Source organism: Misgurnus anguillicaudatus, chromosome 24 (genome assembly GCF_027580225.2).
Source record: "Misgurnus anguillicaudatus chromosome 24, ASM2758022v2, whole genome shotgun sequence".
Lineage (NCBI taxonomy): Eukaryota > Metazoa > Chordata > Actinopteri > Cypriniformes > Cobitidae > Misgurnus > Misgurnus anguillicaudatus.
In genome coordinates this window covers 44291795-44352742 of record NC_073360.2, presented here as the reverse complement: position 1 = coordinate 44352742, position 60948 = coordinate 44291795, and the positions used below count along the sequence as shown (strand labels likewise).

The following is a 60948-nucleotide window of genomic DNA, read 5'->3' as shown; positions in this document are numbered from 1 at the left end:
AACTATTCACTACTAGCCCTTACCCATTACTGTGAAAGATCTCCAACAATTCCTTGGATTCAACAACTTCTGGAGATTTATTAAGAACTACAGTCATATCAGCACTCCACTTTCCTCATCCTTAAAGGGTGCTTCCAAAAATCTTGTTGTTTCCCGAAGCCAAGGACTCCTTCTGCCTTCTCAAAGAGACCTTCCAGTCCACCCCAATCCTCGTTCATCCAGGTTAGTGCTGCACAATTAATCGCATCGCAATCGCAATGTCAGCCTGTGCAATTATATGACAGCAAAATGTTGCAATTATATTAAATAAATAAATGTGAGGACTTGTTAACACAAACTTTCTGATAACAGTTTGATGATTTTCCTTGCTGTTTAAAAAAAGAAAGAAAAACGAACAAAAAAGGCAGTGCACAGTGTGGCATGCACGTGTGTGGTGTGCGTCGTCACTTATACCAGAGCGAAGATGGATGCAGAGGAGGTTGACAGTGATCTGGTAGCAAAAAAAAAACTATGTCTGTTGTATGGCAGTATTTTGGATTTAGGATTATTGACACTGAGCAGTTGCTACATCACGTGGCAATACGAAAACATTTCTAGTTTTACAAATACACATTTTAGCTAAACTGCGTGTGAATTTTCCTTAAAACCCATCAAGTTGACTCATGATACCATTTAGTATAATCGCAATCGCACATCGCAATATTAGCAGCAATAACCGCAATGGGAAAAATTACCCAAATCGTGCAGCCCTAATCCAGGTAGACGCCTTATCCCTAGAAGTTGGACAGTGGCAGGGGAATTCTCCCAGACTCCAGCCATGTTTATTCGTCCAATCATCTGGGACATCGATGAGCTCATCAACCAGGAGAACCTCAACAACCCTGCTCCGCCGGAAGCCCTGGCAAACCTTATCTATGTACCTGTACACCTCTGCAATGAACTTTTGGATGCCGCTCACTCCACTCCAGGACATCCAGGTAGCAAGCGGACCCTCTCGCTCCTCAGTCAACGGTACTGGTGGCCAACCATCTCTCAGGACTTCTCTAGGTATGTGAGAGGTTGCTCAGTCTGCGCCATCACCAACACTCGCAGAAAACTTCCCGTAGGTCAACTAGTACCCCTGCCTATTCCTCAACATCCATGGTCTCATTTAGGAGTCGATTTTATGACAGATTAACCAGATTCCAGAACTACACCTGTGTCCTAGTTGTCCTAGATAGGTTCTCCAAGGGTTGCAAACTGATACCTCTGCCCAAACTTCCTACAGCCTTCGAGACTGCTGAGGCCCTATTCCATCATGTCTTCCATAACTTTGGCATTCCAGAAGATATTGTCTCTGATCAAGGGGTCTAGTAACGGTGTCTGTAAGTCAAAATGCCAAGGAGTTGTTGCGTGGTTAATTGTACCAACAGAGTCAGTGCTGGGTGCTAATGTTTAACATACCAGTAGATGTGACTATTACGTTACTAGCCTAACATGATAATTAACATGATAAGTAACACTGCAAAATTAAAGACAGAAAAACAGATCCAACTAAAATCACGTTTTATTTAGTCAGCAGTTATACAAACAATAAAGAAAGCTTCAATGATTAAGGTTGTTGCAGACCAGCTCACCAATTGGGCTAGCTTTCTGCCTCCAGGATGCACGCGCACCCTGTAATGTTTGTAAACAGGAAACCCATTTTTAGATACCAGTACAATGACTTTCTCCCTCTTTACTACCACATTACATTCAACTGTGATTGTCATTAAAAAACTGTGATGATGACCATGGGAGTTTATCATCCCAGGAAACACTAGTAAACCATATTGGATGATATTTTGCCTTATTGTTTATTTTGTGTATTAACTTGACTGTGATTGAGTAGGCATAACATGACTGGAATTTACCTTTAATTACTGGATTGTACCATTAAGATTTACAGAGTTTGACATAAACTTGGCACCTAACCTGGTTGAAAAACGCAAATTTAAGGCGTTGACGTTACATCTAGTGATGGGTTGTTCGCAAACGAACCGGATCTAAAAGTCGATTCTTTGTAACGAACAAGAAGAGCCAACTCCCCATTAGCGAGAGAGACGAAACTTCAGCCGCATGCAGGGGCGGGACCTATTTGTATTTGGCACACGATGCGTTTAATCAAATGGGAAGACAGACTAGGATTATGCCGTTATGTGAAAGAAGAAAGGGTGATAGATGCTCTAAAAAGCCAGTGTAGCCAGGCCAGGTACACAGAGCGATAGAGAGAATTAATTAAAGTTTTATTATAATGTTAAAAAATACTCATACAAAAAAGACTTTTATAAAACCAATTGATACAAAAATTTAATGCCAACACAAAAACCCCTCACAATTGCTAAATTAGGCTAAAAACAAGTCTCCCAGTGATTCTAAATGAAGAGCCAGAGCCGAATCTATGAAAAAGCCAGACTGCCCATCACTAGTCACGTCAGCATTCTGGAGCTTCAAGATAAAAGTTTTCCAAAATATCAAATTACACATTTATTTTGCTCATTAATCACAGATTTAAACACACATATATATGATTGAATTAACAATAAAACTATGAAATATGCCTCTTACACATGGTGAGGTAAAAAACTTTGTGTCTCTTGGTTTACTAAACTAACATTTACAGTAGTGTACAGAATCTAATGTTCAGTGTACTTTCATGGGTAACGTTAATTCAACTGTTTATTTCACTCATAAAACAACACTTTCATAGTAGGAATAAAGAATACTATGGAAGTGAATGAGACTCACAAGTGGCTTGATTTCAAACTTTCCTAAAAAAAAAAAACATTCCCACAAACATTACGGTACATTCACACGGGGTGTAAGCGTTAACGCTTCCCATTCACTTTTAATGGGTGATGTCATGCATTGCCTAATTGAATTGTGGAACCGTCAGTGCCGTTGCTCGAGGCAGAAGTTGGACATTTCTCAACTTTTCAAGCGGCAACGTGTGTGTCAGCCATTCAGATCGCCTTATGCAAATAACCTAGGGAGAGCCAGCCAATGACGTTTATGGAAAACCGGAGCATGTGTTGCGGGCACTGTGATTGCATTCCCTCAAGCGTTAACGCTTTCGCCCAATGTGAATGTACCGCTACAGTGTTAAGGTTTCTTTCCAGTGTGAACTCTCTGATGGGCTTTTAGGGAACCTGACTGAGCATAGGTCTTGCCACACTGAGAGCATTTAAAAGGTTTTTCACCTGTATGAAGTCTCTTGTGATTTAGTAATGTAGCCGCTTCTCTAAAACTCTTCCCACAGACACTACAGTGATGAAGTTTTTCTCCAGAGTGAACTCTCTGATGAACTATTAATTGAGATGAATTAATGAAGTTCTTTCCACATTGAGCGCAGACGAAAGGTTTCTCTCCAGTATGAAGTCTCTGATGATATTTTAAGGAACTTGACTGAGCAAACATCATGTCACACTGAGAGCATTTGTAAGGTTTTTCACCTGTATGAATTCTCTTGTGATTTCGTAATGAAGACCCTTGACTAAAACTCTTCCCACAAACACTACAGTGATAAGGTTTCTCTCCAGTATGAAGTCTCTGATGGACTTTTAAGTTACTTGAAAAAGTAAATGTCTTGTCACACTGAGAGCATTTGTAAGGTTTCTCACCTGTATGAATTGTTAGGTGTGTCACTAAACTTTCATGTTGATTAAAACTCCTCCCACAAAGATTACAGTGATGAGGTTTCTCTCCAGTGTGAACACTCTGATGGGCTTTTAAGTAACCTGAGTGAAAAAAAGTCATATCACACTGAGAGCATTTGACAGGTTTTTCACCAGTATGAAGTCTCTGATGAACTTTAAGATTGTCTTTGGTTTTGAAGTATTTTCCACATTCAGTGCAGTTGAAAGGCTTTTCATCACTGTGTGTCCTCATGTGAACATTTAGTTTAGAGGAAGAGACACAAATCTTCCCACACTGCTCACAGTGAAACTGCTTCTTCTTCTCTCTGTGGTCTACTGAATGAAGTTTCTTCTCTTGTAAGGTAGTAAAGCTGATCTCAGATCTGGTGAAGAGTTTCTGTTCTGTGTGTTTTCTCTCATGTCTCTCTAAATGTCTCTGTGAGCTGAATGTCTTTCCACAGGTGATGCAGGAAAGAGTTTGTGCTGTCAGTCGCTCTTTTGATGTTGAGGATGTTATTTCTATATCCAAACATGAATCACTTTTCACATCTGAAAGAAACATGAATAAAATTAAATTGTCTTTTCAATCTTATTTACACAAAGAAGGATGAAGAATTGAGATTCCGTGTCTTTTTCTAGATTCACACATATAGACAGAAGACAGGTGTCAGTCCTATTATAACAGCTGGGTTACTAGTGGTGGGATATTTGAAGCGAAGGTTCGGAGCGCGTGTCGAGAATAAATGGGGGTGCCAAATAAAACCTTGATTCAGGGCTTGTGTTGTTTATGTAGAAATTACATAACCAATGACAAACAAGCCTTGGTTCGGTCTAAGTATCGAACCTGGATAAAGGAGTTTCGAAACTTGCGCCACCTTGTGGTTGTTTGATAGGTGTCAGGAGTACTAAAGCAGAGTGTTGCAGAGTTCATTATTAGTAATAGATTATATTATTAGTTATAGTACAGGTGCTATTCATATAATTAGAATATCATCAATAAGTTGATTTATTTCACTAATTACATTCAAAAAGAGGAATTTGTATATTATATTCATTCATTACACACGGACAGATATTTTTAAATGTTTGTTTCTTTAATTTTGATAATTATAACTGACAACTAAGGAAAATCCCAAATTTAGTATCTCAGAAAATTAGAATATTAGGTAAGACAAATACAAAGAAAGGATTTTTAGAAATCTTGGCCAACTGACAAGTATGAACATGAAAAGTATGAGCATGTACAGCATGATTCAATACTTAGTTGGGGCACCCCAGGTGTTATGAGAGCCCAGCTCTGATAGTGGCCTTTAGCTCTTCTGCATTGTTGGGTCTGGCATATCATATCTTCCTCTTCACAATACCCCATAGATTTTCTATGGGATTAAAGGAACACGCCCACATTTTGGGAATTTAGCTTATTCACCGTATCCCCCAGAGTTAGATAAGTCCATACATACCTCTCTCATCTCCGTGCGTGCTGTAACTCTGTCTGACGCAGCCCCCGCTAGCTTAGCTTAGCACAAAGACTGGAAATGCATGGCTCCAGCTAGTATACTGCTCCCAATAAGTGACAAAATAACGCGATCATTTTCCTATTTATGTGTTGTGATTTGTATAGTCAAACCGTGTACAAATAACAAGGTGATATATGACACAGCGATCTTTTAACAGTATACATACTGAGAACTATATTCTCTGAAGACGAAGCACTGCCGCGTGGGCGGAGTGATTTGCACAACTCTGACCGAACTCTCTGCTCCTCACCAGGGGCTTCTCGTGTGCTGCGAGCAGATCACTCCGCCCATGCGGCAGTGCTTCGTCTTCAGAGAATATAGTTCTCAGTATGTATACTGTTAAAAGATCGCTGTGTCTCATATCGCCTTGTTGTTTGTACGCGGTTTGACTATACAAATCACAACACATAAATAGGAAAATGATCGCGTTATTTTGTCACTTATTGGGAGCAGTATACTAGCTGGAGCCATGCATTTCCAGTCTTTGTGCTAAGCTAAGCTAGCGGGGGCTGCGTCAGACAGAGTTACAGCACGCACGGAGATGAGAGAGGTATGTATGGACTTATCTAACTCTGGGGGATACGGTGAATAAGCTAAATTCCCAAAATGTGGGCGTGTTCCTTTAAGGTCAGGTGAGTTTGCTGGCCAATTAAGAACAGATATACCATGGTACTTAAACAAGGCACTGGTAGTTTTGACACTGTTTGCAGGTGCCAACTCCTGTTGGAAAATGAAATCTGCATCTCCATAAAGTTGGTCAGCAGCAGGGGCAGCATGAAGTGCTCTAAAACTTCCTAGTATATGGCTGCATTGACCTTGGACCTCAAAAAACACAGTGGACCATGACCAGCAGATGACATGGCACCCCAAACCATCATTGACTGTGGAAATTTTACATTGGACCTCAAGCCATGTGGATTGTTTGTCTCTCCTCTCTTCCTCCAGACTCTGGGACCTTGATTTCTAACTTTGGACCACTCAGCAGCAGTCCAGTCCTTTTTGTCTTTAACCCAAGTGAGACGCTTCTGACGCTGTCTGTTGTTCAAGAGTGGCTTGACACAAGAAATGCGACAGCTGAAACCCATTTCTTGCATACGTCTGTGCGTAGTGGTTCTTAAAGCACCTACTCCAGCTGCAGTCCACTCTTTGTGAATCTCCCCCACATTTTTGAATGGGTTTTGTTTCACAGTCCTCTCTAGTGTGCTGTTATCCCTATTGCTTGTTAGAGCTGCACGATTCTGTATAAAATGAGAATCACGATTCTTTTGCTTAAAACAAAAATCACGATTCTCAAGAACTTTGTTGATTTTAAAGACGTACAATTCCTGAACATTAGTTTTTACAGGTGTAAAGAATTATGCTTCTGAAAGTTTTAGATAAGTGTAGATAATCTTAAATTCAGTTAGTGTTAATTGTAGAGTGATTATGTATTAATTTTATTTAAAGAGAAAAATTAAAATATAAATTTTAAGTAGCCCAAAAAAAAAATGAATATGTTTTGGTGCACACTACTGCCAAATGGATTGACATTACTTTATGTTAATGAGCTATGAAGCTGTTTGGCGGCAACCAATCGCAGGTGGAAACGTTCGGCGGCAACCAATCAGGAGGTGGAAACCTCTGCTTGAGAGGATTCCAGAGAATGCATTCGAGCACCAGATCGTTTTTGACACTCTCGCTGGCGGTGTGAACATCCATTGGGTGAAAAAATCTACATGCACGCTTAATCTTCACGCCCCCTAGAACTCTTGGGCCAAAAAACCCTTTCGGAAGAGATAAGATCCGGAATAAGATCCCCTTTTTGGTAATTAAACAACGTAAAGGTTCTTGACGGCCGTTCCTGCGCATTGCTCTGCCTCACTCCATCTCTTAAGTTTTTGTTTCTTTCTGTCTTACTTCTCGGGGAAAGCATCTGCTGTACCAGTGGATTGAACCCGAGCACATCTGGCTTGCGCAATAATAAATGTGACGTCATGACGTGATCGCGGCCGTGATCTGGCTTGCGTGTTGTCGAGGGAACTGACGAAACTGCTTCTTTCCCCCTTGAAAATATAATTACCTGAATCGTCAAAATGCTGGATTAAGATCGTTTTTTTGGGGGGGGTTTGAATCGAGATCACAATCTTTTAATGATTAATCGTGCAGTTCTATTGCTTGTACACTTTTTTACCACATCTTTTCATTTCCTTCGCCTCTCTATTAATGAGCTCTGTGAACAGCCAGCCTCTTTTGCAATGACCTTTTTGGCCTTGCCCTCCTTGTGCAAGGTGTCAATGGTCTTCCCCATGATTGTGTAGCCTACACAACTAGGCCGTTTCTAAATACCAAGTACGCCAAGTTCGGACTTGCGTCCTTTGTAGTTCAGACTCGGAAGAACGAACTCCCAAGGATGGAAGGATGCGGTTATACTGCAAATGGAACAGCAGAGTACCAGTGTTTACCAATACGTGCAGTCCTGGACTGAGTATTCTTATTTTAATGTATTTTTAACGAAATACAGAAAATATGTCATTTAAGTTCTGAAACTTAACTTTAGCATTAGTTAAAAGGTTAATAACAAATAACAGACTTCATATGAATAATAAAGAGAAATGTATTAATGAGACAAAAAAATGGCAGTTTGATATATCCAAAGGGAATATTTAATGTTGAGACAGCGGCAAATTTCAGAAGGACTTGCCGAGATGAGGCTGCCCCATGCTGATTCCCTGGAACTCATATATCCAAAAAGGACATTTTAATACAGGTGCTATTTTTACTAACTGACCACATATTTCAAGTTTATTAATCTATATTCTCTACTAAATAGCTCTTAAAACTACATTTTATGACACACAAAGAGTAATAGTTCAAATATTGTGCAAGATTTAAGCTTCATTGCCATTGACGTGAAATGCATTCTGGGAAACTTGGCTGTCGGAAGTGCGCACAAGTCACCTTCTGATGCATCCACATCCGGGATGTTATGTGAACTTGGCTTGATGCGAACTTGAATCTGGTACTTGGGCCGCAACTGATGAGGTTTTACAAGTACACAAGAACACAAGGACAGACAAGAAAGCATATTGAGAAACGACCCTAGACTGAGAGACCATTTGAAAGCCTTTGCAGGTGTTTTGAGTTAAAGAAATAGTCTACTCATTTTCAATATTAAACTATGTTATTACCTTAACTAAAAATTGTTGATACATCCCTCTATCATCTGTCTGCGTGCACGTAAGCGCTGGAGCGCGCTGCGACACTTCGATAGCATTTAGCTTAGCCCCATTCATTCAATGGTACCATTTAGAGATAAAGTTAGAAGTGACCAAACACATCAACGTTTTTCCTATTTAAGACGAGTAGTTATACGAGCAAGTTTGGTGGTACAAAATAAAACGTAGGCTTTTCTAAGCGGATTTAAAAGAGGAACTATATTTATGGCGTAATAGCACTTTTGGGAGTACTTCGACTCGGCGCAGTAACACCCTCCCTCTCCCATTATGAGAGTGAGAAGGGGAGCTGACTTTTCAGGCGAGTCGAAGTACTCCCAAAAGTGCTATAACGCCATAAAATATAGTTCCTCTTTTAAATCCGCTTAGAAAAGCGCTACGTTTTATTTTGTACCACCAAACTTGCTCGTATAACTACTCGTCTTAAATAGGAAAAACGTTGATGTGTTTGGTCACTTCTAACTTTATCTCTAAATGGTACAATTGAATGAATGGGGCTAAGCTAAATGCTATCAAAGCGTCGCAGCGCGCTCCAGCGCTTACGTGCACGCACACAGATGATAGACCCTTTGCAAACACGTGACCTTGACCACGTGACGACGCCATGCTGGACGGCAAAATCACTGACGCACTAGGTTGATTAGTAATAGACGAGCGGGATTTTTGATTAGTTTTAAACAGTTTAAATATATATTTCACTAAAATACATGGCTTCTTATATTAAGGAAGTTGCTGTGCCGTTATCGGTCGAGGTAGGGCATTTGGTAGGTCCTCACAAAAAGCGCTATTTAGAGAAGTTAGAGATAGCGGGACTGGATACCGACCCTTACCTTCTTCCTCCTTCAATTTTCACGGACCTCATTAAACGCCGAGTCTGCCCGACTTCAGCCCGCAGGATTTGTACCACTCTGTGGTAAACGGGATATCCCCACACACGGCTGCTGATCTTAAGGCTGTTAAAAGTCTGCAGAGCTGCCAACTTCTGAGTGCAGCTTGGAGTGAGAGTTTTTTTGGGGGTGGGGGTTTGTGGTAATAATTTTTTATATAAGTCCTAACCATTTGCCAATTGATAATAGTGTGGATTTTAGCTATTTCTGTGTTAAATGGTTGGGAAAGACTGCGTTAAAATGGTTCACAATACAAATCGAATCATATTTTAGAAATTAAATTGAAATAAAAGCTTTTACTGAGTTTAAATGCCTGGGATTAGAGTCTTTACTATTATTTTATACACTTCTATTATGCTTTCCTTCTGATAAAAGTGCCAAAAAAGTTCAGTTAAAATCTAATGAATAGGCTACTGGTCTCTGTAAAATGTATAACTGCTGATAACAGCAGCTTTGATTCAGTGAGAAAGAGAAGCGTAAAGTGATGATTTGTGATTGGTGATAGAGGGACTGTCACAATCAAATAAACCAAATGAGTAGTTTATATTAAACTAAAGCAACAGATAATGTGTATGTCAAGACCATATAATTATATTTCGTATATATTATTGTTTATAGATGTCAAATATCAATTGACTTTTTTCTCTTTTATTAAAACCTGTCACCGCAAACATCACGCAGGCTTGTACTGCTTGCAAACATGCACACGCGAGTGACGGTTGATTAAAATTGCTGTTTTCTGAGGGTATCTGCGTGCGTGGAATCCGGGCAGGTATCTGCTTTTCATCCAGACCTTGACGCTTTGTGTGTTCGACTGGTGCGGAGCTGACTGATCGGCGTATGACATCAGAGTAACGCGAGAGCAAAGGTAAAGGCGGACCCTTTTGTAACATTTCGACTTGCTCTCGCGGTACTCTGATGTCCTCGCTGCCGAACTTCCTGCGCAGCGCCACATAAAGTGAAATACAAATACTCTTTGCAGCAAAGTACCAGCAACATGAGAAGGTGGCACGCAAAAGACAGTGAAGGTACGCTAAAATATAAAAGTGTCAGTACTGCGAGCACTGTGTGGCGTGGGTCTCACGGTGAATGTGTGAGAGTTGGCAGCTATGAAATTTATGGTGCCACTGCAGCATTAAACAATAACATTCATGTAAAAATAATGTATTTATGCCACTTTTCTGTAATGGTAGGTGCATCATAGCAACACGAAATAACCATTTAATGACCCTAACGAACACAAACACGTACTTTTTCGGCTTGCCGTCCGTTTACAACATAGCACTTCCGCCGTCCATCATGGCGTCCATAATTCGCGCGAGTAGAGCGTGACGTCACGTGCAAGGGGTCTATAGAGGGATGTATCAACAATTCTTAGTTAAGGTAATAACATATTTTAATATTGAAAATGAGTAGACTATTCCTTTAATTAGCTGATTACAGTGTGGCACCAGGTGTCTTCAATATTGAACCTTTTCACAATATTCTTATGTTCTTAGCTACGAATGTGGGATTTTCCTTAGTCGTCAGTTATAATCATTAAAGGCGGAGTCCATGATGTTTGAAAGCCAATGTTGATATTTGAAATCACCTAAACAAACACGCCCCTACCCCAATAGAATCTGGACCTTCTGTTGATAGACCCGCCCCACACATACGCAACCCGGCATTTGATATGATTGGCTATAAGTGTGTTTTGGTAGTCGGCCCGTCTCCTTTTCCAATGCGTTTTTCAAACATCGTGGACTCCGCCTTTAATTTAAAAGATTTTTAAATATATCAGTTTTGTGTGTAATGTATTAATATAACTGGGATGGAAATTAGCACCCGCCACCATTTAGTGTCATGGCGGGTAAATAAAATAGCATACTGTTTCACTTTTAGAGGAGGCACACTTAAAGGAACAGTATGTAGGATTGTGGCTAAAACTGGTACTGCAATCACACAACTGGTGGCCAATACACAAAATGACAACATAAACATCAGTTGAGGACTGCAACTCCACTTTTTAAATGACAAAATCTTGGCCAGACCACTGTTGTCAGTGATATAAATATTTGAAATGAAAATTAATTCTTAATGTCTAGTGACATATCAGGGCCATTTTATGATTAATTGATATAAATTTCTTACATACTGTTCCTTTAAACAAATGTGGCATTACATCCTAGGCGTAAAGAGGTCTGCAGAGAAAACATCTCAGGAGGAGCCAGTGGACAAAGAGACGGAGGTCAAAAACGTTTTTTAAAGAACGATGGAGAAAAGCAGACAATGGGGAGTCCCGCAATTGGTTAGTTTACAATGGTCCCGTACACATTGCATATTTATTCAAAGTTGTCACTTCGCCTTTTAATGCCTTATCCTGTCCTGTACACACACAGTTCGGTAATTTACGGAACTGACAACCGCATTAACTCCCGCAAAATTCAGGTAGTGACAATCGCATTTACAGAAACTCTACATAGTGTGTACATAACCAAACTGAACAACTAGTAGTTAATAAAGTGTTTAAACATGCACCATGGAAATGAATATAATATACAAGTTATATTCTTCTGAAAAAATAAATGCCTAGAATTGGAAAAAGTCTTCTGTATGCGTGGTACAGAAAATTACAGAGACATGAGCGTTTTCTGACTAGTGTTGCCAGTAGTGCTGTGTTCAAAATATCGATACGATGATACATCGTCTGACATAAACGCCTGACGATGTGTGAATCGATACAGCACCTTCCGTATCATTTTCAAATGCAGTTACACATTGTCGGTTAAAAACAAGAAAGTGGCTGGTAAAAACATTGAGTGGCTGGTCTATTTTGAAATCCACCAGTCACAGTGGCCGGTGGACAAAAAAAATGTAATTTCCATCCCTGGAATATAATATACAAGTTTCACTTTTTGAATGGAATTAGTGAAATAAATCAACTTTTTGATGACTCGAATTTTATCTAATTGTATCTAATAAAATGATAATGACAGTTCGATAAGTTATCGATAAAGACAAAGAAACGTATAAAGTAATGCATGATTATTTGTGATTATCCACAATTTTGTAGGAGTCAAATGGACCAATATTTTTTGTACAGAGACTTTGAATTCTTGTTGCATTATATGGTGACACTTCTAGAATGAGATTAAGTGTTTTTTAAAGGGTTAGTTCACCAAAAAAATGTTAATTTTATCATCAATAACAACGGACCCCTTTGTTGTTCTAAACCCCCCAAGTGCTCCGATTGTCTTTAGAACCCATTTTACATATTTTTGATAAAAACCGAGAAGCTTCTGTCTGTCCCATTGCCTTCAGTTAGTTTCATAATTATTTCCCCCCAGAAAACAATGAAATACATAAACAAAAAGGTCCATAATTCGTTCAATAATAATATTAGAAATAATATTAAAATTTCTGTGCTCAACGAAAACAAAACAAATCATTTTACTCCACAATTTACTCTCCTCCTTGGTTATTCAGTGTACGTTCACAACCAGACTACGGCACATGCTGATGACATCTCTTGCTGACGGAGTTGCCAGCATACAGACACAGAATACACTGGCAAGTAATTTGCGCATTTATAAGGGCTGTTGAAGTATTGTTTACAATGTTTGCATAATCGCTTAAATAAAAAAAGTGGATAAACTACATCAGCAGGTGACGTGTCGTAGTCTGTTTAAGAACAACTAAAGAGGAGAACAAATTATTGAATAAAATTTTTCAATTTGGTATCTCTGCATACAAAAGTGTTCTTGTCACTTCATAATATTAATATTGAAAGACTGATGGACCTTTTTGGTGATGCCCTTCATTATTTTCTAGGGAAAGGAATTGTAAACTAACTAAAGTCAATGGGACAGACAGAAGCCACACAAATTTCATAAAAAATATCTAAAAATGTGTTGTGAAGACAATCGGAGCACTTGGGGGTTAAGGACGACACAGGTGTCGATTGTGACTTATGATAAAATTAACATTTTGGGGTGAACTAACCCTAGGTCTACATGCCTGTTGCTCAATAAGTATTCAAGATATCCTAAACTCCTTTAAAATTTTAATATTTACATTTCTTGTTCTTTTGATTAGTGAGTTTTTGACTGAAACCCCAAAATAGGTGCTCAAATGCCAGTTAAAAATGTTAAAAATACAACAATAATTAAGGTGACATACCTGATGGAATAAAATCATCATCTTCATCAGCGCGATCTTCCTCTTCTGTGGGTTCCGTTTTGATTTCCGTGGGTTCCGTTTTGATTTCCGTGGGTTCCGTTTTGATTTCTGTGTGTTCAGTTTTGATTTCTGCGTGTTCAGTTTTGATTTCTGCGGGTTCAGTTTTGATTTCTGTCGGTTCAGTTTTCATTTCTGCGGGTTCAGTTTTCATTTCTGCGGGTTCAGTTTTCATTTCTGCCGGTTCAGTTTTCATTTCTGTGGGTTCAGTTTTCATTTCTGTGGGTTCAGTTTTCATTTCTGTGTATCCCACATACACTGAAGATTCACAACAATCCACATCCTGACAACACAACACACACAGATAGTAAAATTAGAAATGATTTGATGTTGTCTGATTTAGGTAAATGATGTTTTAGCTGTACAAACCTCTCGTTTCATTGCTAAATCTCCTCTTGACCTCAGCTATGTCTCCAGTAACGCCACCTCTTTCTTCAGCTGAAATACACAGAGACCAGATTCTGTTTACACTCAATGAAACACGCAAGAGAGAAAAACACTGAATACACAAACACATCACACGCGCACTCTTTCTTTCTTTAGTGAGTTTATTTGCGGACTAAAGAGCTGCAGCGCCTCCTGCTGTACTGGAGACAGAAGACGCTCACTGCTTTACAAGTGAGTATGAGGAGGCGGCAGATCTGGAGGCAGATTTACGGCTCTGTTGTTTCTGGTGTGTCAGTAGGGTGTACAGTGAGTGAGAGTGTACACGATATAAGATAAACAGTGTAATGATCTGCACCAATATTAAAATATATGTAGATACTCACTGTTGATTCAAACACTGCCTACAGGAGACAATTAAACTGCAAGGGAATGTTGTGAATTGAACAATTAATAACACACATTATGGTACATCTCTTATGAAAATTAACCACGGTTTTATTGTGGTAAAAGTGTTTACCATGTTTATTGTGTAGTGATTACTCTCAGCAAAATGGTTTTACTACACTAGCCAAGGTTTAACTTTCAAATTGTTTTACTACAGTAACCATGTTTTTTTTTTCACTTTTGACATTTAAATATAAATACATCAATGTGGTACATTTTGATAGTAAAAAATAAGTCACTGGATTTATGAGGAATTTTATGTTCTTGTTAACAATGTTGTGCTCTATTAGTAAACTCTGTGGTTGCATACAGTGAGGAAAATAAGTATTTGAACACCCTGCTATTTTGCAAGTTCTCCCACTTAGAAACCATGGAGGGGTCTGAAATTGTCATCGTAGGTGCCTGTCCACTGTGAGAGACCACAATATATGATTTTTTAAAACTATTTAGTGATATGATACACAAAAATTATAGTATAAATAGTGGGAAAATTTGATACAGATTTATTATTTACCAAATCCACGCACATGCTTGTGTGTTCGACTTGATACAGTTGATGACAAAGTTCTGCGAGAGCAGAGTCATTTTATAGTCAGGAGCTTTATTTATAGGACCTTAATTTATAGTCAGGTTTACTAATTCTTCCTTATGAAAAATAAACACGCAGTAAAGCTGATTAATTTACTACAAATACATGGCTATATACAAATACAGTAGCACAGCAGTTTCTTTTCTATCATTACATTACTTGCGTTTTAAGATTATGAATTCTACGGTTTCCTTTTCTCCGCTAATATAAAATAATATTTTTAAGGAATTAAAGAAATTATTCTCTCTTTAATATGCAAATGAAAAGTCCAGTTTAAGTTTAAAGCCTTTATTTTCATCTGTATAGATACATGTACAATGACTTCCTTTTTTATTACCACATTACATTCAACTGTGATTGTCATAATAATAAAGTAAAAAGAAACCTGTTATACTATATCCGGTGTTTGTGCAGTGAAGTGTAACCAGCTTGTCAGCAATGTATAGGGCTGTCACAATGATTAAATAATCATCTCATCGCAATTGTTTGGCCTCATCGCAATGATTTTAGATCACCGCAATGATTGCATATCTGTATAAAAATGTGTTATGTGTATTAATATTTAGTGCCAGGTAAACCTGGCAAAATATTTAATTTAAATAATGTGAAAATTATTTCATGAACTAACAAAAAATTATCAGAATGAAATGTCAAAGCAATAAAACAGGCAATTAATCATCATAATCGTCAAAGTCCTAAAACAAGCAAAGTTAATGAACAATTAAATAACATTTTGGTCGCATGACATAAACAGTTGAAACCATTTTTTTTTTTTTTTACTCATCCTCATGTTGTTCTGAACCTGTATGAATTTCTTTTTTCTGATGAACACAAAAGAAGATATTTTGAGAAATGATGTAAACACACAGCAGTAAGTGACCATAGACTTCCATAGTATAAATAAAGAAAATATAATGAAATTTAATAGGTACCAAAAACTTTGTGCTTACAATCATTTAGCAAAATATTTTCTTTATAATTTATCACAATACTTCCAAAATATTTTTTCCTACTATGGAAGTCAATGGTCACCTGCTATGTGTTTACCATAATTTCTCAAAATATCCTCTTTTGTGTTCAACAGAAAAAAGAAATCCACACAGGTCCACAACAACATGAGGATGAGTAAATGATGACAGAATTTTAATTTTAAAGTGAACTATCCCTTTAAGTTACAGACACCGGCCCTGTTGGTTTATTTACCAGCTGCTGTTGTTTTAATTGAGTCAAACATGGTAAGATTAAAACCTTTTCGTCTCTTGGTTTACTAACCTAACATTTAGTGTACAGAAACTAACATTTAGTGTACTTCTATGAGTCAACTGTGTATTTCACTCATAAAACCAGTGTTAAAAACAAAACTTTCATAGTATGAAAAAATAGAATACTATGGAAGTGAATGGGGCTCACAAGTGGCTTGATTTAAAACTTTTCTCAAAATATCTTCCTTCATGTTCATCAGAACAAAGAAATTTATACAGGTTTGTAACAACATGAGAGTGAGTAAATGATGACAGAAATTTCATTTTTGTGTTAACTATACCTTTAATGCTGCATTCACACCAGCCGCTGTTGAGGCGTCAACACGAGTGATTTCAATGTTAAGTCAATGTAAAGACGCGTTTCTGGAGGTCTCGCGGCGCGAATGACGCATGAAGTGTGCGCGGTAGACACAATTCCACCGCGTTCATGCGAATGACGCAAATTGAGCGTTGAAATGAGCGAGTTGAAAAATTTGAACTTTGGCAGAAAAACGTGCCACGTTATCCAAGCAGGAGCTTGCTCTAGTAGTTACATGATTACAGAAAGCGAGCGGAGCCGCAGAAGCCCCTCCCATGACGGGAATTTCTGCGCGAATGTCTCATTAACTACAATTTCACGCGTGAATGAAGCAAGTAAACTCAGAATGTTCAAGCGGGAAACTAGACGGTAGATGTGAATTTGACGCCTCAAACGCGGCTGGTGTGAACCCATGGTAAGGACATCATAACCTAAAATAAAACTCTAGAAAGCTTTGAAATATTAGACCTTTATGTCATTTTTCATCCTCCATAATACAGTACTGTTAGATCAATCTGAAAATCCTGAACAGCACTGTTTTATTTCATTTGTATGTTTGTTCTGTTGTATTTATTAACAATATTGCTCATCATTTGATTATTTGTTCTTATTTTACTATCAACTTGTTTTTAACAATATTTAAAACTTTATACGTTACAAGTTTTTGGTGCCATATCCTTAGTAAGGTCACTTATGCTAACAAAGTTTGACTGTTGATTAACTCTTCCCAAAAACATTACAGTGTTAAGGTTTCTCTCCAGTATGAAGTCTCTGATGGGCTTGTAAGTGACTTGACTGAGCAAACGTCTTGTCACACTGAGAGCATTTGAAAGGTTTTTCACCTGTATGTATTCTCATGTGATTTAGTAATGTAGACCCTTGAGTAAAACTCTTCCCACAGAGACTACAGAGATGAGGTTTCTCTCCAGTATGACCTCTTTGATGAACTCTTAAATGAGATGAATTAGAAAAACTTTTCCCACAGACATTACATTGATAAGGTTTCTCTCCAGTATGACCTCTTTGATGAACTCTTAAATGAGATGAATTAGAAAAACTTTTCCCACAGACACTACAGTGATAAGGTTTCTCTCCAGTATGAAGTCTCTGATGGTATTTGAAGTGACCTGAAGAAGCAAATGTCTTGTCACACTGAGAGCATTCGTAAGGTTTTTCACCTGTATGAATCCTCAGGTGTGTCACTAAACAACCATGTCGATTAAAAGTCTTCCCACAGACACTACAGTGATGAGCTTTTTCTTTAGTGTGAATTCTCTCATGGACTATCAGCTGATATTTATGACAGAAACGTTTCTCACAGTGTGAACACTGATGGAGTTTCTCTTTAATGTGAGTAATCTGGTGTTTTTTTAATGAACGTGAATCCCTAAAGTTTTTGTCACATTCACTGCACTGATACGGTCTCTCATTGGTGTGCAAAAGCACATGCGTCTTCAAAACACATTTATGGCTAAATCTCTTCTCACAGTGAGGACACTCGTAAGGTTTTTCTCCCGTATGAACTCTCTGATGAACATCAAGAATTTGTTTGGTTTTGAAGTATTTTCCACATTCAGTGCAGTTGAAAGGCTTTTCATCACTGTGTGTCCTCATGTGATCGTTTAGTTTAGAGGAAGAGACACAAATCCTCCCACACTGCTCACAGTGAAACTGCTGCTCCTCTCTGTGGTCTTCTGAATGAAGTTTCTTCTCTTGTAAGGTAGTAAAGCTGATCTCAGATCTGGTGAAGAGTTTCTGTTCTGTGTGTTTTCTCTCATGTCTCTCTAAATGTCTCTGTGAGCTGAATGTCTTTTCACAGGTGATGCAGGAAAGAGTTTGTGCTGTCAGTCGCTCTTTTGATGTTGAGGACGTTATTTCTATATCCAAACATGAATCACTCTTCACATCTGAAAGAAACATGAAACAATTAAATTGTCTTTTTCACTGTTATTTACACAACAATAAGGATGAAGAATTAAGATTGTGTATTTTTCTAGATTCACACATATAGACAGTTGAAGGTGTCAGTCTTATTGCAGTTGGGTCATTGCTTGTGATGGAATATTTGAAGCAAGAGTTCGGAGCGCGTGTCAAGGATAAATCAGATGAAGCCTTGATTCAGGGCTTGTGTTGTTAATGTAGAAATCACGTGACCAATGAAAAACGAAACTTGCGCCACCTTGTGGGTGTTGTGGCGTTTTAGGTCGAATAGGTGTCAGGAGTAGTAGAAGCAGAGTGTTGGAGAGTTTATTATTAGTAGTAAATTATATTACAGGGTCTGCAAAATAGCTAGCCCGACGTCCCAGGGCTATTATGCTTTGCAGTCGGGCTATCAAAATGCATCCCTGTCCTGCCCGTCGGGCTATCTTGACTTATAGGGAGTAAAAATATATTTAAATGCTTATGCATTCTCTCACAGATTTGGATGGGTAATAATGGTGTATGAAATGCAGGCATTGGGTATTTAAATTGCGTTTGAGCGCGCGCTCGAGTTTTACTTTCACTTTTGCAATCGCGCGAAGCCGCAGTACAGGAAGCAATCCGTACTGATTTGTCATGGATTTGTTGGGCAAATCCTCCAACTTCGTCCTGTCAGTCATTACTATCCTCACGTAAGAAAATTAAATCTCTCTTAGCAAGGTTTAAAGTGATATAGATTGTACGAGCAGTGAAGAGAGTGACTCTGTGCAGAATCGCTCTTAAAGCGACAGTAGCCCCTGTTTTTCTGATCGACAAAACTATCCAATCTGTGACTGGATGATCCAAACTGTGAGTTTTGTGAACCACTTTTAAATAGTGAGTATATCTGGTGTGGGGATGAGCAGGAACAGTTGGTTTACATGGAAATGTTTGTTTGTTAAAAAAACAACAGCATCAAAACAACAAGAAGAATAGCAGATTGTGGTTAGAGGCTATTTTTTAAATCAAACTGGTCAACCTTAAAAATTTAAGAACACAACTCTTTAAACTTTAAAAACACGAAATCTTTAGAAAAACTAAACGATGATACTGAAGCCTTCCGGAGGTCGCATTTCTAAGATGCATACGTCATCAAGTCTTATTTCAAAATATTAACAATTATAAAATTGATTATTATTATTCTTTAATCTTATATTGTTGTAATACGTTTATGACTTGCGGATGTAATGCTCAGTTAAGTTAAACCAGGCTCGATGACGTATGCAGCCTGCATATGAGACCTACGGAGGCTGCAGCCTTCCGACAAAAAAACGTCCAGAGGTAACTTATTTCCTTGCCTTTTTTCGGAATCAATATTGTTGCTTCGTCACTCTCTCCTTCGCCACCAGAACTTTCCGCAATGGCGCACATTTTTCCTCTCATTTGTTTAAAAATTGCCGCTCCAAATCCATTAAGTAAATCGATGTGTCTAGGTTTGCCGCTTTGTTCCACGTCACGCGAGTGATAGCCAAACGCCGCAAATGAGGAGAAGAGAGGAGAGAAACGATCGGGTCTGATTGGTGAATGAATATGGGTTTGGTTTTACACTGCGTGAGTGTAAGCAAATTTAAATTACAACAATCCAGATGTTATGTCATGTAAATACGTGAACGCAGTCTCTGAATACAGGGAAATACTGTATATGCAAGAGAATCGCAGTCATTTACAAATTAGTTACAATAAGAGGTGGAGGAATAGCTGCTTTATTCAAAGAATCCTTTCAATGCAAGCATTACTTGGTGATTACCATTCTTTTGAATGTTTGTGTATTGCTCTAAAAGGTACACCACGCATTCTGTTAAATATTGTAAAGACACTTGATCGGACCCAGCACGTGCAAGGTCCTACACACAATCGGTGACAGACTCTTGATCTGTGTCCCAATTCGAAGGCTGCGACCTTCTAAGGACATATTCTAAGACTGATTGCGTCACAGCTGCGCGACTTAAGGCTAGTAAGGCCATATCAATTCGAAGGATGTTAAAAATGAAGCATCAAAATGCACCATTTTTCTCTGCGCTGTTAAGGATAGAACGAATGAATCTTTCAAAGTAGGGCTGGAACGATGCATCAACCCAATCGTTTACGTTAATTTGCTGGAAACGCGCCAATGCGTCGTATTGTTTACATTTTGAAACGATGGCGACTTCAGCTCCGAGTGATTGACAATCATGTGTAGGGGTCTAATGATTAACTGTGCAAATGCGATTCAGAATTGATTTCAGACAGGCATTTTTAATGGGACACATGATTAATCGTTACAGCCCTAATCATGTGTTATACTAAACAGCCAGAATGAGATTAAAAGTGTGGGAATACTTTAACTCTTTCCCCACCATTGACGGCTTTCCGCAATTATTACATCAACACATGTTGTTTGTGAGGGTTACAAGAAAAATTTTCCTAGCTCATTCAAAAACAAACTAAATATGCATATTTAGTTATCAGCCATGACTGGAACTTTAAATTGGAATGGCTTCTATGATCAGATGAAACTAAAAAATTTGCTTTTAGCAGCAAACACTCAAGATGGGTTTGGTGAACACAGAGAAAAAAAGTACCCCATGTGTACAATGAACAATATACTACTGTATTTTTGATGCTGTGGACCTATATTTCTGCTGGAGATCCAGGGGGCGTATTACAGAAACTTTCTATCTTAGGTCTTAACTTAAGATATGATGTGTTAAATTAAGATTTTTCACAAATTCATATTACAGAAACAACTCTTAAATTGATTTAGGATTCTTATCTTATCTCATCAAATCTTATCTCATCTCTAGTTAGGAAATCCCAAATCGCTTAATCATGTTCGGCTATCAACTGTCATGTCTGTTACCAAGCAACCAGCAATGCGTGAGCTGCTGCTACAGTAAACAAAAGAATTGTCCTTTTAATTTTAATGGGACAGAAAAATACTTTTTATTAAATTCATTATAATCATAATCTGTGGTTTTTTATTAGTGTTTTAGCACATCATCTATCAGTTACCGCATTCAATTTAAACATTTAGCAAATGTGAAATTTTAAAAACTATTCTTCCTATCCTAAGTGCTAGGATACTACTGTACATTTCAACATTTGATAGAGACATGACAAGAAATAGATGCTGAGTCAAGTGTGTACTGTATTCACTATAATCCCATCAAGTGTTCACAGATTAGATAACTTAACTGTTTTTTTAATAATGAGGGATGATAGAAATTGAAAGATCGCTCCAACTAGTGAGAAACATTGTGATTATGTGAATGTGTGAAGGTAAATATATTCAAAGAGTAATCCAAAAACAAACATTGCTGTTTTTCATTCTGCACTTTGTTAAAAAATGTAATGTAATTCTCCCGCAGCTCTATTATAATGTGATTGTTTCAGCTGGCTATCATTAAAGTTTTAAGTTAGGACACCTGTGGGGCTATCCTAAAGTTAAGACCGTTTTTAGGATGTTTTGTCAAGTTAGGATGCTTCTGTAATACCACTTTCCTATCTGCAGTTAAGATAAGATAATGCATTTAGGATCGTCATTCTGTAATAGCTTTTGTCTCAAATTAGGTCCTAACTGAAATTACCATGGTTACCAAACAGTTAAGATAAGATTTTAAAGTTTGGATTTTTCTGTAATATGCCCCCTGGACATCTTGTTAAGATACATGGCATCATGGATTCTATCAAATACCAACAGATGATAAATTCAGTAAGTGACTGACCCTGTTAGAAATCTTAGAATGGGCCATGTTTGGATCTTCCAACCGCAAAATAACTAGTGATGCACCGATGTATCGGCCGCCGATATTTATCGGCCGATTTTTGAAGAATTTGAAACCATCGGCATATCGGCAATAGCACGAGAAAAACAATCGGTATCGGCCTATTAATTAACTGCATAAAGAAATCCATTAGATAAAAAAACGAGTTAATGTTGTTAATAAAATAAATGCTGAAAAGCAAAAACCACCTTTGAAGGTTGTCATGCTGTCTTATTATATTTGTTTTAGCTTAATTTGTGTCTCTCTTATTATGTTGCTCAGTTGAATGTTAATTAGATCAAATCCATGTTCAGTAAAAATAATTTGATGCAGAAATAAACTAGCAAATAGACCAACTGTATAGTATTGTATACAAGTGTTTAATATCGGTATCGGCCAGAAGTTGTCTGTTAAAATCGGTATCGGCCCAAAAAAATCCTATTGGTGCATCCCTAAAAATAACCCAAAAACAATCCTCAAAAACAAAACAAAAATGGGTCACTGAGCTCAAAACCAAGCTTCTGCTATAGCCATTCCAGTCCTCTGACCTGAACCCCACAGAAAATGAGAGGAGTGAACTGAAGAGGAGAAGCACCAACATGGAGCTGGGAGTCTAAAGGGTTTGGAGTGATTCTGGATGAAGAAATGGTCTATGATCTCTTGTAAGGCGTTTTCTAACCTCATCAGGCATAGGAGAAAAGTTAGACCCATTAAACTGGCAAATAGAGGTTTCAAAAAGTATTGAATAAAAGGGTGCCAATAATTGTGGCCAATGTGTATTAAAGAAAAACATTAATGACATTTCACCTGATTTTAAATTCTTATTATCCAATGAAAGGATACATTTTTGAGATTTTTAAAAATAAAAGATTAAAAGGATTGACAATGCAGATGAATTTTCACAGCCTTATTTGATCATATGTACCAAGGGTGCCAATATTTTTGGGCACAACTTACACACGTACAGGAATATAGATCACGCCCAATCAGAGGGAGGCGTCCGCCCTTTACTATTTCTGATTGGTTTAGACCATGACATGAACCTAATGTGTGTCTGTTGTTGAACCACAGGGAGATTTTCAGAGTCGCAGAGACTTTTTATCCCTCGAAAGGCTGGACGCACTGGTGCAACCAAGTTTTTTCCCGCACTATTGAGAAATTAGGTCATATTCTAGAAACCCTAGAAGCCTCCCAGTTTTCATCAAAAATATCTATAAATGTGTAGGGGTGACTCCGAATAGTCGAAGATTCGGTGCATCGATAGGAGAAGCCTGATTCGACTACCAATCTCACAGTCGTGTCATGAAAAGAGGATCATTCAATTTTGACTGTATATGGGTGCACATTATCTGATTTCACATATAACAGCTTTCTCTCAATATATTAATATACAGCCTATTATGATAATGCTGCAAATAATATGCAGCTTTCAATAAATATTTTAAAAATGTGTTAATAAATCCAACAACCCCCAGGACAGGGCTACACGTCCATAAGACGTTACTATGTTAATAAACCATTGCCTCTTTGTTTCTACATTTAAAAGACAAAGCTGGCAATTCTGGCTATACTTTCGTTCTTTTAATAATTTCTTTATTTTATTTTATTTATAAATCACTCAGGGTTATCTGATTTAACTATTTGACTTGTTTTTTTGTTTCTGTGCACTTTAGGCATTTTGCACATAATTTGTTCTGCACCTTGTTACTTCTGACCTTATTTTACTTTATTTTATTTTAAAAAATGATTTATTATAAACGTAAATTCTGATCTAATTTAGGTTTGTACATTTTGGATTGCTTCTCGTTGCATTGATATTGCGCTGTTTGCGCTCTGGCCATGATGCTGGCGCATGCAATTTAGCTGAACGTGCTAGGTGCTCTGCATCTCATATTTAGGAGTAATTATCACATTTTTTTCTTATATCTTTGTGTGATGTTCTGTAGATCGTGTCTTTAAAAGGTTATGAGGAATGATTAAACAAATGTTTATGTTGCCTTACATTTTACCTTTAAAAAATTATATAAATGCATCGTCAGTTTTGTCTTCTTTCATCACTTGAAAGACAGTTTGGTCACTTTATCAGAAAGTTGTTTTTTGTGTGCTGCTTGTGAAAGAAAATAAAAGTTACCCATTTGTACCTGGCCCCCTCTCAACCCATGCACACACACACATAGATGATCGGTCGACTATAGAAAGATTCGAAAATTCTGATTTGAATGTGTGAATCCTTAGTCGAGGACACGCCAATAAATGTGTGTTGTGAAGACAATCGGAGCACTTGGGGGTATAGAACGACACAGGGGTAAGTGAGATTTACGATTACACTTTTGGGGTGAACAAACCCTTTAAGTCTACATGCCTGTTCCTCAATAAGTACTAAAGATATCCTAAACTCCTTTAACATTTAAAATTAGTCTTTTGATTAGTGAGTTTGTGACTGAAAACCCAAAATAGGTGCTCACATGACATTTAAAAATGTTAAAAATACAACAATAATTTAGTAGAAATACCTGATGGAATAAAATCATCATCTTCCTCAGTGCGATCTTCCTCTTCTGTGGGTTCAGTTTTGATTTCTGTGGGTTCAGTTTTGATTTCTGTGGGTTCAGTTTTGATTTCTGTGGGTTCAGTTTTGATTTCTGTGGGTTCAGTTTTCATTTCTGTGGGTTCAGTTTTCATTTCTGTGGGTTCAGTTTTCATTTCTGTGGGTTCAGTTTTAATCTTCATCATGAGGTTCGTGCAGTCGATGAGTTTAACTGAACACATCTTCAGTTTGGTCTGCAGGATCTGCTGCTGTTCTCCAGCGTTACAGACAGAATCCAGAGACTCTGTGGAGGTTTGATCCATGGAAAGGTTTGATCCATGGAATGATTTGATGTTGTCTGATTCAGGTAAATGATGTTTAAGCTGTACAAACCTCTCGTTTCATTCCTAAATCTCCTCCTGACCTCAGCTTTGTCTCCAGTAACGCCGCCTCTTTCTTCAGCTGATAGATTTTTGCTTAAATTTCGCTTAAATACACAGAGACAAGACTCTGTTTACACTCAATGAAACACGCAAGAGAGAAAAACACTGAGAATACACAAACACATCACACGCGCGCTCTTTCTTTCTTTCTTCTTCTTCTTCTTTGCGGTTTTACGGCAGCCGGCATCCAAAAAAGTTGCATTGCTGCCATCTACGGGACTAGCACCTTACTACACTATATTCGGTAATACAACCCAGTATCTATCAAAAATTTGAAAAAATAATGTTTTCCCCTCCCGCTTGATCCTACTTCTAAAATACTTTTCAATGATATTTTCTTTCTTTCTTTCTTTCTTTAGTGAGTTTATTTGCGGACTAAAGAGCTGCAGCGCCTCCTGCTGTACTGGAGACAGAAGACGCTCACTGCTTTACAATGGATGTAGCAAAACAAGTATGCGTCTCAATTATGGCCAGAAATCATCACAAACTATTGTATAAAGTAATTACTAGATAAAAAGAAGGGGTGGGGAAATAATTGCTGAAGAATAAAAAAAACAAAGCTTTTAAAGTCATAAAGATAGGACATCTTAGGACAAGATCAGATTAAAAATACAAACACAAGTGTTTACAACGTTGTATTTTCATTGTAATTAGGTAATGTTGCAGCACAACATTTTAAAAACGTTTTAAAAACCACACCCTACCCACATGAAAAAATACTGTAGTATACTTTAGTATTTACTATAGTAAACTGTAGTAAACTGTAGTAAATTATAGTATATTATAGTATTTACTACACATACCATAGTATTAACTATAGTAAACTGATAATCTAGTAAAGACCATAGTATACTTTAGTTCTTACTACAGTAAACTATAGTGTATTGAAGTAAATTATAGTATACCATAGTATTAACTAAACTGATAAACTGTAGTAAGCACCATATACTTTAGTTCTTACTACAGTAAACTATAGTGTATTGTAGTATACTATACACTGTAAAACCTGACAGTATAAGCCACTAAACGAAATGAGTTTATTTAACTTATCCCGTATCTAACAGCTTCTGGTCTGAGATACATAATTGGCTGTCATGTAAGGTGGATAATATCCCTACTATCAAACTGTAACACATTTTTGACAATATAGATTCATCAATATCAGATTTGGTCAATATGATTATTCTTATGGGTAAATATCATATTCATTACTGTAAGTGGAGGTGTTCTAGTTGCTAAACTGATCTCTTGAACAAATGCCTCATCAAAAATAACAAATGTTTTGGTTTCCTAGGTAATCTACGTGTTGTTGTTTTGCTTGTTATATAAATAAACTACGTTTAAAGGACTTTGTTGTTTTTTATTCTAAGCGGAGTTTACCGGAAGTTACGTGCGGACCGCGACAGCCGCGTGTTTATGTTACTGCTGAAACCGTCTATACATTGGTTGTATTTTGGTATGGTCATGATGTTCTTTAAACGTCTTATTCCAACATTGTGATTACGTTACCGTATTTTAACACCTAAACAAAAGGTCTCACAAATGTTGCATTTTAGTCTGGTTTTGTTTTTGTAGTGAACAGATGTGATCAAGTTTATTGACCGCTTAAAGAAAATGAACCAATTAGATGTTTTTACAACGTTTTTAAATTAAGGGTGTGATTTTTATGTTTACCTAATTAAAACCAAAATACAACATTGTGTAAAGTTGTAAAAACATTTTGTGCTGGTATTCTTAATCTGATCATAATTGTATTTTTTATGTTCCTTTCTTTATAACTTTAAAAGTCTGATGTTTTCTCTTTATTTTCTTTTTTCAGCACATTTTCCCACCCCTTCTTTTTATTTAGTCATTAGTTTATAAAATAGCTCGTGATGATTTCTGACCATACTTGTACAGAGCCCCTAGAGGACATGATAGTGGTCAATATTTGGGATGAGAGGACATTTTATTTGAACAGCTTTTGCATTCTCTAGCTAAATTTTTGCGTTCTCTTGTGTTGTAAATCTTTTTAGCGAAGACCAAGAGACTTGAATTTCCTCGAGCTGTAGTCTTTATTGCAGAAGCGATCTTCAAATCAGAGCATAGAGCCCAAGCCCAAGTCTGACTCACAGCCCTACATTGCATTCATACACATTTTAGCGGTCAGGCAGACCCTTCAATGGAAAACAAATCACTCAAATTTGAAAGCATTTAACATGAAAACATTGAAAGGAAGTAACCCTGCCACTCCCAATCCTTCAGTTTCACCAACCCTTAATCCCATCAACATTACCATCTCACCAACTGTCTCACTCGGACCATTTCATTATCATAGAAATTGGTTCACACCTTATAATAACTGAAGCATCAACAAATTGCCAATTACAGTATGTTTGCACCGGTGTCAGACATTCCCAAGGAAATAATTGGTAATTTTTGGTGAACAGGTGAAATATCTAAGAGCAAGACCAAAGGGACTGCAGTATACATTTAAGAAATATATCCACAACATAATATGCAGCCGATTAAATAATTGAATCAAAATTTAAGAGAAAGTCTATAGGTCCCAGTGCAAGCAGCAGCTTTCAAATTGAAAAAACACAAATTGAGGAACAGCTTTGTTCATGCACAGCAGAGTAAATGATAATCTTAATAATTATAAATCAAACAGCATATCCATAAGTCTTGTAAAATGAACACAATCTTCTCTTTTAATAGATTGGTAGGATTAGGATCAAGCATGTTGTTGTTTTAGATGATTTTTGAGCAATCTTGTTTAGTTATTGTAATAAATAGGAGTTGATCTTTGGGTTAACTAGTGCTCATCTAATTCCATGGCTTAGAAGGCGGTTGCATGATTTTATTTGTTCTCTAACATTACTAATTTTGAAGAAATTCATAAATTTATCACTGCTGAGTCGTTGACAGATACTTTCTATTATTTTACGAAAATGTCATTTTTTCTGTCCCTAGCCTTTACAGAAATATAACACGTTAGGGTTACAATTTTTTATATTTTAAAACGAAACAATATGTTATTTGAACAATTACACTTTCTTGAGCCATCAATGTAATATTTGATTTTTATTAATTAATTAGAATTCCAAGCACAACAGAAGTGCTCATATATGTACAGAGGGAAAATGCTTAATTTTGAGATCAAAAACAGTGTTTTCTTCAATTTAAAATACAATAATGTGTCCATAACTATCAAATACATGATGTAAATTACTTTAAAAACAAAATGCTATATAGGCTAAATATTATAAAATATATAATGAAAGTAGTAGTCCCCTGGAGTTGTGTCACTGGTGTTACCGTTTAACAAAAAAGCTTTTATTTTTAAATAAAAATCACGCTGATGACATCACTTGACTTCCTTCTTTCACTTTCCTGGAGATCTATGAAGAGAAGTCCATGGTAAGTCCACTGTCTCTTTTCAGTTATCAGAAATCTTTTCATTCATCTCATGATTTCATATGAAGCTTTTAGTTTAAGTCACTGGTATGACCTCCTTTATTGTTTGGGAATTGCAAAAAACTAGAATACAAATGGATTAAACTACTTAATTTATTGAGTATAACATGATTGACAACATGTGGTTTGATACTTTGAAGCAGCAATTTTGTTAAATGCAGTTTTCATGAAAATTGTCACTGGTGTTACTGTCACTGGTGATTTGTTGTGTCACTGGTGTTACTGCGTTTTTTTTTCTTTCACATTAAATAAAATCTTTCACGTGACATGATGATAATTTTAAATGCATTGAATTCTGCTACACTTAAGAATTAAGCTTTAAAGCTGAAAAATTATAAATAATATTTCATTAACACCTTTAATATTGCTAAAGAAGTAAGGTAACATAAGTGACAAAAAAATGGTGTATGCAGTCTTTAAGTACATGCACACAAAAAATAAAAAAAATCATTAAGCTATCATTTGTACTCATATAGTCAAAGAGTAATCTAATAATGTGGTCCAAGTTTAAATGTTAGAAAAAAAAATACATTAAGACATCTTGACATACCAAAAGTGGACATTTCTGTAGAATGACCCTAGTATGTAGTGTTTATTACTGCTTTAAAATTTAGTGGTTTGTATGATCGCAATTGTTAGTCTTCTAGTGATGCTGAAATCTGTAGAAATTAGGAGAGTACCCTTTTTAGTACCTACATTTCCTTTCATAATCTCTTCTCAGCGTTTTTCACTGCTAGGTAACGCAGAGGAACTCCCACTGCCAATGGACCAAGTTCAGTCAGGCAAATTAAGAAAGATCACGGCTTAAGTCAACATGTATAGTAGGCCTATATTAAAATAAACTAATATATAGATTGTGTAGAATTTTTTTAATGTTGTGTTTTTATTATTTCCTTCCAATCTGTAATACCACACTGTAGCCGATGCCTGTATAGTCCTTTAAATAAAATTCTGTTAAATTCTTAATAAATAAAAGTTGTTGTTTTAAGTAATCAAAAAGTTATCAGTTAAATTACTTTTATATTGTGCTTACTAAATACTTTGTTATGAAGTAATTTGTAACTGTAACGGAATACACTTTTAAAGTAACCCTCCCAAGCCTGGTTACTTGATCATAATTTGATTATTTGTTCTTATTTTATCATTAACTTGTTTTTTAACAATATTGTCATAACCTTATTAAGGTCACTGGAGCTTTACAAAAACTGACTGTTGATTAACAATACAGTGATGAGGTTTTTATCCAGTATGAATTCTCTTATGGACTTTTAAGTTACGTGAATGAGTAAACGTCATGTCACACTGAGAGCATTTGAAAGGTTTATCACCTGTATGAAGTCTCTGGTGCCTTAGGAAGTTTGAGTGATGACTAAAACTCTTCCCACAGACACTACAGTGATGAAGTTTCTCTCCAGTATGAACTCTCTGATGGGATTTTAAGTAAACTAACTTAGCAAAGGTCTTGTCACACTGAGAGCATTTAAAAGGTTTATCACCTGTATGAATTCTCTGGTGATTTAGTAAGTTAGTCTGCTGACTAAAACTCTTCCCACAGACATTACAGTGATGAAGTTTCTCTTCAATATGAACTCTCTGATGGGATTGTAAGTAACGTGACTGAGCAAATGTCTTGTCACACTGAGAGCACTTGAAAGGTTTTTCACCTGTATGAAGTCTCTGATGATTTAGTAAGTTATGGTTTAGACTAAAACTCTTCCCACAGACACTACAGTGAAAAGGTTTCTCTCCAGAATGAACTCTCTGATGAACTATTAATTGAGATGAATTAGAAAAACTCTTCCCACAGTGAGCGCAGACGTAAGGTTTCTCTCCAGTGTGAACTCTCTCATGGATTATCAGATGACTTTTATGACCGTAACGTTTATCACAGTGTGAACACTGATAGAGTTTCTCTTTAATGTGAGTATTCTGGTGTGATTTTAATAAACATGAATACCTAAAGGTTTTGTCACATTCACTGCACTGATACAGTCTCTCATTGGTGTGTAAAAGCACATGTCTCTTCAGATCACGTTTACAGCTAAATCTCTTCTCACAGTGAGGACACTCGTAAGGTTTTTCTCCAGTATGAACTCTTTGGTGAACTTTAAGATTTTGTTTAGTTCTGAAGTAATTTCCACATTCAGTGCAGTTGAAAGGCTTTTCATCACGGTGTATCCTCATGTGAACATTTAGTTTAGAGGAAGAGACAAAAATCTTCCCACACTGCTCACAGTGAATCTGCTTCTTCTTCTTCTTCTCTCTGTGGTCTTCTGAATGAAGTTTCTTCTCTTGTAAGGTAGTAAAGCTGATCTCAGATCTGGTGAACCGTTTCTGTTCTGTGTGTTTTCTCTCATGTCTCTCTAAATGTCTCTGTGAGCTGAATGTCTTTCCACAGGTGATGCAGGAAAGAGTTTGTGCCGTCAATCGCTGTTTTGATGTTGAGGACGTTATTTCTATATCCAAACATGAATCACTCTTCACATCTGAAAGAAACATGAAACAATTAAATTGTCTTTTCACTCTTATTTACACAAAGAAGGATGAAGAATTGAGATTCTGTATCTTTTTCTAGATTCACACATATAGACGCTTGCGCATGCGGCGACCAGCAGTAGAAATTTCGGCGTCCTATGTTTTACTTTTAAAAGAGCGTCTGTGTACATGTTTTACGTTTAAAGGTTTGTGTTTTCATGACTGAGTTTGTTCAAACACATACTTTTCATTGGGACCATGGAAGTGATCATTTTAATCGCGTTGTGGATATTTTTGAACTTGAACTTTGTTTGCCATGGAACCGTTGTTCCGGCCAGGATTCACTATACCAGGGATCAATTATTGGCTTGGAACACGCCGGGTTTGTTTGATGGTCAGTGCTCGCTTTCTCAGCTTCCCGATGGCATACTTCGGAGGAATAACCGTAAATCTGCCCCGGGAATTGATGCTGGGAAAGGTAAAAAGAGGAAGCGTGGGAAAAAGGGAGGCGTTCGTCAGCGACTACGGCGTAAACTGCTTACCCGTATCCCACTGCCCTCAATGGTTTTGGGGAATGTTCAGTCATTACGGAACAAACTGGACGAGTTGCACGGGAATGTTTGTTTTCTTCAGGAATACAGAAGCAGCTGTGTGATGGCATTCACAGAATCTTGGCTAACAGAGCAGGACCTCGACAACGATTTGTGTATTGGTGGATTTGGCATTCCATTTCGTACGGATAGAAGCGGAGAGATCACAGGTAAATCCCGTGGTGGGGGTGTGTGCCTCTATGTTAATAAGCGCTATTGTACTGCGGTGACTATTCGGGAGAAAATCTGTACACCTGATATTGAGTTATTGTCAGTATCCCTTCGTCCATTTTATTTGCCACGGGAATTTCCACAAGTTTTTATAACTGTTGTGTACATTCATCCTAAAGCTAACAACGTCAATGCAACGAATATTGTATCTGATGTTGTTCAAGGACTTCAGAACATTTCTCCAGAGGCGCCGAATCTTATTATGGGAGATTTTAACCATGTGTCACTCAAAAAGGCCCTGTCAAACTTTCATCAATACATCACATGCCCAACAAGATATAATAAAATGCTGGACCTCTGCTATGGGAATGTAAAGGGGGCATACAAGTCGGTGGCATTGTCAGCATTAGGATCTGCCGACCATAACTGTGTGCAGCTCCTTCCGATTTATAAACCTTTATTTAAAAGAGAAAAACCTCAGTTTAAAGAAGTTAAAATGTGGTCTGAAGATTCGGTCACCCGCCTGCAAGGGTGTTTCGATTGCACAGACTGGGAGGTGTTAAAAGACTCTTTTGAACAAATTGATGAATTGACTGATGTTGTATGTTCATATATAACCTTTTGTGAGGATATGATTGTGCCTACACGTAAAATTAAGGTTTTCCCAAATGCTAAACCGTGGATTGTCAAAATCAGTAAAAATTAGTTTGCAGAATAAGAAGCTAGCCTATAAGCAGGGGGTAGGTTTAGAGAGAAGCATGGCAAGGAGAGAAGTAAGAACAGAGATTTTTAAAGCTAAGCAAGCATACAAAGTTAAGTTAGAGAAAAATCTGGCAGACAATAATTTAGGCTCAGCTTGGTCTGCAGTGTTTCCCATACATTGATTTATTTGTGGTGGCCCACCACAGAATCAACACTGGCCCCCACAAATAGAATTTTCATGATTCCCATTTAAATTTTTATTTTACCATTTAAAACAGCTTAATTCGGTTTAAAATATAATTTGATATATAATACAGATCAAATACAGATACAAATCAAAGAGTAGAAGTGAAACATATTTCAGGTGCCGACACTAGATCAAACGCAAACACAACATGATGACGTCCCATATATGCTAATTAGCGGGTGACGTCATCACCACCACAGTCTCCTCAAAATCCTGTGGGAAACACTGGTCTGGCATGAAGAAAATTGTGGGATTACAACACAATGTGAATAAGGGCACTGTGTGTATAGAGGGTTTTAAATCCAATGTTGATCTTTCAAATGCTCTTAACAGGTTTTCCTCGAGATTTGAATGTTTTAATTTTAAAGATGAAATAGATGAATTACGGAGCCTGTGTAAAGATGATTCCCACTTAGTCTTGGAACAAGCAGCAGTAGAGAAAATTTTTCTCTCCACTAAGGTGAACAAGAGCTCGGGTCCAGACAACATATGTGGTAGAACCTTAAAGCACTGTGCTAAGCAACTAAGTTTTATTTTTTCTGAGATTTTTAATTTATCATTACAGACACAAAAGGTACCTAGCCTGTGGAAAGAGGCAATTATCACTCCTGTTCCTAAATGTAATAACCCTAAGGTGCTCAATGATCTGAGACCAGTAGCCCTTACCTCCTTAGTTATGAAATCATTTGAGAAACTTGTAAAGACTGAGTTATTGAGTAAGGCTAGACAAGTCCTTGACCCCATGCAATTTGCATATAAAGCAGAGAGAGGTGTTGAGGATGCTTCACTTGTTTTATTAAATTTACTGACTAAACACCTAGAGGGAAAGAATACACATGCAAGACTGTTGTTCATTGATTTTTCTTCTGCTTTTAATACTATTCAACCCCACATCCTAGCCAGAAGATTGCTTGAGTATGAGTTGAATTATAACTTAGTGGGATGGATATTGGATTTTTTAACCAACAGAATGCAGAAGGTAAAAGTAAACAGTACTTTTTCTGATGTATTAAGTGTATCTACTGGATCTCCACAAGGCTGTGTTCTTTCACCCTTGCTATACATTTTGTATACTAACTTGTGTCAAAGCTTCCATGAAAACAGAGTTTTTATTAAGTTTGCTGATGATACAGTCATAGTAAGCCTGTTACAAGGGGATGAGTCTGGCCATGGTCCAGTAGTGGAGGACTTTGTGACTTGGTGTGATGATTCTTATCTACAGTTAAATATTGCTAAAACAAAAGATATGATTATTGATTTTAGAACTTCTACTGTTGATCACGTTACCACAACTATTAAAGGACAGGTTGTTGATCGTGTGGAGAGTTACAAATACCTAGGTATAGTCATTGATTGCAAACTGACATTTGACTTGAACTGTGAAATGATCTGTAAGAAAGGTCACCAGCGTCTGAGTTGCCTTAGGAAGCTTGCCAAATTTCACATTGACAGACACATGATGACATTGTTTTATTTTGCTTTTATTGAATCCATTATTTCTTTTTCCATTGTGGTGTGGTATAGAAGTCTGTCAGGGAAGAACAAAACCTCCTTAAACCAAATTGTCAAGTGGGCCAGTAAGATAATAGGAGTAAATCAACGGACTCTAGAACACATTTACACAACTCAATTGTACAGGAAGGCAACTACTATTTTAAATGATGAGCTACATCCCTTAAGTAACCGGTTTCAGTTACTTCCCTCGGGTTACCGGTTTGTGGCCCCGAGATGGAAAATGAGACGCTATAGAAATACTTTTGTTCCAGTGGCAATTGATTTTTTAAATAAGAATAAGAAGAGAGATGTTTTATTATGTGATAGTTAGTTAAATGCAGGAAGGGAAATATATGTGTCTGATGCAGCCTGTCATGAGGTTATTAATCTGTGTATTATGTGAATTGTTTTATGTTTTTATATCTTATATGTGTTTTCTCGGGACAACGAAATTCTTATCTGCAAAACAATTTTACCTTCGGGTATGAAATAAAGATACCTTGACCTAGACAGAAGACAGGTGTCAGTGTTATTACAGCTGGGTCATTGCATATCAAATAAACCAACATTTGTAAACATATACAGCAATTGTTTTTTTTATTATTTTGTTAATATTTTATTAAAATAGAGACAACATAATTAGTGTTAAATGACAAAACATAATTTCATGCATGATTATTTGTGAGTATTCCACTATTTTGAAGAGTTGTCAAATGGAGCAATATTTATTATTATTATTATTATTTTTAGAGACTTACAATCCTTTTTGGGATTCATTCTATATCACTTTTAAGTCTTTTTTAAAGGGATAGTTCACCATAAAATGTTAATTTTATTATAAATCACATACCCCTATGTCGTTCTAAACCCCCAAGTGCTCAGATTGTCTTTACATTTAGATATTTTTGATGAAAACTGGTAGGGCTGGGACGATTAATCGTGCAAATGCGCGTTTTCTCAATGAATGAATTTGAATGAATTACGGTGAAATGACGCCACATCCAAAAGCCAGGGGGAGCTCTTGTGCAGAAACTCCAATTGTGCCACACAAGAAGTAGCCACAAGAAACGCTATTCCAGGAAATGTCTAGGGGATATTTATATCGCTGTTCTTCAGATTGTTTCAGGTATTTTCATGATAATAAAGAATATTTGAATGATTTTGTTTAATGAGTGTTGCTTTTTTAAATGCACGTTATAAACGACTCCGACTCATAATGATTTTAGATTGATAAGGACTTCCTACTGACCAAACACCGTAGTACACGCATGAACTGTGCATGAAACACAGAATCGGAGCCTTGCGATTCAGAATCGATTTTAGACAGGTCTTTTTAATGGGACACGCGATTAATCGTCACAGCCCTAAAAACTGGGAGTCTTCTGTCTGTCCCATAGACTTGCAGACGTACTATCTGGGATCAGTCGATCAATAATAATAATATAATTATTATTATGAAGCGATGAAAAACCTTTTGTGCTCAATATAAACGATTTTATTAAATTGTTTCTACTCCTTGGATGTTCAGTGTGTGTTAGAAAGGCTGCGTTCTGTGCGCATGTGCTCTTTTCCATTAGTGGTCGTCAGGGAGACAGGGTTTCATATTTTATTGAAGCTTCCCTGGGTTCCGCCATCGATTAGCCGACCCCCACCTGCTGTTAGCATTCCATTGACTCCCATTCATTTTGGCGTCACTTTGACAGCGATTAACTTTACATCTGATGCGTTTAAAGACTCCATTTGTCCATTAATTATTTCTAAAGAAACACGAAAATGTATAAAAGGCTCCATTACCATGTATCTTACATTATGGCCCAGTAGAAGCAGTTTTTGTAAAAATAGGCTAACGATTGCGTAACGAGTAGAGAAATTACCGTATGGACATGAGGAGAAGGTCGTAGGCAATCTTTAACTGTTTATGAGGTAATCGGGTGGACGTGAAGGCATAAAGTCAAGGGAGATTATTAATCAGAATTCTTACCAATATTTGTTCCTGTTCACGCTCACCGTTTCAGCAAGATTCGGTTAGGGCTGTGCAATTAATCGTTTTTCGATTTCAATTTCGATTTTTGCACATTTCGATTGCAAAAACAAGATAATCGAGGGAGATCGATTAGTGTGCCGCATTTCTGTTATTTCGTTTTGAGTCATTAATCCGACGCGTCATAAGCAGCTGCACCTCGCACACAAAGTAGAAATCCTCATGTATTTGTTCAGTTTTATGCTTTTCAAGCGAGCGGAGGCAAACTATCCCTCACGTTTAAAATATCAGCTGGATCGTGGCGCCGCTCTCCGTGCAGAGAGCTGCGCGCTCAGTCATCTGTTTAAAGTCAGGTCACTAGGTAATAATCCTGTTTATGTTTGTAAAGTTATATGCATTTCAAGCGATCGTGTTTAAAATGTGAATCGCGTTCTGCTGGCACTTAAACACTACTGCTTAGACACGTGTAGCCTTCTGCAGCAATACTAAACAATGCATTGAATGTATGCAGGGCTTGACATTAACACCCGCCAAATGCGGGTATATTTCGGACCGTTTGTGGAGACGCGCGCGCGTTCAGCGGAGCGTTGCGGACCAAAGCGCCACCTCCCAGCGCGCGAGAGGTGATGGATTTGCGAATGCACAAGAGGACGCAGTCTGAGCGCATACACACTTCGGGAAAGATACAACAATTGCATGGAAGTGATTGGAGAGATATATATTGCGTGCACATTCTCAGGGCAAGAGCGGAGAGAAATTCAGCGCATTCCTGAATGCACACGAAATCAAATGAAACCCGCCAGCTGAGAGGTTCGCGCATCATTTTAATGTAAGCTACTTTGGGCAACAATAATTCCCTCTCGACAGTTGTCATTAAAAGTCTTAAATCACTTTTAACAGAAAACATGATCAAGGATATAAAATACAATCTGCATAAACAAATTGAAAGTAAAATGCATGTACATTTCTTGACTGCTGTTGTTAATAAATATTTAAAGTGGTTGTCGAGGGGTTTTGTGTATATCTTTTCAGTTAATCTTCTACACCCCTGCTCCACTTTTAATATATTCATTCAATGTAAATCTATTTATGCCTTACTAGACTGTTTTTATGCACCTAAATATATGATATGATCTATACTGATATACCTGGTATATACCAGCTAATGTTGTCCTAATTTGGGTGGTCAGACTGCATTTGAAATTCAATCTGCATCAAATTTAGCTAAACCAAGTAAATTTGCTCAAATTAAAGTCATTTTAAGATGCCAAAGTCAAGTTTAATCATATAAAATTTATTTTACCAGCAACAAAATTGTGGCCTGTGAAAATGCTGAGTGGGTAGTAACTTTGGAAAACAACTAGCCACTTTGGCTGGTGAGCAAAAAAGTTAATGTCAAGCCCATGTATAAATGCATGTTTTACCGTCATTTAAGTAATCGTGTTAAATAATCGAGATTAAGATTTTTATCAAAACAATCGGGATTATGATTTTTCCCATAATCGAGCAGCCCTAGATTCGGTGGGTGATTCAGAAAAAAAATTAATGACAGGCTCGCCTCTCGCTCCTTGGTAACATCGGGCAAGGCAAAAAAGAGGGTGAAATCTGGTGAAGACGACTAGTAATTAGATTAACATTAATCTTGTTTTCAATGCGGTAATAAATATGAAAGAAAAAAATCAATTCTGCTGTTTGAGAATCGATTTTGAATCGACCACATTTAAAAAAAAAAAAAAAATTAATCGAAAAATCAATTTTTTGCCCAGCCCTACTACTAACGGAGTGGTCAGCGTACAGAATACGCTGGCAAGTAATTTGCGCATTTATACAGGCTGTTTTAGTATTGTTTACAATGTTTGAATAATGGGTAGGGCTCCAGACTGAGAGTAAATAGTCACATTTTGCAAGTATTTTTCCTGCCTATGCGACTACGTTTTATTAAAGGTCGCACTGGCGCGACTGGGAAATTTAAATATAATTATGTTAATATGATGCACTGGCAATTATGTCTACGGTGCATCCAGTCACTCTCCCTTGTTGCTGCCCCTCCCCTGAGCGATTTATCGTTTTGCGATTTTATCGGCCGATATGAGCATGTCGTAGATATATCTGTATTGGCGTAAAAGCCGCAGATATGCAGCCGATATGAAAGTTTTTCACAGAACAAAGAAATGCTTTTGAATGATGTAAGTACTTATTTGTCCAGCAGAGCGCGCTCCACTGTTTTGGTACTGGTGACCCAGGTCACTGTGTAGTGACACCAGCCAACCCCCCTTCACTTCAGTCACTGGTATTAAGGCGCGTTTGGTCAATTGGATTATAAGTGGACAAGAGAGAGACATTCCCGTTTACATTTGATGTTTTTAATCTGTCTTTTTTGTCCACTTGTGAGTTGTTAAAAACACGTTAGAAATGACGTGAGGCGGAGAACTGACGCGTTTAAACTGATGCGCAGGTGCACACTAATAGTATGAGTTTACAGCTGCTTGTGTTGTTACTGAAAATGTTCATTTCAGAGCAATTTATTCATTTGAGAGCAGACACTTTAGTTTTATAAAAGTCTAAAGTCTGCGCCGAACACTGTGGGTGTTATAAAACGTTGTGCAGAAGGCTACATTACACATTAGCCTACATCAGTATGTTGTCAGTCAAGCATTGTCATCTTAATGGGAAGTTGCTAATTAACTTGTGAAGTACATAACTTACTGTAAAGCTAATAAACAATAACTCCATAAGTTTCCCTTTTCAATAAGTCCCGTATAACGTTATTCTCGTTAAAACTGCCAATGATTCATATATATATTTTTTGTTCTGTTTGTGTTTTAAAGTTATTTATAACAAGTCAAGTTTACGGTTTTGTGCACTGATGTCAGACTCATTTTGGATAATAAAAAGTTTATTGTTAAATTGTTAAACACACCTGCCTATATCACATATCTTCACGTCATTTTAAATGTTTGATCACCACATTTGTGACTGATCATTTCAAAAAAATTATTTTACTGTTCTATAATATTAATTAATATTAATATAAGAATTTCGGCCTGTCTTTTTTTACTCCCTAATATCTGTATTGGCATCGGCCCAAAAAAAGCATATCGGTCGGGCTCTACCTTTCTATCATATCTCAGGTGCATATCACCGTACTCCCTGACAGTACATTCAAATAGGGGCGACAGGGTTAACGCTTGACGGAAGGCTGGTCTGAAGCATGGCCAACCATTTATACCTGGCATTTACATCAGTTTCTTTTGTCCACTTTCGACCGCTATTGTCCTGAATACTGTGAGGGGGTGGTCTGTGGAGACTGTGGGCGAGTCTCTCTGCTGTCATTTAAACAGGAGTGGGAGTAATGATGGTTTAAATTGCCAAAAAATTATATAATGTCAGAGTCCGCTGCTTGTGTTGTAAGTAAACATGCTGCACAGTGTTTTTTTACATGAATATGTAAGAGCTTTCTCTGATATTTCAGCACAATTGATGAAATGATTGCACAACTTTCATGCGCTCGCAAAATGAAACTAATGAAAGATGCAGAGACCAGCCGCTTTAGTTTTATCAATGAAAGCCTAAAGATAGCGCTGTACACTGTGTCTTTGCACGAGAAATCAGAAAAGATGTAAAATATTGTGCTCAGTGCCTCAGATTAGATAAATAGGGGGAGAAAAGGCGAACTTGTGTGGCTGTTTGAAGACATTCGACTACATGTGCGTTCACACCACAAAAACTATTCGGTCTAATGTGTTAAGTCGAAAACCTCTAAATGTGGTCGAAAGTGGAAGAGCTCAAAACATTTTAAACATCATTTACACCTGTCTTTAGTGTCACCCACTTGTGATACACTGGTGATTACAGCACAAGAATGTGATTTCTTTACTCAAGTCTGTGTTTTAATGTAGCCTAAACTAGGGATGGGCATTTTCCAGTAATTAAATATTCGAATATTTAAGCTCATAAAGAACGAATATTCTAATATTCGTTTATTTAAATTACGTTAATTAAGACATACGTCAGTGTTTCCCATATATTGATTTATCTGTGGCGGGCCGCCACAAATAGATTTTTCATGATTCCCATTTACATTTTAATTTCACTATTTAAAACGGCTTAATTCATTGCAGCGAGCGCTCAGCGCGCCTCCATCCTTCCTCTCTCGTTGTGTGCAGCGCCCTTAACGGCGCGCGCCCCTGGCCCCCTCTAGGGCTGTCAAAATTGCTCAAAAATGACGTTTGAATATTCTCCCTAAAAAACCCACGAATATTCGAACTATTCGAATATCTGGTTGCCCATTTTTTTCAACGACGTTAACGACATTTAACGACGTTAACGACATTTAACGACGCATTACGTCAATAACAGGACAAATTAATATAAAGAGCATAACTACTTCTAAAGGCATGGCCGTAGCTACCATTGAGGACACCGAGGTCATGTCCTAGTCTATTTAAGTTTAAACATATTTTACAACGTATATTACATACACAAAACAAGTAAATCAAGACTGAGACATCAAAGTGATATGGTACCTCGGTTACATTGCTTGACAAAACTCCCTGAAGCCTGCTCCATCCACGACACTGATCGTTCTCATGTCCTTACAAATGAACGAAATTAATTTCTCCGTTATGACCTCTTGTCGTGTTGCAGACAAATAGCTTGGCGGGCGATGCAAAGTAAGTGTTAAGACGTGACTGTTTAGCTGGAGTTCCACATTGTGGTATCGTACACACTGCAAACTTTCAGGAGTGACAACCCCATTTAAATGTGAAAATGTGATGATTGACACGGAGATAACCATAGCAACGGTCTGCCGTCTCACGTGCTTATCACTCACAGCTTGGATGAAAATAATTTAACAGCATTATGTTTTGCAATAAACCTCCGTCGTGTCGTTGTGTATTGTACGCATTTGTAAGACTGCGCGTGCTCTTGCAATGTTGCCAGGTCCTCGTCTTTTTTGTACTCACATACCATTTTAGCGCTTAACCGTTTATGGCTTTTGGCTCATGAAGCGATCAAGTTTTTGGTGTTGTTAAAATGTGAAGGTGCCAGTCTCAATATTTTGATCTTTGAGGTAAAGCGTTTGGATTTATTTTGGTTTATTATTGAATTTTTCTTGTTTGCTGTTTTTTTTAATGGAAGATCTGGCAACACTGAGCAGCAAACGCTTATGCCTCTGTCATTCTCTGTACCGCACATACAGAAGACTTTTCCCCCTTGTAATAAATTATTTCTTCAGAAGAGAAACCTGTCATGTCCATGATGCACGTTTAAACACTTTATTAACTACTAGTTGTTCAGTTCGGTTATGTAGGCTACACACTATGCAAAGTTTCTGTAAACGCGGTTGTCCCTGCAGTTTGCGGGAGTTAATGCGGTTGTAGAATGCGATTGTCAGTCCCGTAAATTACTGAAGTGTGTGTGTGTGTACAGAACAGGATTAAGCATTAAAAGTTGAAGTGACAAGCGAATTAATATGCAGTGTGTACAAGATGCCATGCTCATTTGGGTTCACATTTTCGAGATGTGACAACATGTTGCTAGTGGTCGAATGGTATGCTAACATCTTTATCTCACGGCTCAACAATTTTTACCTCCTACCGACCAAAATCCAAAGTACTTCCAGACATAGCTTTTTAGATTTTTGGGGGTTAAAATCGCTTTCTCTGCTGTGGTCGACTTTCTGCTATCTTCCATGCAAGACGCGTCAACTTTTAACCGTGACAGACAGTGTGACTACTGTGACCTGTCCCTGAACCAGGCGCACAAAGCAGACAGCCACGCCTCTACTACCGCGGGCTTAAAAAAATAATAATTTATTCGAATGTTAGTTTTCATATTAGAAATTCGTTTTTTTTCCACTATTCGAATATATATTCGAATTTAGAATATTCGGTGACAGCCCTAGCCCCCTCCCCTCTCTTTGCAGCACGCCTCTCTCACATAACAGTGAAAAGTATTTTAACTCCGTGTACTTTCTCTTTTTCGCGTAAACGTCAACAGTCACGGATGTTACTGACAGAGAAGTCGGCTGATCAAGTTCATCATGAGTGACTTAACAAAAGATTAGCAGTAGTGTTTCCCACACATACCTGTTCTGATGCGAGTCTGTGTCCGAGCTCTCTCCCTACCTATGATGCGGTATTGCCCGTGTACGTGTTCTGTAGTAAAACCAATTTCAGAATTTGCAACAAATTGTCTGCGCTACACGCGATATACAATAAAACTACCACTCGTATATAAAATAAAAAAGCGCTCATAACACAAGAACACTGATGAGGAGAGCAACATCAGTACAGCCTCAATGTAAATGTATGATGACTTTTTCAGAAATGTCATGTTTTTAGCAGCAGTTAAAGAAAGAGTTGATTGGATTAAACAAAGAGTTACTGGGTCGTGGGTCATTACTGGGTCCCGTTTAGTCACTATTTTAGGGCGCACTCACATTATCCAAACCAAACCAAACCAAACCATGCCCCAGCGCGATTGTCACCCCTCCCTACTCCCCCAGGTACACGCACTCACACTGTACTTTTTATCGATCCGAGTCCGGGCGCACTTTCGTCATTAAGATGCGATTGTTTTGAAAAGAGCAGGAAGTAAATCTCTCTCTTAACACTGGAACCCACCATAATGATAAGTCGATGTGTTTTTTATTCGGAGTCGTTTGGTGCGCGATTACAGACAGCCCTCTCACATGTCATCATATTGCTTAGTTACATTCACGTAACCCCGCTGCGCGCATCAAAAGGTTTTTAAGGAGGCAGATGAAGGTGAGTGGTCGCGCAACTGACGTCTTCACCTTTTGAATCGCGCTCAGGCGCGATTGCGCTCACACCACAGCCTTCCGCGCCTGAGCCCAAGTGAACCGCGCTCCGGCCCACCTCTGCAACCCGGCTGCGGCGCGATTAACCAATCCGGTCTGTATTTGTAATGAATTTATTAATGCATTAAACATGTTTGGACTTAGTTTAAGTGTTTATTTTTTGTTTTTACACCACCCAATGACTGGTGCCACCAAATTAAGGCCCAGCGCTACCAGCTGTACAATTTGGTGGCACCAGTGCCACTCCTCTTAAATGTTAGCCTGGAGCCCTGCATAATGGCTTAAATAAAAAAGCGGATAAAAAACATTGGCAACTTGGTCAGCAGGTGACGTCATCAGCATGCGCCATTTTCTGGTCGTGAACGAACACTGAACAACCAAGGAGGGGAACAAATTGCTGAACAAAATCATTCATTTTGTTTCTTTGGGCACAAAAGTGTTCTCGCCGCTTCATAATATTATTACTGAACTTTCATTCTTGTTTGGGGAAAAGAATTGTGAAATAGGAGTGGGAGATATTGGCAAAATGAATATCTCGATGAACATCTCGACAAACCTTTACATTCTTAAAATCGCTACATATAATTGTTTAGAAGGTTATAGTGTGCGTTATTTGTTTTCTTTTTAACGCCCTTCAGCTCTTTATGTTTGGGTGATCGGATTGTACAAATTATGAAATATTCAATATCCAAATTTTGCGTATTGCCCAGACAACAATTCGGATATTATCGTCTATACCAGGGGTTTTCAAACCTGTCCTGGAGGACCACTAGTACCTGCACAATTTGCATGTCTCCCTCATTAGACACACTTGGTTTAAATCTTCAGCTCATTAGTAGAGCCTGCAAAACCTGAACTGGGTGTGTAAGGTAACTGAATGAGGTGTGTCACAAAAGGGAACAATGCAAAATGTGCAGTACTAGTGGTCCCCCAGGACAGGTTTGAAAACCCCTGGTCTAAACGATATATCACCCACCTCTATTGTGAAACTAATAAAGTCTTGTTTCATGTTCCCCAACCTCGTCTGCGATAGGGTTCGTTCCCCGCTGTCTCACTTGGTCGTGATAGAGCGACCGGGTGGGCAGTTCATGTGAGTGAGACTTTGTTTAATATGTTTAATCTCAAAAGTAACTGAAAAGTAACCTGGTCTGTCCTGTATGTCAGTGCGTTGTCCATGTCTGCTCTGCGGTGTATTTTTCACTGCGTGAGAACCATGGTGAGGCGTGTAACCGACTCAGAACAATTGTTTTAATTAGTATTTAAAAATTCTTATAGTAAAAAATAAAAATATTTTAATAACACGGTTTTGGCGGTTATAGTTCTAATGACGGTGTTCAACTATAACCGTCGGTCTCACGGTTATGTAATGACTGTCACACCCCTATTTGCTGCCAATCTATTTTTAACTCAAACAATTTCAAAAGCTTCTCCCTTACATCATATTCTCTTCATAAGAGGTGCCAAATCATTAAAATAAACTTTAACACCCAGGAAGGAGGGCGCCCACTTGACAACCCAAAGGGTGCCATCACTCAATTGACCAACCCACAGAGTCTTAACGGTGCCTCAGGTAAGTATTAAGGGATATCAACATCAAGTACAATAGACCGGTATTGTTGGGTAAATGGGGTAGATAGTTTGCCACTGAACCTGCCGACAGTGGGGCCTCTGGGCTTAGTCAAATGGTTTGGCGCATATGGTTTCGGTGAGATGTTGGCGTTTTCTTGTGGTCCGGTGTTGTTGTGTATATCGGTAGATAGTATGCCACACAGAACCGTTTGCCATTGAACTTGCATTAATGACGACAGTGGGGCTTCTGGCCTTAGTCAAACGGTTTGGCGTGTATGGTCGGGTTGTGGTGAGATTCTGGCATTAGAGACTAAGGTTAGTTCATGTCAAGGGTTTATGCACCGAGTTACAAGAAAAGAGCAACCTCAGGAGAATGAAGGACTGAGGAGAAGCGTGGCAGAGGGCACAATCACCCAACTGACCATCCCAAAGAGTCTCATCAGTCCTCAAGTATGCATTAAGGGATATCAACATCAAGTCCTACACAACAGATCTTTTTTCCACACATATTTATGTTAACGTTACTAAATGAAGAAAGAGATAAAAGAATTCGCTAAATTAATGAAGTCTCGGAGGAAAAGGGAGACAAATAAAACATTTAATTCACTTACCACAGCAGTAGCCGCCTAATATTAACTTTCTCCGTTTTTACATCAATCAAAAGCTTTTTTTATATTATATTCTCTTCATATAGATTTTAAAAACGATCAAAAACCACTAAAATATATATATTTAAGTTACTAAATGACGAAAGAGAGAAAAGAAATTGGTAAAGTAATGTTTGTTTCTAAGATAAAATTAAACGACCGTAAGGTGAGTTCGCAACCGTGTGCTGGAGGAGAGGAGTAGAGAAGCGCGTGCTGCAGCAGTGGAGCGCACACGAATTGCGCACTTAAAGAATATAATGGATTTATTGATGTTTTCAATTTCCTTAAATATTTGTTGGATAGCAGCAGTACTGATCTATGGTGGCTGGCTGGTGGACATACTGCAACATTTAAAAAGCACACGTAAGCTCACAACACAACGAAATAAACGACAACACAACGGAAATGCCCCCGACCACTAGGGGGCTCTTTCGGCATAAAAATGTGTCACGCTGCCGCAATATTAGTAAGGTCGCGCTTAGCAATGATACATTATCATAATAATGCGCTATTGGTGTGAATGGCTTAATGTGATTATTAAGTACACCGTCAAGACATGCGTTTGTATTCACGATGAAGTCAGGAAAAGCAGAGAAACCTATGCATTGTGCTATTAGTATCTATTGTATCTAGCTTTAAATATGCTATAGTATGTTTTTATTTAATTTCTTGTCTGCTTGTCTTAACTCTGTTACATTATGCATTTGTACAGTATGGCAAGGTAATTTGCAAAACACAGGAAAAGTAATAAAACTTATTTTTTTTTAAATTACTTATTTAAAAAAATAAAAGTTATTTTTTTAAAGACCTACACTGGTAGACCTATGATAACGTTTGAATAACGTTAGGGGAATGTTATTTTTAGTTTAGTTTAACATTCCCCTAACGTTAAACTAACCTAAAAATAACGTTATTTTAATGTTACTGTAAAGTTAAACTAACCTAAATATAAAGTTATATTTCTGTAAAGAAAACTTTCCTGGCAAACAAAAACCAACCTTAAAAAATAACGTTATGGGAACCAAAAACTAACGTTAGGGGAACAATTTTAGAACAAAAAACTAATGTTAGGACAACGTTTTGGAAACCAAAAAATGTAAGCTGGGTTTTCTTTATTCTCATTTCACTTTTTAGTTCTTTTCTTGAAATTTGCATTTATTTTTATTGGCATAAAAATGATCCAATAACGCAACACATACCAGTAGAGACCATTATAATTTCCATTACAACCAATAAAAATCCCATTAAAACTATTACATCCAATAGAATTTCTGGAACGTTCTGTGTTTACTGGGATCCCGGTTTTCATCCTAAATATCTAAAAATGTGTTCTGAAGAGAATCGAAGAACTTGGGGGTTTAGGACGACACAGGCGTAAGTGATTTATGATAAAATGTTCATTTTGGGGTGAACTAAGCCAACATGCATGTTCCTCAATAAGTAGCCTATTAAATATAGCCTAAACTCCTTTAAAATTTACATTTTGGAGCTTTTGAATAGTGAGTTTGTGACTGAAAACCTAAAACAGGTGCTCACATGACAGTTAAAAGTGTAAAAAAACACGACAATAATTAGGAGACATACCTGATGGAATAAAATCATCATCTTCCTCAGTGCGATCTTCCTCTTCTGTGGGTTCAGTTTTGATTTCTGTGGGTTCAGTTTTGATTTCTGTGGGTTCAGTTTTAATCTTCATCATGAGGTTCGTGCAGTCGATGAGTTTAACTGAACACATCTTCAGTTTGGTCTGCAGGATCTGCTGCTGTTCTCCAGCGTTACAGACAGAATCCAGAGACTCTGTGGAGGTTTGATCCTCCTGTAAGCTCTGTTTACTGTCACACACTGTAGTGTCCTGAGTGTCTGTGAGCTTTGACTCAGTATAACAGAGTAAAGTCAGACTGAGATCGGAGTCCTGTGTGTGTCTGGATTTCTCTTCAGAGAGTTTAGAGTCCAGCAGTGTCTGTGGTGTGCGGCTCTGATCTCTGCTCATCCACACTGAATCCAGACTCCCATCATCAGTCACATACACGGAAGATTCACAACAATCCACATCCTGACAACACAACACAGAAAGTAAAATTAGAAATGATTTGATGTTGCCTGATTCAGGTAAATGATGTTTAAGTTGTACAAACCTCTCGTTTCATTGCTAAATCTCCTCTTGACCTCAGCTTTGTCTCCAGTAACGCCACCTCTTTCTTCAGCTGAGAGTTTTTTGTGATGAAATCATCAATATATCCAGCATGGACAGATCACTTCCTACGGATTTACAGCACAGTACATCTCAACATTAAAATACACAGAAACAAGAGTCTGTTTAAAGTTTAAACTAAAATATAGCTGCAAGCAGCGATTTGGGGCCAAGCAGCTTTAGCGAAATGAGCACCCAAAGCACAGCAAGTAACATAGAAGGTATCAATCACCCAATGCGCATTGAGCACCCAATCAAAAACACAAGGCCCAGCAAGTACCCAAAACGTAGCAATCACAGATCAGAACCACTGCAGTGCAAAGCAGCAATAGAAAACATGATGAAAATAGAACATATGTGAACTACAGACAGGTTGAGAAGAATAGGTGCGAAAGAACAAAACTTTAATATAACAAATTAATACTTGCCTCAGGCAGGTTTCGAACCAAAGAACTCTGAATCTCATTGCGTGTGACTAACCAGATACGCCACTCAGTTGACACAGTTCATGGGACAGCAGACAGAGCTGACAGAGATGCAAGCATTGACATATGCCAATCACCAAAGATGCAAAAATGATACCACAGATCAGAAATAACAGAAATACAATGTATATGAGAATCAAAAAGCTCAAATGAGATTGAAAACAAGAAGAACATTCTGTACAGTAATGCTATAAAATGTAATATACAGTAGTTCACTAGGCCGAATAGACAACGTCACAGGCACGGTCAATTTTGGAGCGGTATATCTAAGAAAAAGAACCAAATATCAAAAATCTGTTCGGTCATTTCTGTGCGGATTGCTCCAAACATTATACGAGCAGAACCTGGCATAAAATAAACAAAATTTCTAAAAGGAGTAGCGAAAAAATCATCTACCATATGCCTTACAATAACACATGAACAGAATGTTGGAAAATGACAAACGAGGTATCATTGCGATCGGCATACACCAGTGAATCCAATTTCACAAAGAAAATGAATATCAGACAAAGTATTCAGAAGTTATCAGCGGTTCTATAAGAACTGTTATAGTTTATTACCCCTAGGTGGCGGTGTACTCTGACTTCCCAGGTACCTTCAGGACATCATTCCGAAGCTTCCTACCGATTTTTGCGCAGATTTGTCCAATATTTCAAAAGTTATAGCAATTTATGACAAATTTCAAAATGGCGGACAGGCGGTTCGGTCAAAGCCGGCATAATACATATCGACAGATGCGGCATGAGACAAGGAATCCGTAGATACCAAGATCATAATTTTCTGACAAACGATTCAGAAGTAATGCACAAAAATAGCCTTTTTTCATATCTCATGACCCATAGGTGGCGCTGTCACCAAAATTGGCATGGACCCCCGGTTCATGGTCGACATGAAGTGTACCAAATTTCATTTCGATTTATCAAAGAATGACCGAGAAACAGCTTCAGAACCAATTTTCCGTCAATCTGGTTAAGTTTACGCATTTATTACTCTTGAATAAAGACAAATATCAAAATTCTGTTTGGTCATTTCTATGCGGCTCACTCCAAAGATCACCTGTGCCAAATTTCATAACAATTGAACCAAATTTGAAGGAGGAGTAGCGAAAAAACGAAATACTGTACATTTCAAAATGGCCGCTACTGTAATGGGAGGAGTCTTACTGTAAAGTATCAAATTCAATAAGAGGGATGAGAGCAATCACGTGTACTAAGTAGAATTTTCATACATCTAATGGATCACCAGTTATAACCGTTTGAATATTGAATTTTTGAGCTGATGGTGGCGCTATAGAGTTACTGCTAGAGACCCCATTTTTGGCCACATTACTATTTTTGACCACCACTACAACTGTGCCAATTTTCATCATTTTCCTACGTACGGTTCATAGGGCTGCCATAGACTCCCATTGGGGAAGAAGATTAAGAAGAAGAAGAAAAATAATAATAATAATAAATATAGCTGCAAGCAGCAACACGGGGTCAAGCACCTTCAGCGCAATGCACACACAGCACAGCAAGCACACAAAGCACAGCAAGCTCACAATGCACAGCAAGCACACAAAGCACAGCAATTACACAAATCACAGCAGGCACACAAAGCACAGCAAGCTCACAAAGCACACAAAGCACAGCAAGCACACAAAGCATAGCAAGCTCACAAAGCACAGCAAGCACACAAAGCACAGCAAGCTCACAAAGCACAGCAAGAACCACCATAATGCAGAGCAACAACAGCAAACATGGAAAAATAGAACACATGTGAACTACAGACAGGTTGAGAAGAATTGATGTGGAAGAACAAAACGTCATGACTCAGGTGGGATTCGAACCCAGGAACTCAGAATCTCAATGCATGTGGTTTAACTAGATGCGCCACTCAGTTGACACAGTTTATGAGGCAGCAGACAAGAGATTAGAGAGCTGAAAGGATTGACATATGTCAATCACCAAAGATGCAGGAAAGACACAGCAGAAGCACCACAATGCAGAGCAACAACAGCACACATGGAAAAATAGAACACATGTGAACTACAGACAGGTTGAGAAGAATTGATGAGGAAGAACAAAACGTCATGACTCAGGTGGGATTCGAACCCAGGAACTCAGAATCTCAATGCATGTGGTTTAACTAGATGCGCCACTCAGTTGACACAGTTCATGAGGCAGCAGACAAGAGATTAGAGAGCTGAAAGGATTAACATGTCAACCACCAAAGATGCAGAATTGACACAGCAGAAGTAGAAATAACAGAAATACAATGTACATGAGTTCAAGTGAAATTGAAGACAAGCAGACCATTATGTATAGTGATGCTATACAATGTAATATACAGTCACATTAATTTATTACTATGACAAATAGACAACGTCACAGGCACGGTAAACTTTAGAGTGGTATTTCTAAGAAAGAGAACAGAATATCAAAAATCTGTTCGGTCACATCTGTGCGGATTGCTCCAAACATTATACGAGCAGAACCTGACATAAAATACACAAAATTTGTAAAAGGAGTAGCGAAAAAATCATTTACCATATGCCTTACAATAACACCTGAACATAATGTTGGAAAATGACAAACAAGGTATCGTTGCGATCAGCATAAAACAGTGAATACAATTTCACAAAGAAAATGTATATCAGACAATGTATTCAGAAGTTATAAGCAGTTCAATAAGAACTGTTATAGTTTATAACCCCTAGGTGGCGCTGTACTCTGACTTCCCAGGTACCTTCAGGATATCATGTCGAAGGTCCTTACCATTTTTTGCGCGGATATGTCCAATAGTTCAAAAAATATAACAATTTATTTGAAATTTCAAAATGGCGGACAGGCGGTTTGGTCAAACACGGCATAATTCACATCGACAGATGCGGCATGAAGTGAGCAATCCATAGACATCAAGATCATAATTTTCTGACAAACAGTTCAGAAGTTATGGGCAAAAATAGCCTATTTTATTATCTCATGACCCATAGGTGGCGCTGTCACCAAATTTGGCATGGACCCCAAGTTCATGGTCCACATGAAGTGTACCATATTTCATTGCAATTGATCAAAGAATGACTGAGCTACAGCTTCAGAACCATTTTTGCATCAACCTCGTTAAGTTTGCGCATTTATTACTTTTGAACAAAGATAAAAATCAAAATTCTGTTCGGTCATTTCTATGCGGCTCACTCCAAAGATCATCTGTGCCAAATCTCATAAGAATTGAACCACATTTGAAGGAGGAGTAGCGAAAAAACGAAATACTGTACATATCAAAATGGCCGCTACTGTAATGGGTGGAGTCTTACTGTAAAGTATCAAATTCAATAAGCGGGATGAGAGCAATCACGTGTACTAAGTAGAATTTTCATAGATAAAATAGTTCACCAATTATAACAGTTTGAACATTGAATTTTTGGACTACTGGTGGCGCTATAGAGTTACTGCTAAAGACCCCATTTTTGGTCACATGACTATTTATGACCATCTCTACAACTGTGCCAAATTTCATCATTTTCCTATGTACGGTTCATAGGGCTGCCATAGACTCCCATTGGGGAAAAATAATAATAATAATAATAATAATACTAACAGAAACAATAGGTGTCTCAGCACCTTCGGTGCTTGACCCCTAAATATAGCTGCAAGCAGCGATACGGGGCCAAGCACCTTTAGCGCAATGAGCATCCAAAGCACAAAAAGCAACATAGAAGGTATCAATAACCCAATGCGCATTGACCACCCAAGGTGCATCAAGAACACAAGGCGCAGCAAGTACCCAAAGCGTAGCAATCACACAGCAGAACCACCGCAGTGCAGAGCAGCAACAGAAAATATGACAAAAATAGAACATATGTGAACTACAGAAGGGTTGAGAAGAATAGGTGAGAAAGAACAAAACTTTAATAGAACAAATTAACACTTGCCTCAAGCGGGTTTCGAACCCATGAACTAAGCATCTCTTTCCATGTGACTAACACGATACGCCATTCAGTTAAGACGGTTCATGAGGCAGCAGAATAGAGTGTACAGAGATGAAAGCATTGACATATGCCAATCACCACAGATGCAGAAATGACACAGCAGAGCAGATATAACTGAAGAATAATGTATATTAGAATCAACAAGCTCAAGTGAGGTTGTAGACAAGAAGAACATTCTGTACAGAAACGCTATGAAATGTAATATACAGTAATTAACTATGACAAATAGACAACATCACAAGCACGGTCAACTTTGGAGCAATATTTCTAAGAAAGAGAACAGAATATAAAAAATCTGTTCGGTCATTTCTGTGCGGAATGCTCCAAACATTATACGAGCAGAACCTGGCATAAAATAAACAAAATTTGTAAAAGGAGTAGCAAAAAGATAATTTACCATATGCCTTACAATAACACATGAACAGAATGTTGGAAAATGATAAACGAGGTATCGTTGCGATCGGCATAAACCAGTGAAACTAATTTCACAAAGAATATATATATCAGACGAACGATTCAGAAGTTATGTGCAAAAAAAACCTTTTTTCATATCTCATGACCCATAGGTGGCGCTGTCACCAATTTGGGCATGGACCCCCAGTTCATGGTCGACATGAAGTGTACCAAATTTAATTTCGATTGATCAAAGAATGACCAAGATACAGCTTCAGAAACAATTTTGCGTCAACCTCGTTAAGTTCACACATTAATTACTTTTGAATAAAGAAAAAAATCAAAATTCTGTTCGGTCATTTCTATGCGGCTCACTCCAAAGATCACCTGTGCCAAATTTCATAACATTTGAACCAAATTTGAAGGAGGAGTAGCGAAAAAACAAAATACTGTACATTTCAAAATTGCCGCTACTGTAATGGGAGGAGTCTTACTGTAAAGTATCAAATTCAATAAGCGGGATGAGAGCAATCACGTGTACTAAGTAGAATTTTCATAGATCTAATGGATCACAAGTTATAACTATTTGAACATTGAATATTTGAGCTGATGGTGGCGCTATAGAGTTACTGCTAGAGACTCCATTTTTGGCCACATGAATATTTATGACCAACATTACAACTGTGCAAAATTTCATCATTTTCTTACATTCGGTTCATAGGGCTGCCATAGACTTCCATTGGGGAAGAAAAATTTACTAACAGAAACAATGACCAATATAACTGCAAGCAGCAACACGGGGTCAAGCACCTTCGGCGCAATGCACACACAGCACAGCAAGCACACAAAGCACAGCAAGCTCACAATGCACAGCAAGCACACAAAGCACAGCAATTACACAAATCACAGCAGGCACACAAAGCACAGCAAGCTCACAAAGCACAGCAAGCACACAAAGCACAGCAAGCTCACAATGCACAGCAAGCACACAAAGCACAGCAATTACACAAATCACAGCAGGCACACAAAGCACAGCAAGCTCACAAAGCACAGCAAGCTCACAAAGCACAGCAAGCACACAAAGCACAACAAGCACACAAAGCATAGCAAGAACACAAAGCACAGCAATTACACAAATCACAGCCGGCACACAAAGCACAGCAAGCTCACAAAGCACAGCAAGCACACAAAGCACAGCAAGCACACAAAGCACAGCAAGCACAGCAATTACACAAATCACAGCAGGCACACAAAGCACAGCAAGCTCACAAAGCACAGCAAGCACACAAAGCATAGCAAGCTCACAAAGCACAGCAAGCACACAAAGCACAGCAAGCTCACAAAGCACAGCAAGAACCACCATAATGCAGAGCAACAACAGCAAACATGGAAAAATAGAACAGATGTGAACTACAGACAGGTTGAGAAGAATTGATGAGGAAGAACAAAACGTCATGACTCAGGTGGGATTTGAACCCAGGAACTCAAAATCTCAATGCATATGATTAACTAGATGCGCCACTCAGTTGACACAGTTCATGAAGCAGCAGACAAGAGATTAGAGAGCTGAAAGGATTAACATATGTCAATCACCAAAGATGCAGGAAAGACACAGTAGAAGCACCACAATGCAGAGCAACAACAGCAAACATGGAAAAATAGAACACATGTGAACTACAGACAGGTTGAGAAGAATTGATGAGGAAGAACAAAACATCATGACTCAGGTGGGATTCGAACCCAGGAACTTAGAATCTAAATGCAATTGGTTAACTAGATGCGCCACTCAGTTTACACAGTTCATGAGGCAGCAGACAAGAGATTAGAGAGCTGAAAGGATTAACATGTCAATCACCAAAGATGCAGAATTGACACAGCAGAAGTAGAAATAACAGAAATACAATGTACATTAGTTCAAGTGAAATTGAAGACAAGCAGATCATTATGTATAGTGATGCTATACAATGTAATATACAGTCACATTAATTTATTACTATGACAAATAGACAACGTCACAGGCACGGTAAACTTTAGAGTGGTATTTCTAAGAAAGAGAACAGAATATCAAAAATCTGTTCGGTCACATCTGTGCGGATTGCTCCAAACATTATACGAGCAGAACCTGACATAAAATACACAAAATTTGTAAAAGGAGTAGCGAAAAAATCATTTACCATATGCTTTACAATAACACCTGAACATAATGTTGGAAAATGACAAACAAGGTATCGTTGCGATCGGCATAAAACAGTGAATACAATTTCACAAAGAAAATGTATATCAGACAATGTATTCAGAAGTTATAAGCAGTTCAATAAGAACTGTTATAGTTTATAACCCCTAGGTGGCGCTGTACTCTGACTTCCCATGTACCTTCAGGACATCATGTCGAAGCTCCTTACCATTTTTTGCGCGGATATGTCCAATAGTTCAAAAAATATAACAATTTATTTGAAATTTCAAAATGGCGGACGGCGGTTTGGTCAAATCCGGCATAATTCACATCGACAGATGCGGCATGAGGTAAGCAATCCATAGACATCAAGATCATAATTTTCTGACAAACAGTTCAGAAGTTATGGGCAATAATAGCCTATTTTTCTATCTCATGACCCATAGGTGGCGCTGTCACCAAATTTGGCATGGACCCCAAGTTCATGGTCCACATGAAGTGTACCAAATTTCATTTCAATTGATCAAAGAATGACCGAGCTACAGCTTCAGAACCATTTTTGCGTCAACCTCGTTAAGTTTGCGCATTTATTACTTTTGAACAAAGATCAATATCAAAATTCTGTTCGGTCATTTCTATGCGGCTCACTCCAAAGATCATCTGTGCCAAATCTCATAAGAATTGAACCGCATTTGAAGGAGGAGTAGCGAAAAAACGAAATACTGTACATTTCAAAATGGCCGCCACTGTAATGGGTGGAGTCTTACTGTAAAGTATCAAATTCAATAAGCAAGATGAGAGCAATCACGTGTACTAAGTAGAATTTTCATAGATCAAATAGTTCACCAATTATAACAGTTTGAACATTGATTTTTTGGACTACTGGTGGCGCTATAGAGTTACTGCTAAAGACCCCATTTTTGGTCACATGACTATTTATGACCACCTCTACATCTGTGCCAAATTTCATCATTTTCCTATGTACGGTTCATAGGGCTGCCATAGACTCCCATTGGGGAAAAATAATAATAATAATAATAATAATAATAATAATACTAACAAAAACAATAGGTGTCTCAGCACCTTCGGTGCTTGACCCCTAAATATAGCTGCAAGCAGCAACTCGGGGCCAAGCACCTTCAGCGCAATAATGAGCACCCAAAGCAAGCACAGCAAGCACACAAAACACAGCAAGCTCACAAATCACAGCAAGCTCACAAAGCACAGCAAGCACACAAAGCACAGCAAGCTCACCAAGCACACAAAGCACAGCCAGCACACAAAGCACAGCAGGCACACAAAGCACAGCAAGCCCACAAAGCACAGCAAGCTCACAAAGCACAGCAAGCTCACAAAGCACAGCAAGCTCACAAAGCACAGCAAGCTCACAAAGCACAGCAAGCATACACAGCACAGCAAGCTCACAGAGCACAGCAAGCTCACAAAGCACAGCAAGCACCATAAAGCGCATCAAACACGCAAGGCTCAGGAATCATAGAGCAGAACCACCACAATGCAGAGCAACAACAGCAAACATGGAAAAATATAACATATGTGAACTACAGACAGGTTGAGAAGAATTGATGAGAAAGAACAAAACATTAATAGAAAAACCTAATATACGACTCAGGTGGGATTCGAACCCAAGAACTCAGAATCTCAATGCATGTGCTTTCCTGGATGCGCCACTCAGTTGACACAGTTCATTGGGCAGCAGAAAAAGATTAGATATCTGCAAGGATTGACATATGTCAATCACCAAAGATGCAGAATTGACACAGCAGAAGTAGAAATAACAAAAATACAATGTACATGAGTTCAAGTGAAATTGAAGACAAGCAGATCATTATGTATAGTAATGCTATACAATGTAATATACAGTCATATTAATTTACTATGGCAAATAGACAACGTCAAAGGCACGGTCAACTTTGGAGTGGTATTTCTAAGAAAGAGAACAGAATATCAAAAATCTGTTCAGTCATTTCTGTGCGGATTGCTCCAAACATTATACGAGCAGAACCTGGCAAAAAATAAACAAAATTTGTAAAAGGAGTAGCGGAAAAATCATCTACCAAATGCTTTACAATAATACATGAACAGAATTTTGGAAAATGACAAATGAGGTATCGTTGCAACCGGCATAAACCAGTGAATACAATTTCAGAAAGAAATTCATATCAGACAAAGTATTCCGAAGTTATAAGCAGTTCCATAAGAACTGTTATAGTTTATTACCCCTAGGTGGCGCTGTACTCTGACTTCCCAGGTACCTTCAGGACATCATGTCAAAGCTCCTTACCACTTTTTGCACGGATATGTGCAATAGTTCAAAAAATATAACAATTCATGTGAAATTTCAAAATGGCGGACAGGCGGTTTGGTCAAACCCGGCATAATACACATCGACAGATGCGGCATGAGCCAAGCAATCCATAGACATCAAGATCATAATTTTCTGACAAACAGTTCAGAAGTTATGGGCAAAAATAGCCTATTTTCATATCTCATGACCCATAGGTGGCGCTGTCACCAAATTTGATATGGACCCCCAGTTCATGGTCAACATGAAGTGTACCAAATTTCATTTTAATTGATCAAAGAATGACCGAGGTACAGCTTCAGAACCATTATTGCATCAACCTCGTTAAGTTCACGCATTTATTACTTTTGCATAAAGATAAATATCAAAATTCTGTTTGGTCATTTCTATGCAGCTCACTACAAAGATCATCTGTGACAAACTTCATAACAATTGAACAAAATTTGAATGAGGAGTAGCGAAAAAACAAACAACTGTACATTTCAAAATGGCCACTACTGTAATGGGAGGAGTCTTACTGTAAGGTATTAAAATCAATTAATGTGAGAAGGGCAATCATGTGTACTAAGTAGAATTTTCATAGTTCAAATGTATCATTAGTTATAACAGTTCGAACATTGAATTTTTTATCTGCTGGTGGCGCTATAGAGTTACTGCTAGAGACCCCATTATTGGTCACATGACTATTTAGGACCAGCACTACAATTGTGCCAAATTTCATCATTCTACTACTTATGGTTCATAGGGCTGCCATAGACTCCCATTGGACAAGAGTAAGAATAATAATAATAATAATAATACTAACAATAGCAATAGGTGTCTCAGCACCTTCGGTGCTTGACCCCTAAATATAGCTGCAAGCAGCAATTGCGGGGTCAAGCACCTTCAGCGCAATGAGCACCCAAAGCACAGCAAAAACCACACGACGCAGCAAATGCACAAAGCGCAGAAAGCGCGCAATACAGAGCCCGAACCCGAAGCAAAGCAAATGCAGAGCAGAACCACTGCAGTGCGGAGCGACAACAGTAAAGATGGCAAAAATATAACACGTGTGGAAAACCAGACAGGTCGAGAAGAACGTGTTAAAGGGAACACAAAAGGAAATCTCAATAAGTGAAAGTAAGAGCTGGGATTCGAACCCATGACCTCAGGTTCCCTAAGCACGGCACTAACCGCATGCGCCACTGAGTAAACGATTAAACCACTGAGTTGGTGTGTCCAAGCTATAGAATAGAGATTTAGAGCTGTAAACATTGATATCCAGCAATTACCAAACGTGCAGAAATGACAACAGAGAGCACAAATATCTGAAATACAATGTATTGTATGAAAATCACAAAACTTAAGTGAGAAAAAAAAGTGAAGACAAAAACCACCACAAATGGGATTTGAACCCATGAACTCAGGTTCCCAAAGCACAGCAGTTAGCGCATGCGCCACTGAGTAAACGATTAAACCACTGAGTTGGTGTGTCCAAGCTATAGGATAGAGATTTAGAGCTGTAAACATTGATATCCAGCAATTACCAAAAGTGCAGAAATGACAACAGAGAGCACAAATAACTGAAATACAATGTATAGTATGAAAATCACAAAACTTAAGTGAGAAAAAAGTTAAGACAAAATATCACTGCACATGGGATTAGAACCCACGAACTCAGGTTCCCAAAGCACAGCAGTTAGCGCATGCGCCACTGAGTAAACGATTAAACCACTGAGTTGGTGTGTCCAAGCTATAGGATAGAGATTAAGAGCTGTAAACATTGATATCCAGCAATTACCAAAAGTGCAGAAATGACAACAGAGAGCACAAATAACTGAAATACAATGTATAGTATGAAAATCACAAAACTTAAGTGAGAAAAAAGTTAAGACAAAATATCACTGCACATGGGATTAGAACCCACGAACTCAGATTCCCAAAGCACAGCAGTTACCACATGCGCCACTGAGTAAACGATTAAACCACTGAGTTGGTGTGTCCAAGCTATAGGATAGAGATTTAGAGCTGTAAACATTGATATCCAGCAATTACCAAAAGTGCAGAAATGACAACAGAGAGCACAAATAACTGAAATACAATGTATAGTATGAAAATCACAAAACTTAAGTGAGAAAAAAGTTAATACAAAATATCACTGCACATGGGATTCGAACCCATGACCTCAGAATCTCATGGCATGTGGTTAACCAGGTGTGCAACTCAGTTAACACAGCTCAAAGGGCAGCAAAAAACAACTTAGGTGCTGCAAGGATTGACATATGCCAATCAACACAGATGCAGAACTGACAGTGCAGAGCAGAACTAACAGAAATACAATGTATATGAGAATCAAAAAGCTCAAGTGAGATTGAAGACAAGAAGATCATTCTGTATAGTAATGCTATACAATGTAATATACAGTCACATTAATTTACTATGACAAATAGACAACGTCACAGGCACGGTCAACTTTGGAGTGGTATTTCTAAGAAAGAGAACAGAATATCAAAAATCTGTTCAGTCATTTCTGTGCGGATTGCTCCAAACATTATACGAGCAGTACCTGGCATAAAATAAACAAAATTTGTAAAAAGAGTAGCGAAAAAATCATCTACCATATGCTTTACAATAACACATGAACAGAATGTTGGAAAATGACAAACGAGGTATCGTTGCAATCGGCATAAACCAGTGAATACAATTTCACAAAGAAATTAATATCAGACAAAGTATTTAGAAGTAATAAGCAGTTCCATAAGAACTGTTATAGTTTATAACCCCTAGGTGGCGCTGTACTCTGACTTCCCAGGTACCTTCAGGACATCATGTCGAAGCTCCTTACTAATTTTTGCGCGGATATGTCCAATAGATCAAAAAATATAACAAATTATGTGAAATTTCAAAATGGCGGACAGGCGGTTCGGTCAAACCCGGCATAATACACATCGACAGATGCGGCATGAGGTAAGCAATCCATAGACATCAAGATCATAATTTTCTGACAAACAGTTCAGAAGTTATGGGCAAAAATAGCCTATTTTATTATCTCATGACCCATAGGTGGCGCTGTCACCAAATTTGGCATGGACCCCAAGTTCATGGTCCACATGAAGTGTACCAAATTTCATTTCAATTGATCAATGAATGACTGAGCTACAGCTTCAGAACCATTTTTGCGTCAACCTCGTTAAGTTTGTGCATTTATTACTTTTGAACAAAGATAAAAATCAAAATTCTGTTCAGTCATTTCTATGCGGCTCACTCCAAAGATCATCTGTGCCAAATCTCATAAGAATTGAACCACATTTGAAGGAGGAGTAGCGAAAAAACGGAATACTGTACATTTCAAAATGGCCGCTACTGTAATGGGTGGAGTTTTACTGTAAGGTATTAAAAACAACAAGCATGAGGAGAGCAATCACGTGTACTAAGTAGAATTTTCATAGATCAAGCGGATCAGCAGTTATAACCATTTGAACATTGAATTTTTGCACTGCTGGTGGCGCTATAGAGTTAGTACTAGAGACCCCATTTTTGGACACATGACTTTTTAAGACCACCACTACAACTGTGCCAAATTTCATCATTTTCCTATGTACGGTTAATAGGGCTGCCATAGACGCCTATGGCTAAGAAGAAGAAGAAGAAGCAGAATAATAATAATAATAATAATACTAACAATTCCAATAGGTGTCACAGCACCTTCGGTGCTTGACCCCTAATAATAATAATAATAATACTAACAATACCAATAGGTGCCATAGCACCATAGGTGCTTGGCCCCTAATAAGAAAACCATCAAACGCAATAGTGGCCTGCCGCCCTGCGGGCTTGGCCCCTAAATATAGCTGTAGACAGTGATACGGGGCCAAGCAACAATGGTCCTGCAACACGCAACGAAGCTGAAAGGACATGCAATTGAAGAATGCAATGTAGCAGATATGTATGGGAACTATCAGCACACAGGACTCAGATGAGAATAACCATAATGAAAAAATAAAAATTTTGAAGTATAATATTTATTTGCATGCTGAAAGAAGGACCGATTAGTCCAATGCTGACCTAGAAAACAATTGAACCACCAAAGCATCATACATGTTACACATGAGACTTAAACCAAAAGAGCAC

General features: G+C 38.0%; 3 protein-coding genes across 3 annotated transcripts; all 3 read right to left on the bottom strand.

The window, feature by feature from the left end:
* Positions 1-2116: 2116 nt before the first annotated feature.
* LOC141349186 (uncharacterized) lies at positions 2117-13997 on the bottom strand. Its single transcript, XM_073863507.1, has 3 exons — positions 13857-13997; positions 13431-13770; positions 2117-4202 (listed from the first exon to the last, which is right to left on the bottom strand). The coding sequence occupies exons 1-3, from the start codon at positions 13866-13868 to the stop codon at positions 3121-3123; spliced, it is 1434 nt and encodes a 477-aa protein (XP_073719608.1). The 5' UTR covers positions 13869-13997; the 3' UTR covers positions 2117-3120.
* Positions 13998-16920: 2923 nt separating this feature from the next.
* On the bottom strand, positions 16921-25204 carry LOC129437128 (uncharacterized). The gene is made up of 3 exons (XM_073863510.1): positions 25090-25204; positions 24683-25000; positions 16921-18374 (listed from the first exon to the last, which is right to left on the bottom strand). The coding sequence occupies exons 2-3, from the start codon at positions 24936-24938 to the stop codon at positions 17212-17214; spliced, it is 1419 nt and encodes a 472-aa protein (XP_073719611.1). The 5' UTR covers positions 24939-25000; positions 25090-25204; the 3' UTR covers positions 16921-17211.
* Positions 25205-29129: 3925 nt separating this feature from the next.
* On the bottom strand, positions 29130-47628 carry LOC141361747 (uncharacterized). The gene is made up of 3 exons (XM_073863498.1): positions 47436-47628; positions 46885-47353; positions 29130-31084 (listed from the first exon to the last, which is right to left on the bottom strand). The coding sequence occupies exons 1-3, from the start codon at positions 47445-47447 to the stop codon at positions 29838-29840; spliced, it is 1728 nt and encodes a 575-aa protein (XP_073719599.1). The 5' UTR covers positions 47448-47628; the 3' UTR covers positions 29130-29837.
* Positions 47629-60948: the final 13320 nt, after the last annotated feature.

Coding starts and splice junctions, on each gene's coding strand:
- LOC141349186 (XM_073863507.1), bottom strand. Junction 4,203..13,430: donor TGATGATTTTATTCCATCAG/GTATGTCACCTT, acceptor TGTTTCTTTCAG/ATGTGAAAAGTGATTCATGT.
- LOC129437128 (XM_073863510.1), bottom strand. CDS start 24,938: ATGTGTTCAGTTAAACTCATCGACTGCACGAACCTCATGATGAAGATT. Junction 18,375..24,682: donor TGATGATTTTATTCCATCAG/GTATTTCTACTA, acceptor TGTTTCTTTCAG/ATGTGAAGAGTGATTCATGT.
- LOC141361747 (XM_073863498.1), bottom strand. Junction 31,085..46,884: donor TGATGATTTTATTCCATCAG/GTATGTCTCCTA, acceptor TGTTTCTTTCAG/ATGTGAAGAGTGATTCATGT.